Genomic DNA, 72,089 nt, shown 5'->3' on the forward strand with positions numbered 1-72,089 from the left:
CCCTCCGGGAACACAGAGTCAGATGCCCTGGAACTGGAGTTACAGAGGGATGTGAGCCTCCATGTGGATGCTGGGAACCAAACCTCAGTCCTCTGCAAGAGCAATGAGTGCTCTTAACTGCTGAGTCACCTCTCCAGTCCAATGACTCCTCTCCAAAACATCATCATATGTACAGCAATGCTGAGAATCCTAAGAAACGGTTTCAGTTATTAGTCTGTGATAGGTAAAGACCTCCAGTCAAACCAAGAGAAGCCAGCTACTGTATCTACATACCAGCCTGAAATAGCAGTCTCAAGTTTATTAGAAACAAAAATGAATGGAAAAAGCTGCCTTCAGTTACATCATATGCACAAGAGTTTCTGCATCACATCATTTTACAAGAAATTTCTGAATGACAGGAGTAAAGGGAGAACTTACTAGCATTTGAAGAGAGGAGTTCATCTCTCTCTCTCTCTCTCTCTCTCTCTCTCTCTCTCTCTCTCTCTCTCACACACACACACACACACACACACACACACACACACACACACACACACACGAGAAAACAAGTCCACCTGTGATCTCTGGCTGCAGCAAGAGATTGACATGATAGAAATCTGAAGGAAAAAGACTTTTGCTACTTTAAAAAATACTCGGCCATTTGTAAAGAACTTTAAGGAGACCTTTTCTGCATGCAGGGTAACATTCTTAACTGACTCTTATCCAACCCTGAACACAGTTTTACTGATGAGTATTTCCCTCCACATTACATAATCTTAGCTTCCTTTCCTGGAAACAAGAACAAAATGCCAGTAGTTCTGTGTAAGGACTGTCTGATTCTTGGGCATCATTTAGCAAACCTGTCTATTTGATACTTCCACCCAAAAAGTGAGGCTTGAATAAACGTTAGAACAAGTTACACATCTATTCCTTGGTACCTTGGTTATTTGATGGTTTTATGGATAGAGACACTGAGTAAACTGGTATGGATTTCAAGTATGTATGGTGTCAGTTTCATCTTCAGGCATAGTTAGAACTTTAAAAAAAGTCTGAGTGTGGCAATACACTTACTTAAGGCTGTTCAGGACCACTACAGTATTGGAAGCCCCAGGGAACTGACCATAACAAGCAACTGTGTAACAGTCTTTTGCCATTGGTCTGAGTAAATTTAGCATTTTCTTCCATTTACCTGTTTGAATACTTTTTATCAAGTGACTGCATACGACAATACAGATAATTTTTGTCTCAGTCTACAGCTACCTTATCTTCTCTGTCATATTTATTTCAACTAGTAATGATGAGGTTAACACTAATTTCACCTGAAAGAATTTGGGAACGACAACCTTTAAGTGAAAGAAGACACTTAGCTCCCAGGGGCATCCTAGTAACAGGTATTGAAGAAGGCACATGGTACTATATACTGTCCCTTACCTTTATGCATATACAGAGGGATTTGTTATAAAACTCCAGAGAGGAAAAAGTAATGGGAGAAGCATTACTTGCTTCAGCATTTTAGGAAGAGTTTAGACAGCTTCTTGTGCTCATCTGAAACATAGCAGGAACACCATAGACGTCTAAGGACCACACACAGATCATGCTTTCAGTTCCCAAGTGCTTTCTTTATAAACATGAACACTACAAAAGCAACACTAATGGCAGCCTTATTTAAAGGACATTCTTCTTGGACTGGTTTCAAAATGTGGTGGCAACATGGACTGAAAAAATAGAGCTTAGGGATTTTTCTTTAATGGTATTTTATTATTTACCTTTAAATTATTCTGAAGGTTGGTAGTAAACTTATTGTTAACAATATAAATATTTTCTTTGTAAGTGTTGAAATTCTCTTAAAAGCATGGGAAGGCAGCAGTCATTTCAGATCGGACTTAGAGAAATCAACTCTCCAAATATCTGCAGAAAGCGGGTTTATTTTCACTTTGTCTTCCTTACTCAGGCCTCCGGACCTGTCTGCTTATTTGCTATCATGAACAGACATGCCTTTTTGGCTGGGCTAATCATTTATGTTTCTATTATTTTTACAGTTTTCTTCAAATTATCCTAACAGAATTTGGTAATTGTTTTAAGAAGGATCATTTAAGCTAGACCATGTTCTTTCAGTTTCCTCTGATACGAACACTAAAAGACAGAAAAGCTTCTGTCTACACCAATTGAAAATCCTTAGAGCATAAACGATGCTCAGCCTAATGAAAAATCACTAAACTTGATTTCATTAAACACAGCTGCCACCACTTACCTTTAATACTAACAGATGGAACTACATTTAGGATTGATCCAGGAGTGTTGGCACAAAACCCTGTCTCTGAACTCGGCTTAAACATCCCATATTTCTGTATGTACCACCAGTTATTTATAATACCCTGTCATTACGTTGGCGCATACCATGTTTTGAAAAAACAGCAGATTTTTGAGATGAGCTCTAAGAAGAAAGTCCTTGAGGTTCCACCTTTTACTATGGAGGAAAGGACGATGCTCGCACAGTGTCAGCTAGCTCACACCAGGAGCATGCATATCCAGCACGCTCACTGCATGTGCCTGAAGCCGAGAATGCTTCCTTTCCAGGACACAGGTGCTATCTCACACAACAAGACAGTGGACTGCACATCCACCACAAAAAGAAAATAAATGACATAGCAAATGCAGCAAATAGAGGCATTTGGCATTCAGAACACGCCAAAAAGCTAACACTCATGAATTGTCATATTGGTTTATCTTTTCTTAAAAAAAAAAAAAAGTCTTTGCATATTTTAAAATGTAACGGTCCCAGAGAATCATGAAGTGCCTTGTCGTTTCTGTTGCTGGCTTCTGATGACCTCTAGTTGTTTTTTACATTGCTGGTAATAGGTAGAAAGGCTTTTGTTTTCATCTAAAAGCTTTTTATGTTCCTGTACCAGACGAGATGTATTTTGCTGGTCCTTTTCATCCTGGTCCAATTCTGCAACTAATTCTTGCCTGAAAACAAATTATACAGTAACATTACACATGATGGGAAGACCCACACCCTTAGCTGATGAAGGAAACTTGGTTGTTGAGAACCTTCATCTAATACAATGCTAGGCCAGACAGAAATTACCACCATGCAAGAACCACAGTCCTTTCAGGAAGTACTTAAGGCAGTCAATGGAGCAGAGAAATCACTGAAATGCTTCAGAAAATTTCATCTGATACCCTCTTCTTTGGTAGGAAGGAAGAAAAAAGGCTCTACCAGTTCCAGGAAGATAGAACTGTATCACAGTTCACGCTCTATTTTTATACGACAATATACTTCAATCCATATTCTGAAGTCACAGTCCTTCCTATTTAGCTACAACTCCAGTGGCAGTAACTAACAGAACACCTGCAAACTAATTAAGAGCTACCTTGCAAGCTAGTTAAGAGCCACTAAAAGTTCTTTTCTATTCTACAACAGCAAGACGACTATCTGCAAACATTTTCAGGAGATCCCCATTCTTACAGGCTGGTAAGCCTTTCTTTGGAGGATATTAAGAAATAGCTCCTTCCTGAAGCAAGAGACTACTGGGTATAAATGAATAATGAGGTCTTATTATTCAAAGTAGCTTTCTGACATTTCTCATTTACAGTAAGTATTCAGGTTGGTGAGATGACCAGTGGGTAAAAAAGTACTTGTCACCAAACCTGATGCGGAGTTCAATCTTAAGAACTCACATACTGGAAGGAGAGAAGAGACTCCCACCAGCTGTCCTGTGACGGGCACACCATGCATGTCATGACATGTGTACACATACCCACTGCCTACATAATAAACTAATTAAAAATTTAAAGCAAGTACTTTAATCAAGTACTTTTCGCATTCACCCATATCCAACACTTTTTAAAATTTATTTATCTTTATTTTATGTGCACTGGTGTAGGTCTCCTAGAACTGGAATTACAGACAATTGTGACCTGCCATGTGGGTGCTGGGAATTAAACCCATGTCTCTGGAAGAGCAGTCAATGCTCTTAACTATTGAGCTATCTCTCTAGCTTCCCAACATTTGTATTTTGTTAACAGAGAATTCGTCTTTAACACAGTTAAAATATGAGAAGGCAGGTTAAATACAGGAATAAATGCAGGCCTCCTCCCCAAACACCAAAGGTCACAAGTTCCACAGCTATATCTATAGCTTCCAGACCATAATATTCAATTTCCTATTATGATATCTTTAGGATAACAACTTGATTTCATTTAAATTATTATGTATTTTCCTTTGTAAAAATTACTCTTTATTATTACATTTATGTTATTGTGTGTGTGCACCAATAAACTTTGTAGTGATAAGTCTAAACAGCCTTTCCACTTTGACAACAGAACCTTGGGTATGCAGTCAGTTTATTTTCTTAGCATCAAAAAGGTGAGTTCTGAATGAAACTAGTTAAAGGATGCTTACAGTTTAACACAAATCTAGATGGAAATACTTTTCTAAAGAACCGCATTATTCATTAACTTATTTTTGAGAAGGGTTTCACTGTGTAGCTCAGGATGACCTTGAACTCAGAGATTTGCCTGCCTCCGCTTCCTGGATGCTGAAATTAAAGGCATGTACCACCACCCCAGCCTAAAGATTTATTTTTAAGTATGTGTGTCTGTGTGGGCATGTGCCCAGTGAGCACGGTGGCCCTGGAGCCTGGAAGAAACGCTGGATGCCCTGGAGCGGTGGTTCTGGAAGGCTGTGAGCGGGCCGCTGTGGGTGTGGAAGAGAACTTGGCTGCTCTGCAGGAGTAACATATGTGCTCTTATTTTCCTAAGCCATCTCTCTAGCTCTTGGAAATATTTTTAATTAGTAATTTTAGGATTCTTAAGACAAAAAAGACAAAGAAATTATTTTTAAAAGTCTTAAAATGCCGGGCGGTGGTGGCGCACGCCTTTAATCCCAGCACTCGGGAGGCAGAGGCAGGCGGATCTCTGTGAGTTCGAGGCCAGGCTGGACCGATAGCCTCCGAAACAATACAGAGAAACCCTGTCTCGTAAAAATCAAAAAAAAAAAAAAAAGTCTTAAAATAATGTTGCTACTCGTGTTTTTAAACTTTCATCTGTTTAAAAATAAAAGGACTGACTTACTTTCTCTGTAGTAACAACGCGATTTCAGTCTGAACTTTCATGTATTCCTGTGCCATTTTACAATGTTGTTCAAACACTGCCATGGACTCTTTGGAATTTGGGCATGGTGCTAGAGGCTGGAAAGAGAGCAGACATGTTAAAACGCAAATCTCGGCGTCTACCTAAGATGACGGCTAAGGCAGAGACTGTGACTGATGCACTCTTACAGCACTAAAGCAATGTAAGCAAAGTGCTGAGGAGCTTCAACGGATAGTGCCCAACCTCAGCCGCACAGGTGAGCCGAGCCGCGTCAGATCAGTGAACAAAACGAAACAAAATCTAAGGATGTGAGAAGACTTGTAGGGAAGGGAGTGACAAGATGAGGAGGTAGGAGTGTAACTAGAGGTGAGCAGATCAGGGTCACCAGGATGCACTCCATATATCACGAACTGTCCAAGAACACATTTATTGAAAGCTAAGTGTTAATGCTGTGTCCCACTCCCTTGTTAGTCAACTGAGAATGGCGGTGATGAGACCAGCTGAAGCTTTGTTTGGGAAGGCACTCTCTGTACAGAGCTGAAACCCTGTACTGCCCAGGGAGACGTGCAATTTTCAGTCCTATCTACCCTCCACGTAGCTGTGGCCAAAGGCACACACTGGCTCCTAAGATGCTTCTAAGTTTCACACTCATAGAGAAGCACCAACACACATTATTTACTTTTCACACTCACAAAGAAGCACTGACACACATTACTTACACTTTTCACACTCAAAGAAGCACCGACACACTTACTTTTCACACTCACAAAGCACTGACACACTACTTACGCTTTTCACACTCACAAAGCACTGACACACTGCTTACACTTTCAGTCATTATGACCCTAGGGATGCATCACAAAATGTTTTAAATGGAAATGAGCTCATGAGTTTTATATCTTCATACACTAAAAAATTAAGGAGTGAAAATGCAATACTTGGCAGTTTTACAACAGAGATATGGAACTATCTTAAGATGACTGTTATGATAAAGACATAAAATATGCCATCCTAAACCTAAGAAACTTTAAAAAAAAATTTTGAGACAGGCTCTCCTGTGGTTCAGGCTGACCTCAAACTCACGTGCTGGCATTAGAGGCATGGGAACCATGCCTGGCAAAGCCATTTATTTTACTTTGATTCTGAAGCTGGCTGAAGAGGGTTAACTAAAAGCATAAAGAAATGGACAGGAACACACTGTGAATGTCATGAGCTTGCCCCTTTACCTGCAGCTGGTGATCCAGTGTAAGATATGCCATCGGGATGGAGTTATCTGAGCCGTTTGTATCTGGAAGCCAAGCATGCATTTTGTTTATTAATTCACGACTGTAATCATTCATTTGTTATAATGATAAACAAGTAGGAAAAGTATCTGAGATGCCATCCCTTCCAAATATTATTCATAAGTTACTGTTATTGGAAACAAACAGGCTGTGGTTTTGAATGCTAAAGGAAAAGGGGGTACATGTGGTCCATATACTAAAATGCAAGCATATTCTACATTTTAGGTTGGCTCTAAACTGAATAGAAAGAACACAGGTTCTTGTTTAATTAACAACAAAAAGACATGACACATAGCCTTTGTATTTTAAAGTTTAAACTCAGTGCTAACTGATCCTATGCAATTGAAGACTACATTTCTTTCCTTAGGTTCTGTTCACCAAGAGGCCGGATCAACTCTGTCATTACAGTGTGCACAAGAAAAGGGACGAGCAAGTGTTCGGAGTCTCCAGATGACCTTCAGATGTCACAGATGCTGTTGTGAACATCCCCAGTCAGTCCCCAGGGAGACACTACCCATGAGAATATATGACATACACAAATAGACGAAACAGGCATTTAGAAGTCTGCCTCATCACCATGGTCCAAACAGTTATATTGGTAAATTCGAGCCATTAGACAAAACTGCCCTCCCACTTCCGTATGGATTGAAGCAAGGCCAGGCACGGGAACAGTGGGAACACTGCATGGGATCCAATGAGAAGCTGAGGACATGAGATGACCCACTCAGACACCGCTTTCCACAAAACTCAGATCGGATGAAAGCAACGCCCTCCTCAATTAAACACTTTGCTCAACCATTGACACCTGTACACCACACTGCACCAGAATGTAGTCTCTGACAGGCCCTTCAGAGTCAAGCAGAACCGGCTGGTATTTCAGAAGCACTGTGCTGGTTCAAATACTTAAAGCCTTTCCATGAAGGGAAAATTAAAACCCTTTATTGGATCTCATCGTTATTCTCTAAAACCACAAAGTGGCATCATTTCACTTTCTCACTTGTACTGAAATTGGAATACCAGCTTCTAGTTTCTAATATTATCAACTGGTCACAATATAAGCAGGCTATTACTCCATGAAAGTTTATTTTTATACTTTCTAATTAAACATGATCTCTTCTCATGAAATATTAAAACTCACAATGGTTTTTGTTAAGGCAACATTTCTTTTCTGATTTTTCAAACACAACAGGTATTAATACTGCCATTTCTTTACAGGCATATTCCCTTACTGGTGATTTGAATGAGAACAGGTCCCATAGGCTCACATATCTGAATATCTGGTAGCCAACTGGAACTGTCTGGGAGGAATTTGCAGATGTGACCTTATTGGAGGAGGTGTGTCACTGGAGGTGGACTCTGAAGTTTCAAAGGCTTGTGTCATTTCAGTGTCTCTCCTGGCTTCTATTTGTGGATCACAATGTGAGTTCTCAGTGCTGCTCCAGCACCAGGGCCGACTGCCTGCTGCCATCATGATGGTCATGGACTCTAATCCATCACAGCGCAGTAGCAGGAAAGTAACTAAGACACACTTTTTGTGGATGCTTTCTTTTTCTTTCTCATGCCTGAAGAGTATGAGAAAGTCATGGACAACACCAGGTCTTGTGTAACTGATTTGTGTCTTTTTTTTTTTTTTTTGGTTTTACGAGATAGGGTTTCTCTGGAGGCTGTTGGTCCAGCCTGGCCTCGAACTCACAGAGATCCGCCTGCCTCTGCCTCCCGAGTGCTGGGATTAAAGGCGTGCGCCACCACTGCCCGGCCTGATTTGTGTCTTTAACTACTAAAGCACTTCATTTATACTATAAAGTTAGTAGCCGACCATGCCATGTGGCAAAGTTCACTGTTAATGTGTATCATAACTCTAACCATGGTCACAATGAATGGGTTGCATCTTATGTCTATCTTTGCAAGGCTCTAAGCACAGAAGAAAGTTGATGTCCATGGCTCCTGTTGCCATCAAGGGCCATGCTGATTCCATGGGTCTGGGCTGACACCTGGAGTTTATGTTGGTGTCCAAGGGTCATGCTCTTGCTGGGGCTGTGCTGATCTTGGTGGCCTTCCCTGCCACCTGGAGCCATGGTGACAACTGTAGCTAAGGTGTGTGTTGTGACTGTGGCCCTGTCACCTCAGGGACCCACAGGAACCATGTGATATGAAATCAGAGAGCCATGTTGAACCGACCCCGCCCTTCACTGGCCCAGGGAAACTGGCCTTGCCTCTCACTAGACACTGCAGCAAGAGAGCTGGCCCTGACCCTCATGGAAGAGATGGCCCCACTCTTCACCACAGGCAGGGTGAATGGCCCCTGAGGGTATGGGCACAGGGGAACTGACTCAGCCCCCTTGTCTGAGGAGGTGGCCCTGGTGGCCTAGAATGACCAGTTCAGCTACCACCCAGGCCCATAGCTGGCCTTGGGCTGGCCTACCCTAACATCTACTCCATCTAGGACCTACTGGAACTTAGGAGGGGACTGATCCTGTGGAGCAATATCCACCAACAAGATCTTGCTGACTCTAGAGGTCACAAGATAGCCCAGAGGAGTTAAGGTGAGGATGGTGTACTAAGAACCAGACCAGTGACTTACTGCAATGTGCATCTGCTGGTAAAGCTGACTGGACAAAAGAATACGCTATATGCACTATATGACACACTGATTCTCCCAGTGCCACCAGGATGAATATGAAGAGGTGTTGAAGGGTTTTTTTTTCCTTTCTCATTTGTTTTGTTCTTGTTTTTGTTTGATTACTTGCTTTGTTTTAATTTTTAATTTTCTTTTATGGGAGGTGCTGCAGGGGCGAGGGAAGGATATGGGAGGATCAGGAAGTGAGAAAAATGGATGCATGATGTGCAACTCCCAAAGAATCAATAAGCGAGTTAAAAAACAAAACAAAACAAAACCAAAATGGGGCTGGAGAGATGGCTCGGTGGATAAGAGCACTGGCTATTCTTCTAGAGGACCCATATGGCAAATGACAACCGTCTATAACTCCAGTTCCAAGGGTCTGACACCCTCACAAAAATGCACATAAAATGAAGTTAAATAAATCATAAAAAAAGAAACAAAACAAACCCCAGAGGTCGACATTTAGGAAAAAACACTAACAATTGACACAAGGGATCTCATGAAATTATGAAGCTTCTTCACAGTAAAAAAAAAAAAGCTAAGTTGGGTATAGTGGCCTTAATCCAAACACTTGTGAGGCAGAGGAGGCAGAGCTCTGTAAGTTTGAAGCCAGCCTGGTCTACAGCTCAAGTTTTGAGGACAGCCAGTGAAACACTGTGAGATCCTGCCCCACCAACCAACCAACCAACCAACCAACCAATCAACCAACCAACCAACCAGTTCAGTGACTACAGTCTATCTTGCTAATCACTGAGTTGTCAACGTGCCTTCTCTGTATTTTTGTTTCTATCTACAGACTGGTGTTGCTCTCAGCCTTGGCCAGAGAAGGCAGTGGCTAATGCAGACTCATTACTGGTTCAAGTATTAAGAATCAGTGACTATGAGTGCTCAGTCCTAAGTGAGACAGCTATATCAACAGCCCAAGGCCCAGGGAACCTCACAGAAGGGAGGAAAGAATCTAAGAACCAGAGGACTTGAAGTAGTGTTGCGAAATGCTGTCTGATGGCTTTACATTCATTCATGAACCCAAGGCAGCTGTGGCTACCTACAGAGGATCAAGCCAGGCAACATACCAGGATGGGGCAGCGGCCCATGAAGCCCTACTTAGCTAAGCAATTGATGGCTGCAGGGGGCGGAGGTCACAAGCATTTTTCTTGGAGGGAAGTGGCCATTGCTAGGTTGTCCAGGCTTGATGGATGAACAAAACCCATGGGTATTTGCAGAGTATTAATTGGAGTCAGTTGGGTCATAAAAAAGAAGACACAGAGGTGGAAGGGGCACATGTTGGGAAGTGGGTCCAAAGGAAGTAGATAATGGTACTGGAGGTGGGTATGCTCAAGACACATTGTGTACATGCATGAAAGATATTCCAGTGGAAAAAAAATTGAAAAATGTCCAATCTCACTAGTAATTGGGGAAAAAAGCAAATAAAAACTTAAGTAGAATCTCATCTCCCCTGCTAGAATGGCACCTTATATACACTGCTGGTAGAAATGTAAACTTCTTCAGCCATCATAAAGTCAATTCAGAGGTTCCTCTAAGCACCAAAAGCACATCTACCACACAACCCGAATATACACTCCTGGGCATTTACCCAAAGACTTAAGTTCAACACATTCCAGCAATACTTACTCATCCATGCTTACTGCAGCACTATCCACAAGAGCTGAGTTATAGAACTCAGTGGGATATCCAACAACAGAGGACAAAGAGAATGTGGCATGTATACACATTAGTGTTCAATATGTCCTTTGTAGGAAAATGGAGGCAACTGGAAACAAATTAAACTAGTCTTAGAAAAGTGTTTATGCTTTCTCTCATTTGTGTCTGTATATGGCATGGAAGTAGAAGAGAAACTGTCTAGGGGGAACAAAGAGGGCTAGCAAGAAGGAGGACAGGAGAAAAAAGAGAGGGTAGGGGGTAGAGGTTATGTTCAGTATACATTATATACTTCTGTGAAATGCCCTTATATAACACAGAATCATGCACAAGGAATACACAATGGAAATGAAACACAAAAATTGAGGTGGACTTTGGGAGGATTTGGAGTAGGGGGTGGATATGATCTAAATACAGTGTATTCATGTATGAAATACCAAGTTATATATAATAAAAAGTAGAAATGGAGATGAAGATGATGATGGTTATTTTTAACTATTGTAGGAATTGTAATTACTGAAAAGATCCAACAGGAAGGATCCTAACACAAAAATTATAGAGGGAAGTACAAGAACATGTTTCCTATCTGGCAAATCTATTTTCAACATACATGTTTAGTATTTGGGAGAAAAACATACACAGGGTAAGGCTGTTAGCCTCTGCCACAATACTCTAAAGGGCATTTTACGTTATTACCAAATAGTTGATTTTACGAACATGAAAATCTAAATAATTACACCACACTTGTTTTTGTAAAAAATAATGCTTCTAAGTTCACTCAGTTTAATACAATGAAAAACTAAACTAGTCACCTGTAGAATCATCAGGGGTCCATGGGTGACTGCGAGCTGGCTTCTCCGAGGTCGCTCCTGAGGTAGTGATCATTCTGACACTAGGACTGGATGACCTACTGCTCACCTGTAGGAAGGAACGCAAGGGGGAAAATGCGTCATTTTTTTTTTTTTTTTAAGAATGACAGGACACATTTTCATTTTTAGTAAGAGGCAAAAGATTTCCATTTTCACTAGGAGAGGCCCCGAGACTCTTGAAAACGAAATTTTAGCCCTGGATTGTCTATTGCATTGACAAGAACAGGTAATAAGGCCTGGGAAGGAACTAGTAATAAGTCCTTGTGTCATGAAAGTGCCTGGAGAAAGCCCTGCATAAAGCTGAGGCCCAGGGAATGCTTTGTTCTCTAGCAAACTAGCAAAACTAAAAAAAAAAAAAAAATCCGACAAAGGCAGGTGGCAAACACCCATAATCAGCCCTTGGGGGCAGAGGCAGGAAGATCATGAAAATCCCTTCTTCAGTAACTCTAAATGAAGAGAAGAAGGGTGCCCACTGTACATCCTGATCATTTCCAGAATCAATGGAAGACAGAACTGAACACAAGTACACATAAAGTATGAGAAGTGAGACGAGCCATGGTCACATGCAGTCAAATTCCAGAGAACAGAAAAAACAAAAATAGAAGCAGCCTCCAGAGGAAACCCGAATAAGCAAGAATATTGTTGTTAAAATGCCTATGCTGTTCAGAAACATAGATATACATGTTAAAATCTCAAAGGTAACTAAAAGTAGTAAGAATTAACTCTTAACCTAGAAAGACAAATGTAATGAAAAACAAGAAATGGATCTATTCAACTTAAAAGGAAGGCAAGGAAATAAAAGAGGAGTTTCAAATAAGATAGAGCAAATTTACCAGTAAAAAACAAAATAAACTATAATATTAAAGCCCAAAATTAAACAAAGGAACCTCCTAAGCACAGGGCTGGAAGACAGTTTGAGGGTTAAGTGGTTCCTGTCTTCCAGACAGCAGACACAACTTCAGCCCCAGGGGATTGGATATCCTACTGTGGTCTTTGTGGGGACCCATACTAGTAGCATATACACATACATAGACACATGCATAAGTGAAAAAAAATAAAGTCCCAATCAAATGTCAGGATGAATTAAATGTGATTCTTAAGAGACAAATCCAATTTACGGGAAAGATGACTCAGTGGTTAAGAGCACTTACTGCTCTTCTAGACAGGTACTTCCTTCCTCTAAGGCACCCAGGTACTCAGACCAGTTACTGAAATACTCTTGAATCCAAATGCATACAATTTCATTCTGCACCTTGCACCATTACAGCTTGTGTGTGTGTGTGTGTGAGACAGCATCTCTATATAATACACACTAGCCATAAACTTACAAGAACATGAGGAGCTTTTATCCACTGACCCCTATCCCCATTTTCCCCTGACACAATGCAAGTTTAACTGATTTCCCAGTGCTATTTTCATTTCATACTTGGATAGTAAGAACACTGTAATGAAGTATTACCAAGAACTCTGTATGGAGGAAGGCCTGTGACACGGACCAGCATCTCCTGTGTGTCTGTCCTCTGACATTCCATAGGAACCCCATACAGTAGGTGTTACAGTGCCTAGTTGCACAAAAGTTGCTGATGCTCAGGACAGTTAAGGAGTATGCTGGGTTCATATCGTGTCTAATTCTCTAGATAATGGTAATTGCATCACTGTGGAATGGGAGATGTATACTGGATGGAATCCCAAAGGGATATGTGGATCTACTTTACAGTATATCATTTTAGTGAACAGGAAGGTTCACTTAAATGTTTAAAAAGTAAAGTGTCCAGTTACCTGTCTAGACTTACTATTATAGTATTTATTATTGGTTAATCTTGCTCAATGATATGATGGTCAATGCTCATCATTTCTGAAAAACCACTTAAATAATGACGTTACAGATAATGACAAACTACAACACAGAATTCACCAGGATCATTTCGGCACAAATTACATATCATTTTTTTTTCTTTTTGGTTATTTTGTTTTTTTGAGACAGATTTGGTCTCAAATTCATTATGTAACAGAATGGTAACCTTGAGCGTCTGATCCTCCTGAGACTTCCACCTCCCAAGTGCTGGATTACAGGTATCTATCACCATATCTAGTTCTCCACATGCTGAGGATAAAGTACAGGATGTTATGCATACTAGGCAAGTACTCAGCCAACTAAGCTACCTCCCTACTCCTGTAATGAAAGACAGAATGATAAAGTTTACAGTGTGCCACTGAATCAGACTTGCATTCCAAACCTCTTCTTAACAGGGTGCTGAAAACATGAAGAAAGATCGAGACATAGGTTCGGTTTCTCTAATTCTCAGGGGACCTATCTGCAAAAAAACGTATTTAACCATCTAGGGTTAAGATACAGGTGGAGTCTACTAAGGCTCTGCCTGGTACCAAAGTTAATGCATAACAAATGGCAGCTATTATCAGCAGTGGTTCTCCAACTCTAAGAAAATCCATCAGGTAAATATGGTCTGCTTTAAAAAGTCCTTGGGGGGGGCTGGAGATGTAGCTCGGTTGGTGATGTTTGCCTAGCACACAGAAAGTCCTAGGTTTGGTCCCCAACACCACACAGACAGGAGGTAGTGGTCGACACCTATAAGCTAAGCACTTGGGAAGTAGAGGCAGGGAGATCAGGAGGTTAGAATCATCCTTTGCCACATGGTTTGAAGCCAGTCAGGGATATATTGGACCTTGTCTGAAAGTCTGGTGGTAAAAAAGACTCCACCAAGACTTGGCATTTTGGTACCACCAGTCTTCAGCCAAGAACACACTGGTAGAATAAAGTTGGGTTTACTACTGTTGTGGTAATGAAGGTTCTCCATGGGGCAGCACAGAAATTCATAGAACTGAGACTGGGGTTGGTTGATCTGGGGAGGACAGACGTGTTCTCTCTCATTTGGCTCCTGCCAACAAGGGCAATTCTACAGAGAGGCAGATGGACAGACGAGAGCTGCATTTGGTAAAGAGGCTGTAGCCATTCCCATTTGTAGGGAAGGGCAATGATTTTTATGTTTGGGGTGGCAGTGACCCTCACACATTAAAGAAGATTTGCTTTGTCTTACTTTCTCAGGGTACAATCTTTTTTGATATAGCTAACAAAGAGTTGCCGTTTTCTTTCCTAAAGACACCAGGAGGCAGATCCATGGTGAGTGCTTCCTAAGCTTCCCAAATTAACTGTAAACTATGTACATTGCAAGCTATGAAGAAAGTCTTTACATATTTACAGTTATATGTGATTAAAAAGTTTGGTTTGCTATTATTCTCAATAGAAAGTACCAATAAAGTCTTATTTTTAATTTATAAGTAAAAAAGTAATTTCACTGAAATTACTCTTCAAGTCACAAGTCCAAGTACATACAACTTTTTTCTGTGAGATGAAATGCTAAGGTTCACCAGCAAACTCTTTCTTTTCATGACAATCACACTACATGGGCCTGATTATTTTTGTCATGCTCTTTATCAATTTCAATGTCCAAAAACAAACCTCAAAATAAAACTAAAAGCAGAAGCACTCTCCCCACCTGTCAATCACTTCATCAAATTTGGAGAGAAGCACACTGTCAAGTCAAGGAAACCAATGTTGTGGGCATGTTCCTTCCCTCATAATGAATGCTGTTTTCATGAGTAACTACATCAATTCAACCCAATGGTCATGCAGACACTTTCCTGCTACTCTTATCCCAAAACGGACACAAGATACTGTAAGGTTATAATACTTTGGTAATTGGTAGAGCGGATGAATTTAAAATAGCAACTATTTTAGAGCAGTGTTACTGACAAATCAAACTGCCTCTTCCATAGGATCTTCTGAAATGGTAAATGACAATCCATGCCAGATGCCAGTGACTGTCTCTCAGTCAGAGTCTGACCCAGTCCCCAGATTTTACTACTTGAAGGCTTCGTACATTAAAAGGCTTTAACACAGGTCTAACTAAACTAAGTGTGACTAGTGGAGAGACTAGCAAAGCTTGGTATTGGGAGTGTTGAGACAGAAACTCTCACATCAGCAGCTAGTCTGTGTCTTATTAAGGGCTCGGTGCCAGAAAGCACTGGGTTAGGGTTCAAATAACTGGACTATCAATGGCAATAGTAAACACAGTTTAAAAGCTGTGCTCATCAAGACAATGGACTCAAAGCAAATGCCGGATGTTAAATAGGCTGACCAAAGCCTTTAAATGTCAGTGAGGGGAACAAAAGTTTTGGGGCATCATAAAAATCAATAGACTGGAAAAAAAAAATCACTACTAAATGAGTGAGAAAGGTTTACATTAATGATGCTAAAATATATAATAACTTATGTGTGTCTTTATTTCTATATTTGAAGATTACATGCATATGCAGTAAGAATTGCTACAAAATATTACCAGATTTAAATAAAGTCAAAGATACTAATCTTTATCAAGATTCTTTTTTTCCCTTTCCCTTTTCTTTTTGAGACAGGGTTGCTCTTTGTAGTATTGGCTATACTGGAACTCACTATGTAGACCAGGCTGGCCTCAAACTCACAGACATCCACCTGCCTCTGCCTCTCAGATATTGGGGTTAAAGGTGTGTAACACCATGCCTAGTCTATCAAGATATTGTTAAGTTAGCTAGAAAACATTCTTCTATAAAAACTACAAAAAACCATTCATTCTTATAAAAATGAAATAAAACTTTCTATGATGAAATGTTAATGTATATTTCCTTAAAGTAAATTATATTGATAGTTTACATGTATACATGAACCATTATACAATAGCTTTATTACTTCATATGATATAATACATGAGAACAAAATACCTCATACTCAGTCCTCATTCATTTTAGAAAATATGATAAAAATCTATGTCAAGTGTATTAATTTGAATAACAGAAGAAAAAAACCTTAATTACTGAGCTACTTTTATATACCCGATTAATTAGAACTCTACAGCAGAGTCAATGTGGCTTAAATTACAGCGTTATCTGGCCTATTTACAAGAAAGCTATGACAAAGAGATGGGGGAGTTCAGAAGAGCATTGAAAACACAAGCAATAAAATCTGTGATGACTAGAACAGAAACTTCCTTTAGTTTAGCCATCTGCTTAGTATGTATTTTCAAAGCGTATTTATGAAGAATAGGAAGGCAATGGATATACCAAATTAAAAGATATTAACACACTTTCCAGGTGTCCCCAGGAGTAGCATATTAGGGAGGATTTATTTCTCTCATTTGTAAGAAGTATTAATACTAATTAGTCACTTTAGAGGCCAATGATAAAGGCGCATTATTAAGTTCCAGAACAAAGTATTTTCTTCAAACATAAGAATACACGGTGCATGCTAGACAAGGCGCTTTCTCATACAGTTCAGAGTGAACTAGGAACTTAGTGCTTTCCCATCTTCCTTATGGACTGATGCTCAGTAACAATAAACATCTCAATCACAATTTCAGGTCTGCTACTTTTGCAAAGGATATCATGGTTCATTCTTGATCTCTGCCTATCATAGTTCTCCACAGACAGATAACTTGAATGTTAAATCTTACCTGACCAGGTTCTGTCCCAGTAACAGTCAAGTCTTGGATGGATCTACGCCTTGGTTGCCCGTTGCCTTAAAACAAAACAACAAAAAAAGTAAAACTGCCATCCATTCACACAAGTGAGAAGGGTGTGACTGCTGCAAAGGAAGTGAACTTTCCTGCTCCTGGGATCTATGTAACACGTTTGCAGGAAAAAGAATGAGTAAATTTATTGTACAAACAAACCAATCCCAAAATTGATAAAGAAAGAGACAGAGAGAGAACTGTAGTACATTAACTCAAAGACTGCTGGCCCACAAAGCAGTATGTCCTAATACAATGATACTCCTACCACACAAACAGCAGCTGAACTGTCTTCCACCATCTTCTGTCATGTGTTTAAATAGATGAATGCTTGGGGGCTGGGGCTGATGACGGCATCTATTTCAAGGACCTTACGTTACAGTTTTCACAGCAAGACAGCTAGCAGGTTGTAAGACACGTCTGGCTTTAGCTGGCAGCAGTGCCTAAGAGGATGCTTAGGCTTAAATTATTGCCCCAGTCACATTTACTCCCATTAGTCTTTGTCAGAATGCAGTAATTCATCACTAGTGGGTAAGAGCTCAGTTTCCTTTCGGAGATGAACAACGTTCATTCTATGCTCAAATAAATAAATATATACAGCTTGTTGAGATGGGCTATTATGAACACCCTGCTTTAGAAACATCTACATAGCAACACGTTTTAACTCAATAAAAAAAGAATTCCATAAACAAGTCTTCAGTAAACAGCTTGACTTAAACAACAGCTTCACTCAGCACCTTTACTTGGGAGTATGGTTGTTTATACAGTATCTTTTAACACGAGAGGTCAGCTGTTAAAAAGGAAACACCAAAATACTACAAGAAACAGCTGGTACAATATTCACAACTCCTTTGACCCTGAAGCTGTAGCATATAATTCTGCAACTAGCAGGCAGCACTCAGGACACACACTTGAACGGTTTTGTTCTGAGGAGCAGAGAAATCATCTATATTTTCACACTTCACCATCTTGGATAAAAAAAAGTTGTACCTAAACCAATCAGTATCATTTAGCATCTTAATCCATGTGATCTCATTATTGTTTCACATTTAAACCAAATGGACTTTGAATAGAATTAAGAGTGATTAGTGAAATAATATAAGTAGTGAATATAAAACTCAAATGTATAGTTACTCTTAAAAGTATAGCTCATAACTTTCCCATTTTACACTTTTTAAAAATTCTTTGCATACTCTGAATTCACATCAAATTTCAATTTAGTTTGAAATGTCCCAACTTCGTATTACAAAGTAAAACAATAAACTGCATTTACTGAATCAGACACTTTCATGAATTCTTTTAACTATTTGTGTCCCCAAAACAAAAAGGATAGTAGTATGACTAATGAGCAATTTTAGGCACGTTTCATTCAACACCCTCATTCTAAAATTAGCACAGATGAGACAGACTATAAAAGTGCCTGGAACTCTCTTTTGAGACCAGCAACATTTATTAACCTGAGAAACCACCCAGTGTATGTGTCTATAAACCATGACATCACTATCATAGTTTCACCAAATATGAGTTCAAGTCTAGCTGAGGGACAAAAAGGGGAAGACAAATGTTAAGAAAATAGGGCAAAGAAGAGTTGACAGTTAGCAAATGCCATAAAATGAAACTTTCCATGCAACAGCATGAGTGGAAACAAGCAGTATTAGGCAATTCATTTTAATGAGCACACCATGTCAGAAACCACCTGGCAAACAGCTCAGACAAAGCGAAAGAGGATTGCAATCAACAAACACTTGTTGCTCCAATATTAAGTTTAAAAGCCATAATTTAGAAATATGAGTGTGAAATAACTCAAGTTCCTAGTATTGCAAATGAAAATCATTGGGTGTGTTCTTAGAAAATCTGAATTCTCAATTTTTTGCACTGAATACTCATCTAGAATGCAGACGTTTTACACTTAAAATACGTTTTACTTTGTGTGTGTGTATGTATGTGTTTGTGTGTGTGTGTGTGTGTGTGTGTGTGTGTGTGTGTGTATTCTTACTACAGGATGGTTTTGAAGATAACTTGTGAGAGGCAGTTCTCTCCTGCCTGTCTGTGTGGGTTGGCAGCAAGTTTCCTTACCTGGTGAGCTATCTTACAGGCCCTCACTTTTTCACATTTAAAGTTATTTGATATGTGCACAAAAAAACAAAAACAAACCCTGAACAGATGATCTGTAAGAGAAATATGAGAGTTTTAAGAATGCTTTGTCTAAGATCTCACTGCCAGCTGATGCTGCACAGCCTCCTCCAGGGCCCACGGCACAAATGGAAGATAGAAGATCAGTAAGCTGCTGCCACTGCTCTTCAAGCTCGTCACAGGCACAATCTAACTCCTCCAAGAGGCTGCTCTCAACTACAGTGGAGTTCCTAAGCAAGTGTTTCAGTCATCTCAGAACAAGTCCAGAGATTACTTCCTGAGGTGTCACACAGTCCTCCCTTTGCTTTTTCATAGGGTCTAAATCAGGCCACAGCGTTCACTACCGATGCCTTATACTTTTAAAGCAAATTACTATCCTGGAACCTTCTCTTGCCCAAATTGTTGGAAAATCTGAGATTTGTAAGTTCTAAATAAAAAGTGTTCTCATGCATAGAACAGGACTGAAAATAATGTACAATGATGCATATGTAAGAATTCAATTACTGCTTAGTGCTAAACTGAGAACATAGTTTAAAATTGTGTGCCTGTTAGGTTGCTACAACTCTTACTAAATTCAACAAGTTATGCCTCTTTCCTTAGAAGAACACCAGATACGTTTTTTAAAGCAATTATTAATGACTAATGAGGTTTACTTTGGAATTACCTTTATTAAACTAGAATTTGAGGCTCACCCTTTTGTCTTTCATAATTAAATATTATTTCTTTAAATTAAATTCTATTTCTTTAATAGCAGCCTGGCTGGCTTTGATCCACAGGCCTCTGTATCCTGAGTGCAGGACTAAAGACACATGCTAATATAGCTAAATGTTAGCTTAGTTTTTAGGTTATAAAATGTGACCTTGGTAATCTAAAATTTGGTTGAGAGAGTCCCTGAATATTTACTGTAATGCTAGATTAACTTCCCTATTTAACTAGTCAAAAATACCAAATTCCATAGGAAGTGAACAGGAGGACCTTAACACGTCCCTAATGAAAGGCTTGCAACTGCTAATGAGATTACCTGTGACAGGTAGGGACTGCACTGCAGAAAGCTCAAATCTTCCTATTACATTGCCTTTTCACATGGGAACTGTGCAATAATTTAATTCTAGTTGAATACTTACAAACATTAGTATCTACTAGTTCTTGAAGGAAACACAACATGAGAAAAGCTTTATTCTCATGCTAGTGAAGAAAACAAAACAATGTCTGGAAGTCTCTCAAGGATGCTTCTGCCTCCAGAGTGTGATGCTCTACAAAGTCGATACCCAAGCTGGAGGAGTCAAGAAACCCAGTTAAGTGTATGCCTAGTCCACCTTTCTCTTCATCACACTATTGCTATAATAGTAAATATACAGCATAGCCAATGTCATAAAAGTGAAAATGAGAGAGCAGGATGAGAAACTGAGTCGTTATAGGCTTGAGGAGAGAGCTGACACTAGTGAGATCTCCATAGATCTACAAGGATGACACCAACTGGCAAACTAATCAATAGTGGAGAGACTACATTAATTGCCCCTCCTTAATGATAAAGTTGATGACTACCTTATATGCCATCCTAGAACCTTCATCCAGTGACTGATGGAAACAGAGACAGATGCCAACAGCTAATCACTGAACTGAACTCCTGGAACCTAGTGACAGAGATGGAGGAGTGATGAGCAAAGGGGTCAAGACCATGATGGTGAAACCCACAAAGACAGCTGACCAGACAAGGGGAAGCTCTTGAATCCCAGACTGATGCCTGAGAGGTCAACAGGGGACTGATCCAGACTCCATGAATGTAGTCTCAGTGAGTAGTAGATCAGTATTTATCCTGGTTTATGAATGATCTTTGGGAGTCCATTCCAAATAGAGGGATGCTCTCTCAGCCTGGACACATGGGGAAGGGCCTAGGTCCTGCCCTGGATGAAATGACAGACTTTGGAGATCCCCCAAGGAGGGCCTCACCCTCCCTGGGGAATGATGTGGGGGATTGGGTGGGGTGCTGGCAGGGCTGGTGGAGGGGTTAGGGAGGAGGGGTGGGAGAGGGAGCTGGGATTGACATGTGAAGCATTCATGTTTCTAATTTAAATTAAAAAATTTAGAAAAAAGGTGAAAATGAGTATTTATTCTTTTAGACCTAAATGTGGCTAATAGATCAAAACCCAACAGACTCAAAGGTTGTTTCCAGCTTCAAGAACAATACTATAAACAATAATATCCGATAACTCAGGTTCTTCAGGGAATTGTACAAAATATTATTATGTAAAGAAAATACCTAAGATGGGACACCACTTTGATGAAGGCATTCTGTCCCTCTCCATAGCAGGCCATATTATCACAGACTTAGAAACCCCAAAGGTACAGTAGAGCTGCACTGTTCACGCCCTCAAATGGTTGGTAATGCATATCTAGAGTGGAACAGGGGTTATTCAAGTGCCTTAAAATGCAATCAAGCGTTACAACTGAGACAAATTTCTGTAAGATTTTCTAGTTTAGCTTGTTTTCTCGAGATACGTATATATTATGACTGCAATATCAGTATAAGGCAACTTTGTATGCCACATTTGATCTGTTTTATAGTAGCAATCAGGCTGGTATAAAGTATAAATAACCATTTTATGCTAGTGTGACACAGATGCAGAAATTTGTTTCAATTATACCGTTTCTTCATAGGTGTGTGTGTCTGTGATTTTTTTCCCCAGGGGACTTTGAAATGTATTATAAATCATGCCTGGTGTCCCTGAGTGCTCTGGTCACTCACAAAATGACTTTAGGGCACATGAGCTTTTTCCTGACTATTGATTTTAGAATTATAACAAAGAACCAGAAAAGACTAAAGACAGCACAAATAATCCTGAGCAAAAAGAGTGGTGCTGGAAAGATTACCATTCCAGACCTCGAGATACATCAGTGAGTCATTGTCATGAAAACAGTACAGTACTGGCGCAAAAGCAGACAGACTGATGGAACAAAACAGACGACCCAAACATAAGGACATATAACTCTGGCCATGTCACATTTGACAAACATGCCCCAAACAGCTCTCTACTTGGATGTAAGACCTACTCAACAAGAGGAACACCATGCTTGGTCCCGGAAACCTTGTCCACTACCCACAGCTAGTGAAGTCATGGATCTTGGAGACAATCCTACAATCATCACTTTGCTAAACCACTGTATTTCTAGCTGCATTTTAAGTATTTGTCCTTAATCCCCACAGATAAATGTAGTTCTTACCTCTTATCAAAGAAATATCTCTATGCAATAGATAGAGATAGATCATTACAGAAAACCACAATTGATCAAATTGCAGCATTGTAGAGCCGAGTCCCAAATGATACGACACAACTTCTACACCTAAGGCTCAGGGAACATTCAGAATATAGGAAAGACTGTAAGAACCAGAAGAACAGGGACTCTGTTGTGAGCCGTCTCCTGGAAAGGCAAAAGCTACATGCACAGCAGCCTAAACATGACCTAAGACAACAACAAATGTTATTAACAGCACAAAGGGAAAGCTCATATGGCCTAGCCAAAGACTATAAGCAACTAAGGAATGCTGAGGCTGGGAAGACCAACTGACTACCTAATACCACAAGTATCATTCTACAGACTATGCAAGCTGTATTTATAGATTCAGGAACAAATACCTAACACATCACTACCACCACCACTGACACCAATATTTGAAAAGAGGCTGTGAATTTGAAATGGTAAGGAGGGGATACATGGGAGGGTTTCAAGGGAGGAAACGAAAGGGAGAGAAATGATGTGGTTGTATTATGATATCAAGAAATAAAAAACTTATTTAAAAAGTTCTGAACAAAATTTGCTGTTTAAACTTGCTCTCTATTTTAAACCAGGGATGGCTGTTGCTCCTTTCATGTAACTTTTAGGCATTTTACCTATTCATCTTTGACAAATGACATTTTTAAAGAAATGTGAAAGTTAGATATTCTAACACCAGCTGAAATAGATGACCCTCCCCTTCCCTTGCTGCCAGGAGAGTTTTGCAAACAATCTCATCTGGGCATCTGAGATGAGGAAAGAACCAGATCAAAACTTGGGCGCAGCCATTGTCAAGATGAAGCAGAGATCTCCTTCCTAGGCACTGGCCGTCAGAAATTCATTCAAGTAGACGATGAGTGCAAGCTTTGTACTTTCTAGAAGCACATGGTCACAGAAGTAGCTGCTGATGCTCTGGTGAAGAGTGGAAGGGTTATGTGCTCTGAATCAGTGGTGGGAATGGCAAAGTTCTCCTCTGATGAAGCAAAGTGACTTGGCCCATGTCAGAGCATGCCTGCTGTAGAGTAAGGGCATTCTTGTCAAGTCTGTTCATGTATGTTTTGTGGATGCCAATCTTGGTGTTGTCAACTTGGTTACTGTAAAAAATGATAGAAGGACATTCCTGGTCTGTAGAACCAATGTGCCTGGGTGCATGGGGACCAAAAGAACTAGCAGAATTTGAAAGCTTTTCAAGCTCTCTAAACAAGATGCTGCCTGTCAAAATGGTGGCATACAGCTTTAAACAAAGAAGGCCAGAAACCTAGAGCCAAAGCACCCTGGATTCAACATCTTGGTATTCTAGTTGTCCTGTAAGACAAATACTGTTGTATTGCTCTAAAGAAACAGTGCACTAAGAAAAAAACGAGGAGGAGACTACAGAATATGCTAAACTTCTGGCCCAGAGAATGGTTGAAGCTAAAGAAAACACCAGGAACAGATTGCCAAGAGACATAGGCTGTCCTTGCAGAGAGTTTCTAAGTCTGATCCAGCCAAAAGTAAGTCTTTAAGAGTAACAAATAAATTACCAGACTTTGAAGAAAAAAGTTAAAAACTTGGAGGCAAAGCAAACCTCAAGATCTATCTTAACCTCTTTATTAAAGTAGTAGGAGAAAAAACAATCAGAAAACTTAAAGTAATCCAATAATACCTCATCCATCTCTGTTTCTTCAAACAAAAGAATCTACTACAAGTCACTGGGAGCTGGACAGTGGTTACAGACACTTTTCTCAACACTCCAAAGACAGCTGGATAAATCTCTGAGTTAGAGGACAGCCCAGACCATGGAGCAAGTTCCAAGACAGCCAGAGCCAGAGAAACTCTGTTTTGAAAAATCAAGCCAAACCACCAAACAACAAATTATTGCCCCCTTTCCCCCCAAAAAAAAACATGTCACTGGCTGAAAAGGAGAAAGGATCATGCTTTCAAAACTCAAGTGTCAAAGGAAGGCCCTTAAGAAAAGCCATTGCTTCTTTTAATTGCCCATTTCAATTTATCAGTGCATAATTTAACAAGCAAATGTACTAAGCAGTTATAGTATGAATGTCCTAAGCATGGTGAGAACCTTTCATCTGTACTGACTCTGCCAACACCTGGCAACAAATGTGTGCAGTAAAATGATACCTGCACTCCATTGATGAGCAGCTCTTAAAAGTGTCCTGCTTGGTATAAGGACAAGCCTCAGCTACAGCTCCCTTTGCAGGCAGGGGACAGTGGAAAATAGAAGGCAGGTCACTATGCCAAAGTTTGCCAGCGTATCAGCCCCAGGAATGAGAAGAGGTATGAAACTTGTACACTCTCATACACAATTGAGTCCCTTAGTATATTAAAGGTCATTTCCCATATGACGTAAGGGCTGGAAACTGATGGTAGCCCAGGTAGCTTTCTTTCTTACATGAATGATGCAAATAATACATGGTTTTGAAAAGCAAAGATTAAGTGAGGGAGATTAAGATTTTTCTCTCTGCCTGGACCTGTGTCAGACACTTTACTACTTCTCCCATGATAAAGGCATGCGTATAAAATCCAAGTAGGAAGGGGATTCATTGGAAGAAGACTGAGCAGGAGGAAGATGACAGGGGATAGGGGTGAAAATGGAAAAAAAAAAATCACCATATACATGTATGGAAATGCCAAAGAATGAAAAGAAAAATATGTTCATGTCAAGTTTGCCTGTGAGCTGGAAGGAGAGCTGTTACTGAGAGAGGAAGTTCATGTCAACCAGTACACTGTACTCAACCAAAGCGAAGGATTACTGGGACTATTTATTTGTAATAGATGACACAATTATGCAAAAGTATTTTGAAGTGAGTTCCAGTGCTGGTAAATGGGAATTTAGACATAAAAAAGCAGCACCTAGACCAAAGCATTTGTCAAAAATCTACTTGGTGGAAAAGAAATTCTGTTAGTGTTAGGAAATTTGGGAAAATAAATGCCATCTTCTAATTAAAATCCTAACAGAAAATGAGATATTCACAAAGGGTGGGCTATATTAGCAAGTTTAATTTAAAAATATAACTTGGAGATACATTAGGTTTGACTTTTATGTCTATCAGTTTCAGTTCTACATCTTCTTATTAAAGAAGGCAAAATTGACTAATGTTTGGATATCTGGAAAGGAAGACCTAGCACGAATATTTAAAACAACTGATTGCTAACTAATACTTTCTCTCCTGCCCTAGAAAGTAACAGCAGAATTAAGGTATGCTTATTTCAAAAAGACCCAGTGTCCTAGTCTTCCCTAAGTGAAGTGCTCCCTGCTATGAAAGCACCAAGGAAGTGTGGAATGTTCTACCTTCCGTGACTTCAAGAGAAAAACACAAACAATGTGAACTCAATGATCTGGGTGGAGCCAATCCTATGTGGCTCTGGGAAGAATCACATTCTAACCGTTCATCTAAGGAATGGCCACACTTTTAATTTAGGTACAAGGGTGTAATGAAAGTCCATTAAGATGACTACTCTCTAGCTTTAAAAAAAGCATCTTACCAGGGCTGGAGAGATGGCTTTGGTTAAGAGCACTGGCTGCTCTTCCAGAGGTCCTGAGTTCAATTCTCAGCTACTACAAATGGCTCACAACCATCTGAAATGGGATCTGATGCCTTCTTCTGTCATGTATTCACACATTCAAACAGAGCACTCATATACATAAATCTAAAAACAAAAAAGCATCTTCTAGGACTTCCTGGCTTCAGCACTGCTAACTTTTCAGACTGACTCTCTCCGGCAGGCCGTCTAGGGCTATTACAGGCTAAGTGCATCTGACATCCGGTCACTGCACAACACTGGCTCTTGCCCCTCTAGGCTATTACTATGCTGCTTCTTTCTTCCCGTTATTGTGTCTGCCCTTTACACTGATGGGCCTAACTTAAAATTGAATTGATACTTTTAAAATTTCTGTTTCTGTAATGTATTCAAGGTTAATACAGTTCTATGTAAATTTGAATGTTGCCATTTTGGAGGCAGTGTATTGTATCTATCAGTATAGAAATAAAATAATCAAAAGTACTTTGTTGATTTCTAAAGAAACCATCAATGAACAAAAAATACTACATGAGAAATGAGTAACAATATTTCAACAGTGGTGACAATGATAAAAAATAGGATATCACTTTAAATATTAAAGAAAAGTAATACAAATTAGTTTTATAGAGACAAAAGGCCCATAAAACTGTAATTTATGTATTTTGTGCCCTAGTTTCCAGTAGTTAGAAATAGTTAATGACTTACTCATTTAATAAACCTACTTACTAAATAATATGTTCAGTGTGTAAAATACTATAGAGACAGTTGCTACTGGTAGAATCAATAATAATTAACAAATTCATAGTCCTTATCCTTTAGTTTTGAGTTTAAAGAGAAAAAAAATTAGGTATTCAACTACAGTTTAAACACAATACTAACTAAGTACTATCATGGGCAAAAGTACAGAATGCTAAAGAATCCATCTAAATCACACATGTGAAAAATATCTCTATAAAGGTCAAGCGATGAAGGAAAGCCTTTAGTTTTTTCTTTTCTTAACACAGGGATAAATGATCATTTTTAAAAAATCACCTCTATTTATCTTGTCCCCCTGTGTGTATACATGTTCGTGTGTGGTGCATGTGGAGAACAACTTTGGACTCTGTTCTCTTTTCCCACTACATGGGTCCTAGCAATTGATCTCAGGTCAGGAGGCTGAATGGGAAACACCTTTACTCACTAAGTCACCTCACTGGCCTTAATGATCATTTTAAGAAACAGACTGAAGGTTATTACGCCATTTAAGTTTTTATTAACAATGGTGGCTTTTATTTATCCATGAAAGGACCACTATAAGATTTAAAAGAATTTACCAATTGATGCCCTGAAGCATCATGTGTGAATCAGGTATAAAACAGTCTATAGGCCTTCCTCTTAACACTCTAGCAGAACTAACCAGTTGTCCTAGTAGTTTGTTTCTGGCAAGGTATCCTATAAATGGCAAGCCTCGCCTGGTTTCAACCCTCTGCTCTCCAGGTTATCATAGAGTTGTGCAGCAGCTCTCTTCTTCCAGCTACATGCTCACTGGCTCCCCAGAGACAGAGGCTGGACAGGGAGGGAAGGAGCCAAGGACAGCAAAGGTTTCAAGCAGTTGTATCCTCTTTCCGCTGGGTGCAGAATAGATGTAGGCAAAGCTTATGCTCTCACTTCCTACAGAAACAAGGTAAATATGGGTGAGTGAAGAGTGTTATTTCCTTTCATTTGCCTCTTGTTACTGGAGATGTAAGTTACAGCTGGTTTCAGTGTGGCTGTGTACAGTCTTCTACCTGTCTCTCTGGGTACTGTATGTGAGATATCTATTTTCAGATCATATGAAAACTGGAGCAAGAAGCATTTAAAAGTACCAGGATCATTAATCCAGTTCCACAGCTGTTATACCAACACAGGTGGTCTATGATACCTGATATGACGATCTCAGGGACATCCAGAATGTTGCCATATGAAGCGGTTTTACGGTGGCCCCGTTTAGGCTTGGAATAGGCTGAAAAAACACACATGTACAGTATACATGCAAACAACCACAAACAGTAACACAGGAAATGACTGCAAAACAGAACAGTTCTGAAATAGTCATGTTAATTATATCTCATGCAGAATGGCATGCAGAACTATCTAACTTTTCATCCATGCTTAGGAAGGCGCTGTGAAAGAGCAAAAAACAGTCTAAGAGGTTTTACACACTGGTTTTAATTAGCAAGGCAAACAAACAAACAAACAAACAAACAAAAACCCGACAACAAATAAAGTCAGACAAAGTTGCAGGACAATGGAGAAGCTACATTTTCAATGTGTTCTTAGCAATATTCTACTTAAGTAAAATCAGTGGCACGAGCTGAAAGTAGGGAACGGCTGGACGGGGGAAGAAGAGTGGAGTCAGTAAGAAAAGCTGCCAGATTTGTGCTAATGACACAGACAGGAGCAGATAGCCCTTGATGTTAGGTGCTTCTTGGAATGTGCTATAACTTAAAATTCCATGATTAAACAATAGCTGTCAAATCAAAGCATAAAATGTGTATCTCCCTAAGAATGTCTACGTTATTTCTAGTTAACTGAACATTTGCTATAGCTTTCGAAGTTTAGGTTAAATATGGAGGTTGTCAAAAGCAGGAATAGAATCTTTCTCAGTAAGTCAACTCATTAAAAATATTCAAATTATTTAAAATTCAGAGGATGTATTGTCCTACATCTATGTAGAGAGGACAAAGTAATTTATTTGTATATGATTATCCTTGAACTGGAAAAAAATGTCATTTCTTTCATACGTAATTACACACCTGTAACTGATTAGAAAAATAAACTTAGCAAAAGCATAAACGACTACAACATTACTTTCCCTTTTAGGGCAGAATCAATACTATGTGTCTATTTGAAATGACACCTGTGAGGTAAATGGTTCTCCAGAAGTGTTGGGGTATGTGTCTGTCCACAGAGACAACGTGCTTCGTGGAGGCCAGTAGATGGCCACCAACCTCTACTCACCTTGACACTTTCTGACCATTTCCCCGGGGCAGAGACAGCTAATCTCTAGTCTTTCCTTTTCCTAATCAGTGGAGTCTAACTTTACTACTGTAGGTCCCTTCTACTAGAGGTAAGTCTAGGTCACCTGAGCACATTACTCTGGCTAATGGCATGTAGGTCTTCAAAAGCTTGCATTCTTCTGTTACCTCTTCTTCCTGCCTCCTGAACTGTGGAAGTGATGGTATGAGCTGTGACAGCCATTTTGAACCACAAGTTAACCTTGAGGACAGAGGTTAAACATAGACTGTGACATAGAAATACAGAAAACAGGCTGTCTAATGACCATGGGGGCATATCTAGACTTGTCTATGTGTGATCATAACTTATGTGTTTAGACACTGTTACTGTGAGATATTCTTTCCCATCTAAAGGCTTTTAGTGAAGGTCGGTAAACTCAGTGATTGTGATTAGTTTACACAAATACAGTACAGTTCATTTGGATACCACTTTCTACAAAGAGAACACACACAATCAGAATTTTTTACTTAGAAAACAACTAAATTAAAAAAAAGTCTATAATTAAATGCAGGTAGACCAAAATATCCTGAGGAGAATTTGTAAGGTTTTGCTGTTATTGTTTGTTTATACTTCCACATTCTCTAGTACAATGTTCATTTTTATAGTTCATTCTTCTCTAACCCTGGAAGAATCAAAAATAACAAAACAAGACCCAACTAAATTGGCACCACTAAAATGAACCCTGATTAGAAAAGGTGCCGGGTGGATCAGGTGACAAAACACCATTCTTCTTCAGTCTAGCCACTTTGTCTATTGTAGCATTTTAAAAGCTGATAAAATGAAATTTAAACACTAGCAAAACCAATGTCTAATGAGACTACTACAATCTCACTTTGCCATCAAATAAGCACACTACACCTAGCTCGGCTATTCTTGACACTGGCAGGAGAGAGGGATGACAACACAGCCCTGGAGCACAATTTCTGCAATGATTTTTTTGTTTGTTTCTGGGCTCATCATCAAAGCAATGGCAAATTACTCAGTCACTGCAAATATTCAGGTATTAGCAGAATTTCAATTTCTTAGAGCTAGTTTATGTTTGAGGAGAAATATATTTGATAAAATCTATAACTAGGAAGATGTATTTTATAATTCAAACAATTTAAAACTGTATATCTCTAATTTAAAATTTGAGCCAAATATACAAATTTACTGCTAGAGGTTTAAAAACATTCCTTAAACTGGCCATGTGTTTAACAAATTACATATAAGACACAAACCCCCTGATAGCCCCACTGAAAACAACTGCGAGTACCATGAGAAGTCACAGGCATTTTCTCTTTGGCCTGCAGACCCTTTTACCTGCGGTTGCAATGATCCTAGCTTCTATCTCAGACATGTCAGCACTCATCCTCTTGCCCTCAGAAGTCGGGGGCAAGCTCTCCACACTGCTCCCACGAGAGGCTCCCAAACTCAGCCGCCCGGATTCAGTCTGTTAAAATTATAGGTCAATCGAAATTACTGAAGTTCTTTACATGTAGAGATCCACAGCAGCCAAAGAGGAAGAGGACAAATGGATTTTTATGACTATGGTACTGTTTTGAGAGGGAATTTTACACTGGGAGGGAGCTAACAAAGGACAGTAAGCACAGAGACACACTGCTCAGCCATCTAATCAAACAATACAACCAACCTCAACAGGCTGAATGAGAACTCCTTAACGGGCCCAAAGACAACTCCTTAACCGGCCCATAGAACAAAATGTATTTCACACTGTGTATAGGACCCCTTAACTAGGGATGGACCACATGGAGGAAGGGGTAGGTATTATTGACAATATCAATAACAAGCAGAAAGGAAACAACTTGTTTGGTAACAACTGGCAACAACATTTCATGTCTATCACCATAAGCTCATTAGGCTGGTGCAGGGAGAAAACTTAGGATTGTTACATAATATGACAAATTATCGACCCATTTATATGTTGTTGTGACTACTAGTAAGGAAACCATGCAATTTTACTCTTAAAAAGAACAAACCTGTTGCTTTGCCTGATTTTTTAACAGTTTTGACTCTAAGCGTTTAATAGTATCGTTTGTGGCAGGAACTTGTTCCATATTAGTGTCACTTTTATTACTGGTATTTGTAGAAGCGATGTCCATGAATGAGCCTAGGAAAGCAGAAACATTTATGGCTTCAGGTTGAGAATGATACGAATGCCTCATTCAATAAATGGCAAGACAAAAAAAAAAAAAAAAAGGCAAAAGGCAAAACTTCCACACCAATGAAGACACCCTAACCAAGCCCATTTTAAATGACGGTCACAGACAACACAAGGAAGAATCAGTCAGTCTTCTAAACAGATGAGACTAGTGTAAGGACTTAACCCTGAAGTAGAGCTGGAGTTTATTAGCTGAGATGGGGAGACCAGAAGATGAGTGAGTTTGGAGGACATACCCAGAACTAAGTTTGGAAAACACTGTTTGAGTCCCTACTAGAAATCCTGTTCTGGATACACGAGGGTGGAATCCAGGCATAAGATGAGAACAAACACTCTTTCTCTTCTGGTCCCAGGCACTTCAGGAGTCACAGGTTACTGTGCAGACATGGCCAAGTCCAAGAACTACACCACAATAAGAAATCCTGGAAATGGCACAGGACAGTATCAAGAAACCCAGTCACAAAGATAGTAGTGTCTTAAAGGGTTGACTCCAAGTTCCCGAGGAACACGCGATTTGCCAAGAAGCAAAAGAACGATCTGAAGAAGATGCAGACAAAACAATGCAAAGATGTGGGAGCATGTAGAGGCCCCTAAGGCCCTTGTGAAGCCCAAGGCAGTTAAGCTAAGGAGCCAAAGGGTCCAACCACAAACACACCCTTCTTTCTTTCATCACTCACCCCAAGTCTGGGAGCAGATGTGAAGCTACATGGCTAAGGGTTGTAGGCTCTGCCAACCAAAGCTCAGGTTTAAACCAAGGCTGAGGCTGCAGCACCAGCTCAGGCTCCAAAGGTGCGGGGCTCCTGTGAAGACCCCATAGAAAAGGCTTCTATCAGCCAATATGAAGACAGATGGACTGAAGTGATACACCTACACACTATTTACAGATAGTCAGTGCCTATGATGTTTTTACAAATAAACCTGAGACAAGATCTGCTAGGAGAGAGGGAGAGGAGAGAGGGAGAAAGAGCGAGTGAGCGACAGGAAAACAAAGTCCTGATACTGGAAGAGGTAACCAAGAAGATGGAGAAGAATGGCTAAGCGAACAAGTCAATGGCTGAGCCCTTGGCACTCTAGCACTTACAGCTGAGGAAATGAGGAACAACCAGCAAAGAAAACCAAGGACAAGCGGGGGGACAATCTCAGAGACATGGTGTTTGTTTAGCATTCACAAAGTCTTAGGTTCTGCTTGTTTTGCAAAGCAAAATAATACCAAAACAATACAACAAAAACCCCTAGGTGACCAGAAATGTAATATGAAATTCAGATTAGCCTTGGGTCCAGCACAGCAAATGAAGAGAGTATAAGAAGGGTGATGAATATGCGAAACATTCATTAGCATCAACCGTGAATATAAATTCCACTCATCTGCATAGTCATACAGAGATAACTAGTGACCTCCACAAGAATAATTCTGCAGTAGTAGTGTAAGAGAAGTCTAAATGAAGTAGATGCTAGTAGAATGGGGTGAAGGGAGTCAGCCAGCGCAGCTAAATAAGACTGTATTTGTTCTTGAAATGTTCCCAGTAGAAAGACAGAAAGTCATGAGAGGAGAGAAAGTTATCTATCTACCTGCTGGGAAGGATAGATATTGTATAATGTATTAGCAGAGAGTCTTGCCTTTGAGTAGAAGAATGGGCAGTCAGAAAAAACAGAAAAGAGAGAAGGTGGGCACCATTCCAAGTAGCTACGAAGACATGGGGACCGTGTAGGAGCTGCCTTCTGATGATGCAAACTTTCTTAAACAGAAAACAAGGTCACTCTACAGCATGGACTAGCAAGATAGCTGAGCTTTTAGGGGAGAGGCTGATGTCTAAAGCAAGTTATCTAGGAGACGAGAACTGCATAGTGGCACTAAGCATTCATCTGAGGAAGGAGGAAGCTGAGAGTCAGGTAGACCTGTAATTTAGCTAAGCAAGTGGAGAGATGAATTCCATCACTGAGTATGATTTCTGAGGGATCATCATTGACCAGAATTAAGTGGACAGTGAAAGGAATGAAAGTCAGAAGAGAAAAAATAAATAAATAAAAAGAAAGGGAGTTCTGGAAAAGATCACGGCAGAATTTCAGGATAATGCAAATGTTTTCAGTAAAACTGAATTTGAGCATCACTAGTCAAACAAAACCTCAAAATAAATAAACCATCTCAAAATGGGGGAGAAATTAATGAACATATTTGTGGGCAAAAAAGCAAAAATTTAAAGGAGTACACACATATTGACATGTACATGGTTCTCTAGATGAAACTAAATAGATAACAAAATGCCATATATTTTGCAAACAGCAATTTCTCTAAGTTAGAGTACTAGTTCTATTTTTGATAACCTCAAACTACCACTTAGTACTTTTACTTTATATTTCAGAAAATCAAACTTTTAATTAAAGCTGTTTCTTACATAAGTCTCTTTAGAAAAAAATTAAAAAGCAGAACAGAGTTAGTGAGGAAACCCAATGTTCACAATAACCTGTAGTCCTGTCTGACCCACATTCATACAGAACCTGCTGGTGTGGAGGCATGTATCTAGTCTGAGAACTAAGGAGGTTTTTGAGACAAGATCATGAATTTGAAGTTAGCCTGAACCATACGGTGAGTTCTGGGCTGGTCTGGATTCAAAGTGAGACTTTATCTCAAAAAGATGAAATTAAGAATCAATTTAAGACTAGCATTCACAGCAACGTCATATTCAGTCCTTTACCCCTAACTAAGCAGTAACTCTAGACATGGAAGCAGGTCTTTGACTGCAGAAACTTCATGAAGAGGGAGGCACCTGGCAACTCAAACTGCAGTGAATCTAGGGAAATGAGGAATTAAAATGAAAACACGGACATCCCTTTTTTTATGACAAATTTCTTAAGACAGAGGGGAAATCCTGATGTTGCTCTGATGTCATCTGTTTACCTGTGCTGGTGGCTGAGTTGCTCTGCCCTTCATCAGAGTACTGACAAGGATACTGCAATGGCTCGTCTGCTCCTGGAAAGTACTGTAGTAAAAGCAAGTCACAATTCAAACTGCCGTTAGTACATGGTAAACCCTGTTACATGGATGCAAGAGCACATCTGTATCACTGCTTTAGTTTAAGGTGCAGAGGGATGGACACAGCCCTGCTTTCCTGCAGGTGTGAAGTGAATGTACGACTTCTGTTTCTGATGAGACAAAGATGGTGACAGTGCTCCTTTCAGAAAGCTAGCTGCGACAATGCCATGTACCTACGTAATCATTGCGATGACAGTAAGCCAAAGCTCTCTAGAGGAGCACACAGAACAGAGGGCTCACTGCTCCTAAGCACACTGGACTTGGAACAGCGACATACATTGACAACTGGCAGTGAACACTTCTGAATCACCTTTAAACCAGTATTTTAAACATTAAGAACACACCTTATTGAAGCCCCCTTATGACCTGGGGATATAATACTGAAATTATTTACTGAACAATAAGTAAAATATAGGGCAAGATTTCTTTTCCAAATTAGACAAAACAGGTAAATAGTTACTAATTTGACTTACACAACCTAAAGTGTACAAAGCTAAGTTAAAGCTACCACTTATGGCTCTTGTTAAAAAAATAGTCTGTTTTCAATAAAAGGAAAAAACATCCTAAAATATGTGAACCCTGCAGTTAAGATTTGTAGAGTAGGGAATTTGATTATCTTGTTAAAAAAGGTTCTTCTAATTTAAAAGATTCCATCAGGCCTAGAAAAACAATTTTGGTTTTATTGCCATTTGAAAACATTAAATCAAAATCCAAAATGGGAAGCATTAAAATTGCTCAATTATATCTCTTAAAATACATCCCCAGCATACTGTAGAAATGATTGTATCTTGATGAAAATCTGATGAACTTAAGTTAAGCAAGTTATTAATCATATCCATGTAGGCACTGATGAGCCTCAGACAACCTAGCACCTCTCACAAACTCTGGTACCCAGGAACAAAATATTCACCTACAAATGTTAGTAAGGACAGAATCCCAGAAACCTGTCTAACGATCTTGTTATTACAGAGATAAGCATTTTCTAAAGTAATGTTTTTCTCTTCTGATAATACGAGTAAATAAATAAATGCCTATTCTAACTTTAAAAACACAGGAAAGTATAATGCAGGAAATAGTTCCTATTCTTTCATTTTAAAAGTCTATTAAAACTCAGTATATAGTAAAGTCCCCCCAAACCCAAAGCCCCTCAAAAGAAGGGTTATACCCGCATCAAGTGAGTCATAATTTTCACAATTTCTTCCATTGAAGGGCGCTGAGAAGGGTCTTTAGACCAACAGCGGGTCATCAGACTCTCAATAGGCTTAGGTAAGTTTTTGATCAGTGGTGGTCGAGTACCTATAATTGAAAATTAGAGGAAATATAAGAATTGTCTATCCAAAGAGCATTGCAAGACTTTTATAGTTTATTTTCAACAATATCTGAATTAGCATTTTTTTCTCTTTTAATTTACCATGTATTGTATCTATATATATTTTCACAAAGGGCAAACTATAACAAAAGTTACATTAGAATTTGTAACACATGGTGATAAGAACAGAGAGACTAAGACTGCTTCGCTTGGGCTACGTGTATGCCTTTAATTAGTGCTTGTGAGGCAGAGGGCAGCAGAACACATGGGTTCTAGTTCAGCCAGGGCTGCATAGAGAGACTCTGTCTCAAAACCCCAGCCAAACAGTCATATGCACTCTTTTAAACAGCAAAGGTCTGTAGGAGTGAACCCCACAAAGCTATCCGCCCAACAGGGCGGGGTCAAGGTAGAGATAAAAGGAAGTGAAAGGAAAAGGGGCTTCCCTTTTTTCTCCTGGACTCCTAGTCCCACCTATCTAGATTCCCTATTGGCCAGACAGTGCTTTATTGACAAATGCACTTCCTTTTATCTCTACCTTGACCCCGCCCTGTTGGGCGGATAGCTTTGTGGGGTTCACTCCTACAAAGGTCAAAGGCATTCGTTAGGAAAAATAAGTAGCTGACCCTGAGGAATGATGAATTTTCAGATTACAAAATTTTAAATGTGTTTGAAAAAGATCTTCCATTTATACAAGTGATCAACTACAATGTCACACTGACTTCCCTTAACTATGGTGTCACACTCACTGACTTCCCTGAGTTGTGGTCTCACACTCACTGTTTTCCTCACCTCTGCTGTCACACTTAACTTATTTCAATCAACCAGTATTAGACTCACTCAATTTCCTCATGGTGTCACACTCACTGACTTCCTTCACCCACAGTGTCATACTTACCAACTTTCCTCTGCTGTATTGTTGCAGTTAGCCATTTTACAACACAGAAAGTGCCAACTTTTTATAATTTATTAAGCCTGCAGTGGCATTGGTAAGCTTCCCACACTCAAGAGTTGCTTCAGATACAATACGATCTTTGTAGGTTAACCTATCAACAAGTTAGTTCTTTTACTCTGTTACCTCACTGACAAGCATTTGCTGAGAACTGATAGCCAGATGAAGCACACCATCTTGGTCAAAGCTCCTGTATTTTCTACGACACTACAGGATATAACAAAGTTGGCAGAGGAAATTGGTAAACAGTCAAGATTACTCTGATGGTTTGGTTTGGCCAGCCTACAAAAGCTCTAAAGACTTAGATAGGTGTTTGTTCTTTGATCACCTGTAGACTAGTATACAAACACGTACTCACTGGAATGATTAGAGGCATATGAAGTAACGGTGATAACTGTAGTTCCTTATAAAGAGTTTCTTTATCAAAGAAACTGTGAAGGACCTACTAGAGAGGAAGTTATCTGAACACATTTATGGAGGTCAGAGAAACATAACACTGCGCCCATTAAGTCACCCTAATGAAAAGTAGGAGCACTTACATCTGAAGGACCTGCATGTGGATCCCAACTCCATCACTTACTACTTGTGATGTTAGCACTGTAAGCATGGTTGAGAATATACAACTAAAACGTGTGTGAAACACTGAATGCTGTGCCCTTTGGAGCTTAAGTAATAACTCTTACCAACAGTTTTGCTTGAGAGACTTGCTTTCCAGGAGACAGGGGCCTAGTGTCCCAGCTATCTCAACGATATGAGAGATTTCATTTATCTACTTTGCCGCAATGCTTCTCCAGCCCTGGGAGAGATAAAGGTGCTGGCTAAGTACTGATGGTCCTTCCCTAATCAGTGCAGTTGGCAGCCTCGGCCCTATGCGGAGGAGTCTAAATTCTCCCCACCAGAACCAGAGACAAAGGAATGCAGAGAGCTAAAGGAAGATGGTCTGGTAAGGAGTAAGTCTATATTTCAGTGTCAGATATACATGGTCTCTGGGGAAGAGGATGGGAACAGTTTCCCAAATATGAAATATACAAATTATATTCAAGAAAAATTTCTTTTGACAAACCATTATGAACAGCCCACATGATTCGGAAAGCTGGGCCACCGATCTCATCAAAGGGTTTCCGGCGTGTTATCACTTCCCAAAGGATAATACCCCAACTGAAGACATCACACTTTTCACTGTAATTACTACCTATAAAAAAAGGCAATGTCATTTTAAGACCTGTTCCACAGGAATCATAGAAATAACTCGTTTCAGAATTTGTAAAGGAATGGGTATTTTGGATAAGAGACTGTCACAGGCAGAGTTAAGCAATTACTTTCTTAAATATTTTCAAAATACAGTTTAATGAATTAAATATAAACAATATACTCAAAATCTACATGAGAAAGCCAGTTATTTTCTACTTTTTCAATAAAATACATTGTCCTTTCTTTTGTGCAGACAAATCTCTTTTATAGGCATAGTTTGAAACACTTTTATATTTCTTTCTGTAAGTTTTCAATTTCTTTTTGAAAAAGACTTATTTGTTTTTATTTTATGTGCACGAATGATCTTTTGCCTGTATGTATGTCTGTGTACCATGTGAAGCAATGCCCAGGGAGGTCAGAAGAAGTCATCAGGCACCCTGCATTTGAAGTCACAGACCTTTGTGAGCCTTCTGTGGGTGCTGGGGATTGAACCTGGGTCCTCTGCAAGAGCAACAAGGGCTCTCTGCCTCTGAGTGACTGCTCCAGTCCCTCAACTTCTCTTCCGAGTACTTGTTTGGAGATGCAAGGCAGGGCCTTTTTCATAGGAAGCATATGTTCTGTGGCTGAACTAACTTGTAACCTCAGTCCTTTCCCTGCCCTGTTACAGTCACCATTCTTTGCTAGGACAGCAAGGCACTGCTCTAACTTAGTGGCTTCCTCCTTGATACAGTTAAAATTCTTAATTTAAAAACCACAAGGAAAATTTAAGTGATTCAAATTATAAGTGACAAATGCAAATAATGAACAAAACTGTATGATGGAGGATACACCAACATATTATATATATACCCCAAACTACTACCATCAACAAAAAATCCACACCACAATTACTGTAACGACAGATCTGCATGCAAAGAAGCACACAGTAATATAGAACTGCCACCATATAACAACCTAATTTAAGCTACCGCCACTGCCTGATGACATTTTTCAGAAAGTTGGAAATTTACATAACCTAACAGTCTGGACTTTGTCACCCTCAACGGAAACGATGATTACTCTTTATAATAAACCCCCTTGCTTTATTTACTACAATATTATACCACTACATGCACAGAAAGTGACATTAAATAAGTGACTGAATTATTAGAAAGGACACTTACATTATTCAGATGAAAGAAAAGGCATTATTTAATTTTATGTAATTAAACATCTTTAGTTCAATACTTTTTTTTTCTTTTTTGAGGCAGGATCTCTCCATAGTCCTGCCTGTCTTGTAATTCATGGCCTCAAACTCAAAGAGATCTGCTTGCCTCTAGTCCAACAGTTTGTAATTGGCCTTCAGAGAACAACAGTGCTAGTCAAGTGACAAGCTGCATAGCATTTCCTTTTCTTTGGGAGTGGTTAAACACACAGCAACAACAACAACAAATTAAAATTCACCATCAAAATAAAATGAAAATGAAAAAGAAAAAGAAAAAAGAAAAAAGCAAAGCCCCACACCTGGTTGTGTTGGCCTAGCACTCAGGACGCAGAGGCAGGCAGATTTTGGTGAGTTCGAGGCCAGCCTGGTCTACAGAGCAAGAGCAAGTAACCAGACAACCAGGGCTACAGAGAAAAACTCTGTCTTGAAAAACAAAACAAAAGCAAAGGCCCTAAGCAGAGTCTGATTCTTAAATGAACTTTGAATATTATGGCATTCATACAAATGGAGATAGATGCTCACAAAGCCCATTTATTTAGCTCAGTGTCTCTCATTTAAAAGAGAACTGGATGTTTTCAAACAGAAATAAAAATATGGACTAATCTTATGGCTTCTGAGTGGGCTATGGGGATGTGAAAGAGCAAATGTTAGCTTACCCTTTACCAGTAGATCTCAGTACTACTGTATCTGCACCCAGTGACTTGCAGTCTTTTTAAGGCACGCCCATTTAAACCTTATTGCTCTTAATTTTTAACTAATAGAAAATCAGTGCAAAGGACCAGTTGGTTCTCCATAATTTGGGCATATACAGTCTAATAACAAGTTTCTATAATCACTGAATCACTGCTCTTGGGGGGAAATATAGGACTAGGTTTTAAGTGTCTTTGTTCATGACAGTTTTGTCAATTAATCAATACATGACCTTGTCTTACAAGACACTTAACACTTCAGTAGTTCATTAGTGTCAAACTCATGGCACTCTAGATCACATCTGAGAGGACACCCTCTAACATGTATTTGCATGTATCTCACGTATTCAAAGACTTCTTGTACTTAGGTAGCACTACTGGAGATAGTGTAAACAGTAAAATCACCATGACCACCAACCAAAAAATAAAAAGCATGGGTCTGAATAAATTGCAAAAGGGTCCCTTATTACCTTATCAGGGAAATAACCTTGGAGAGGGCGAGGTATGGCTCAAAATGTGTACTGTTGTACATGAGTACCTTGTTTCCGGAACAGTTGTGGAAGCATCTCAACTAAAGTTTAGCATGTAGATGGCTTCCCAATTATGTAACCTGTGAACAATGAGGATTGGCTGTATATGTGTGAATCTCCACAGAGAATACTCATTTCAATTCTGCCATAAAATGTGGGGTCTTAGGCTATTCACTTAATAACCTTTTATGTACTATTAAGAAGTACACTCTATAGAGTGTTATAAATGCATCCTGGATTTACATAATTAAAGCAGATTACCAATTGTATCATGCTTTTGTGATTGTACCTTCAAAAACTTCAGGTGCCATCCAAGCAGCACTCCCTTTATTATTGGTCATATGTGTCTGGATGTCACAAGCTGTACCAAAATCGCAGATTTTTAGAACTGTCCCTCCTGCAACCAGCAGCAAGCTATTATAAAAAATTCAAAAGTCACAATGTCAGCATCTGATTTTATAGTAAAAGAAGAGATAATCGTGGGACTGGAGAAAGCTAAGATAAACGAATGCTATCATTACACTTCTTTAAAATGTTACTTGGTCACTGTAATGGCCCAACAATTTGGAGGAATATCAACAAAAATTAAATGACCATAACCTAGAGGACTCAGGGAGACCATCATATTCAAATGTTCTTTGGCTGAGCTAGATACAGGTTTAAAAGCTTTCTACAGTGCAGCACTATGATGTCCTGAAGTGGGAGTCTAATCACTAACATTTATTTCTGAAAGAATTGCAACATACAATAAGGCAAATAATCTAATAACCAATGTGTTTATTCAATGTTAAATATACATTTATTCAATGTTTAATATCAATACCATTTATGAATTTAGAATGTGGGGGGAGAGGAATATGAATCTTGTATAGTTACAACAGCTTAATAAATGCTAGGAATGTTTCAGAGCTTCAGCTGTCTAGGTGTCAAATGCAACTACCAATCATTATCCGTTTACTTACAAACTTTACTTTTGACAACAGACAGAGCTAGAGATGGGTCGTAAAATGTGCATAATCATACTGTAGTAACTAGTCAATAGAAAGTTAATGAAAACTCCTTGCAATTATACAACTCATTAGCTTCTTGTACGTAACGTCCCACTTAAACTCTAATTAGAGATTTAGGAAAGTCTCTTTTAATTTGAAGTGATAACAGTAAGAAGGTAAGCCACTATTCACACAATGCCAAACTTCCAAACACTTTTGTCATGTTTCATCTTTCATATGTATGCAATTCAACAACAAAATTTCTGTCTCGTTCTTGCTTAGACTCTTGTCCAACCTTTTTAAAGGTTCTTTAAGTGCTAGGATTCTCACTCACTATGGAGAAATCTGGGCTGTTTGCATCTCTACCCAGATTCAGAAAGAGTTTGCTCTCTCTAAGAACAAGAACACCAATGGTACAGGTCTGCAGTGTCTACCATTTGCGGATCCTGTCCTTGTTGGGAATGCAGCAGGAATAGTAAGTCAGATTTGTCACTGCTCTCAGAAAACTATTTTATACACTACATGTACAAAATGGGACTTACAGGGACTTACCAGATTCTAATTATTGTAATGTAAAGTTGGAGTTAATAAAAACATCCCTCACTGACAACTTTCTAAAACATGTTTAGATAAATAGCTAAATGATACATGTTAAGTAAAAAACAATCATGTAAATAAAAACGGAAGAGAAAAAAGAAAGTCAAGAGTGACAGTGTCCTTGAACTAGGGATGAACAGGGATGGCAAGAGGAGAGATGCCAGGTCACACCACTAAAACTTACTTTGGAGGCTTGAGGTCCCTGTGAATTAGAGCTTTGGGTTGCATGCTGTGCAGATAAGCCACTCCTTGGGAACACTGTAAACACCAACTCATGGCATGGGCAGCAGTGTAGTAAGGCAATGGTTCAGCACCATGCAGCACTGCAAAAGAAAGGCACAACAAACTAAAAAGAACTTTATTGCACATAACATGAAACAACAAATGCAGGCACATTAGACACACAAGTGAGTATTCTTTTGCAAATAAACTAGTCCTGCTTTTAAACCTATTCTAGACTAAAATGACAACATATTTAAGAAATTCTAGTAGATAACTCCCATAATTCAAACAAAATTAATAAACACTACCATACTTCTAAAAATTGAGTATCTTTCACACAATCACATAAATTATAAGCAATCCTATTCAGGACGGTGGGATAGAGAAACAGTAGTGAAACAAGATGGCCATGTCAGATTCTTACAGCTGTACTGTGTACTGTAGCTAGAAATTAGTAGTTCTCTCAAATAAAATTAGAGTACTACACACATATTAACACTGAAGAACACAAGTCAGTGAGAATAACTAAACGTCTGTGTAAAATCATGGTAACCGAAAAGTAAATGCTGTCAATTTTATAAAGCGTACAGGGACAACTCACACATATGTGAGGTTAGTATTTTAGGGTAAGAGCTTTGTTCCACAATGGTAATGCCAGCACACAAGTTTTCTTTCATGGGAACTGTGGTGGTTTGAATGAGAAGGATCAGTACAGACTCAGATGTGTAAAAATTTGGCCTTCATATGATGGAATTGTTTGGGAAGGATTAGGAAGAGGAGGCATGTCGACGAAGGCAGGCTTTGAGACTTCGAGATTCAGCCATGTTCAGTGTGCTCTCTGCCTCCTACTTTCAGATGAAGGTGTTAGTTCTCAAATGCCCCAGCTAACGTGCTTGCTGTCACAATGTCACACCCTTTGAAATCAAACCTCAGTTCAACACTTTAATAAATTGCCTTGATCATGGTTACAGCAATAGGAAGGTATCTAAGAAAGTAACAACTTAAAATGTTCAGTGAAGTGAGTTTCACCATTTCATGTTTTAAAAGAATGCACAACAAAGCATGGTGAAATGAAGTGTAGCTAAAGAGTTCTAAACAAAGGCTCAAAACTGAAGGGATGGGAAGAAAAATGTCTGAACATATTTTAAAATCAATTTAAAAAGCAACAGTTATTTCAGACTTTGAACATAATAAGAATATTGCTTGACTTGAAAAATGTATATAAATGTCATAGTATCTTTCTTGCCCTAAGTCCTTAGTATTGAAAAAGACCAAACAACAAAATGAACTCTGTGAACTCTGATGGCAAATATCCTTCTTTAAGCTGCAAATGTGTGTTGCTTTTTATTGGTTAATGAATAAAGCTGCTTTGGCCAATGGCAGGGAAGAATATAGCTAGGCGGGAAAGCAAATCTAATATAGGGAAGAAGGCAGAGTTGGAAGAGTTGCCATCAGCTTCCCAAGGAACAACATGCCAGATCACTACCAGTAAGCTAAAAAAGATGAATAGAAATGGGTTAATTTAAATGTAAAGCTAGCTAGTGATAAGCCTGAGACATTGGTCAAACATTTATAATTAATATTAAGAGTGGTTATTTGGGAACTGGTGGGTGGGAGAGAAACCTCCAGCTACAATTTTGGTTTTATTAAATACTTTCCAATTGCTTCAACCTACTAGCTAAAGCAGGTTTTAGCTGATACTCACCATTGTACAAAGAGCCTCCTTCAGCATATTCCATAACAAGACATACCTAAAGGAAACACAACAGAATCAACTGGAGTGACATTGTTGGGTCCTCCCTGCAGATAACTTAGTTTAACTGTCTAGCTGCTTTGAAAATGATTCCTTTGGCCATTACTATGTAAATGACACTAATAGAAGAAATAAATATATGTGATCTAAGAACTTGTCTTCTTGGTGCCTGCTAAGAGTATGTATGTATGTATGTGATTCTATTTTTGGGGACACAAAATAGAATCACAAGACCTTTTGAGAACCTTCTCCAGTGCTAATAAAGACATGTTACAGGACATCAAGTCTTATAACACGGTGAGTTACTGGCAATGTAGGTTGGTGAGGAGGACAGACATAGAGTTATGCACTACTCCATGACAGCACAGGCTTTTATTCACATGGGGTCTAGTATAGGAAGAAGAGCTCACTGCTTGCTTACAAGCTGGGGTAGTTTCAGGGCAGAAAAAGGAAGGGGAAGGACTGAAAAGTTTCCTTTTATGGCCCCTCATTGGTCATTGTCAGGTTAGCTAAGGAAATAAGATGAGTGGTAACATAAGGAATGTCAGGTGATCTCCTTAGCCAGCAATTACTGGGGTCCATAGATTGGGAAGGAAAGAATTTAGAAAAACAAATTGCTTTAGTTCTGGAAATCAAATTAGTTTTGAGAACTGTTGTTATTTACTCAAAATGAAGGAGCTGTATAAAATGGTGTGGCCAAGGCTAACAGGCACCTGAGACAACTCCACCTGTTGTGTTAAGATTAGAAGCAAATGAAATTCAAGAAGTGTGACATTTTCAGAACTAAAGCAAAGATAGAGCAGATTAAAACAGCTACATATAGTACATAAACTGTATACATTTGCCACATTATTTCCTACATTGTACAGATAACAACAGGAGGGACAGGACACTTACTGGATTTAAGCAGGCTCCATACAACTTCACAATGTTAGGATGGTTCACACGAGATAACTGCCTGAGCTGTAACAGATTACGGATTCTTAAAAAGTGCTAGTTCTTGAGGTGCTTATTTTACTATGCAGTTCAAATCTTACTGTCATACAGAGCATCCGTTTAAATCATTCAGTAACTTCTGTTTACCAAGTAGCAAGCACTATGGAAATCCCCAGTGCCTGCCTGGAATCCCTGTCCTACAGTTCAAATGGAAACACAGACATAATCAAATATATTAAGATAGAGTAATCATTAAACCATGCACAAATTTCTATAATGGGAGTAAAGAACGAGTTAGGATAAACATAGAAGAAACCAGCTGCTAAAAGTCAGGGCATTATCCCAGACATGATACTGAGTTACCCACAGCAGAAGCTGTGTTATTTTCATTACAGTTATAGGTGATCAATTTACCTATTCTGTACCTGCTCCTAGATTTCTTGTCTCTAAAAGATAGGTACTATTACTTCCATTTTAAATATGACAACAACTTGCAAGTTAGGTTCCAGAGAGAATAAAACAGCTGTTACAAGATTCTACAATCAGGATTTGAACTTCAGTTTATCTGGCACGAAATACACACTCTTCCTGAATAGCTGCCTCCAAATCCATTTTCTCTCTTAGAGTTACTACAGACAGCTGGGAGAAAGTAGGTGTTATCATTCAGTTGGACAGCACTTGACTAGCATGCCTTAGGCTCTAGTTTCAACCCACAGTAAAACCCAGGCCAATCCCTAGTACAAATGAGGTGGGGGCCCTTCAGGGGTGGGAGAGACTGGCACTAACTTATGGTTTTAATTTTCCCTGAGTCAATTTACTCTGTTCCACATCTCAAATTTCTACATTACATGTTTCTCACAAAACAGCATATTGTTTTCTCCCTTTCCCCTGCTCTTTCTCCTTCTTCTCTCCAGTCACATGCTACTGGCTCATGGAAGCTCACCAATGTCTCTTAACTTTTCTATCATATGCCACTACAGTTTTCTTTACAGTTGATATTCATGAAACTATTATGCATTTATTGTATATACTTATATTCCATCTCAACACTGAACTTCACAGAGCACATTATTCAAGTGTTTATTCCTGTTTTCTGAGTCTTATAAAGTAAGTACATTTTTTGTTGTTGTTTATAAGACGTAAACTCAGAAGGATAACGAGAATCTGAAATGATACAACAGTATACAATTTTGGAAGTAGACAAGCTAGAGACTAGTAGTAACTGACCCACCAGACATAAACATAAGCAGTGAAAACAAGAGAAGCAACATGATTTATTTCACAAAACCCCCATTATGCAGAAGAAACTCAAAGTAATAAAATTGATGTTATTGCTTAGGAGACAGGAATCACACAAAGTAGAATTTAGCTAAAAGATTGCTGCCTCCAAAATACCCCCTAAAAATAGTATGCTAACCAGCTTCTAGAGATAAACACAATTTACAATGCTGGATGTAAATGTTTGTTCACCAAGATCCACCAGCCAGTAGGCCCATCCCCAAAGAACACATCTCTAACTGGCAGCTCAGGGTCACCACACCAATGTTAAGTCCTCAGCTGCCATAAAGCCCTCAGGTCTTTTGAGAAAAACTTCATTCTGCCAGACAGGCAAAATGACCCTGGATAACAACTATTTGAAAAGAAAAACACTGGTGTACTTGAAAGAATTCTGGTGCTGTGTAAAGCTCCCATCTGTATAAGTAGCCAGACTTGTAGTCTCCTGTCTTTATTTAAGTTGTTCAAGGTGTAACCTGGAACTGGGACTTAACAGAGATTTAAGGATAAAAGCTTATGTGAAATGCAAAAAGCCTACTGTGTATATAAGCTAGTAAAAATATTTGAGGCCAGCTCCTCTTCAGGTGTTAGCCACAGCTGACCTTGCTTTTTCAGTAAAGAGCTCTTTTTGCCTTTATTATCTCTAAGTGGCTCGAGTAGTTTCTCACTAGAAAGGTGTGTTGTCTCTACAAAAGTCTAAGAGATTTTTAATTTTAGGTAATGGGGAAGAATACCATTTCAAAATTAAAATACAATCCCTTGAAACAGGTTTGGAGTCCATGGATGAAAAACGTATTCCTAGGGCACGACCTTTAGCTCAATCACATTGCTGAGGTTCATGCACACAAGAATATGAGAACTGAGAACCACTGTCTTTTGTCCCCTGAAGACCAGTGTCTGGTGAAATACCGTGCAGATGTGACATTGCAGCTTACCTCCACAATGAAAGCTTTCCTCTCAGATTCACTCTCTATCTGCTTAATTGCGACATCTTTTGCTCTCCATTTAGCTTTGCAAACTACTCCAAAGGCTCCTCTTCCGACAACCTTAGTTAACAAACAAAACACCCAAAAATCAGAAGCAGGCCAGTTCAGTATGAAACAGGCAGTTTTAAAGTCTCATCAAAGGTTTAGAAACCACCATTATCTGAATTTCCTAAGTATGCATTTTTCATGAAATTGAAGATAAAATGCAGGCTTAATCTTTGAAACTAACTTCTTCATTCTCAAGTAAAAACAAGTAATACAAGAAGAAATAAAGAAATTTCTTAATCGTGATAAAAAATTAAAGGCAAGATGATGTGGTTTAGGAAAAGAAAGATAAAAGATTAAAAAAACCATATTTTTAGAAATTAAAACCAGCTTTCAAATAACCAAATAGGGGTAGGGGATGGATGAAGACAAGATATGTATGATAAAAGACTCACTACGAAGTACCCACAAAGTGTTATTGTCTGTACAATGAAATATTGTTAAGCAAGTAAAATAAACAAATCTGGCTACATGCAGCAACATGGATGAACCTCAAACACAGTATACTAAGTAAAACAAACAAACAAACAAACTCACATACAAAACCTTTGACCCTCAATACCACATATTTCAAGGTTCATTTATAAAATGTCTATGAGAAATCTAGAGACTAAGTCAGTGGTTGCCCTGAGATAAGCATGAAAACTGTAATGAATATAAATGGGTATCGGGCATCCTACCAAGGTGATGATGACATGTTTGAAAGTTGACTGTGATGGCTGACAACTGGGTAAATTTGCAAAAGTCATTAAACCACACTTCACATGGGTGAGTTTTATGATAGGCAAATAGCTTATAACTTGTTTTTTAAAAAGTTATAAAAAGACAGATCAATCACATGCCATATTATTGCTAAAACTGATGGCTATCATATGGGTACATTGCTCTGCTGTTATATTTTTAAAAATACAATAGAAAATGAAACTAAAAATTAGTTTGATGGCTGTCACATCAAAATAGACTGTTACTATGAATGGCTTAGTTACACACCATCATCTCCAATCTTCCACCTTCTATGTGGTTTCTAAGTTTGTGGCAAGGTCATTTTCTTAGGCAAAAGTCCATCTCCACTCATTAAATTTGTATGTATTTTCTACTAGTGGGCACTGAGAGAGTGCTTTGCCCACATCCCTTTTACACAGCCTCAAGAGAAGGTGTTAATGTTTTCATGTTAGACAGAAATCACACAGCTTTAAACAAACTTTTAGTCTCTCAGGTCTACATTGGCAACAAGCAGTAGAGTACAATTAATGGCAGGCAGTCCAACAATAGAATGTCAGCGGTTCTAACACCAGGAATCCCTTGGTGATCACTTCACTGTAGACAAATTTACATACACTCCTCAACAACAAAGCTGACTGCAGCCAGAATGATCAAATGGTTGTTTTTAAAAGTCTGCATTGGATCACTTCCCAGAGGCAAAAAGGGACTACACGAGCACAGAAGCTGTAACGTGGGGTGCATGGGCAACCTAGTCATTGTCCCAATTGTACTTCATAAGTCATACAAAGCAGTGTGAATATTTCTCCTATTCAGTATTAACCATAAGATAGGTGCAGTTTGAAGTATTTTTCATGAATTACAGGTAAGCAGTCACAGGGTTGTAACTTACCCATGGCACACAGTAAGAAAGTATTAACAGACAGGATCTACACCTACAGCATGTAATTATCACATGCTATGGGCTACACTCAGGTTAAAGGTAACCAGGCTGCCTCTAGGCAAAGTCCCAAGTATCCAGGCTCTTTTGGACACTTTTCATTTCCTCATCCTGGGCACTGCCAGCCCACTGTCTTGTTCTCCATGCCTCAACTAGAACAAGAAACCAGCACTGGTGATTTATACTCACCATCTAGTTTCTTTAACAAGACTGGGAAACTGGCTTGAGTTTGGCTGCATCTGCCTGTGTACTCACTCTTACTGCTAGGTACTAAGCTCACTCTGACTGCTATATAAACTAACATCTGGGCTTTTTCTTGGCAGTAAAGCGGAGATGCTTCTATTTTCCTTAGTGAGTATCTACAGAGCTCCTAAGTTAAGTCTATCTGTAGGAGTCACAGAATCAGGCACTCACAAATATTAAGTGTTCAGGCTTAGCTGTGAATTAGTGTAAAGAGTTGAAGCTCATTTTTCTCACAGGAAATTAGCAGCAAACAGGTTTCAACTTCAGGTCATAAGAAACTAAGATGATACAGGTCATTACCAATTATGAATGAATGATTGTAAAGCAATTTAATACATTCCAACCATATACCCACAGATAATCAAAGTGACTAGTATTTAGCATTCTAAAGAACATCAGAGCCCAAGTGTTATAAGTATTTGTGGGTTATGTAGCTGTCATTACTGTGCCGAGTATGCATGATTATTTATGATTCACAAGTGCCACCTAGTGATGAAACGACCACTGACTGAACTTTCAACTTAAGAGCCATGGGAACAAAATGTCAGCAAATGGATACATGATAAACTCTTCTGCTTTGAGAAATCAATTTTACAAAATAATCTGATATAAAAAACAGTTACATTCACATCTGAGAACCCATGGTCTCAAGAAATCTCCATTTCACATACACAGTTAAGTAACAGGTTCTAAATGATAGAGAAAAGCAAGATGCCAAAGTTTCATTTACTGAAACATCTGATAGATATAATTTCATGATTTCACCGGAGTCAGTTTATAAGCATGCAGCCAGTGCTTAGATAATTATATTCTTTATGCCATACAGTCCTTTCATGTTTTCATATGGCATTAGGAGTAAAGATATTAGCTATCAGGAGTAAAAAGAAGAAATTATGTAAGAACTGACTTTTTGTGAGATGAAAAAGAAATGCAAGGCTATACAGTAATAGCACTTAGATATTTTTTCTAAACTTTTTACAAAACTGCTTAAGAATGCCAAAGGCAAGCACTAACAACAGATTCTGCAGACTTCGTCAGTCTCCCTTTCCAGAACAGGCTTAGGGAGTCAATGGAAGACATCAGTTCAAGCCCTTCCCCATCCACACCCTTCCCTTAGATTAGCAGGGCAGACATCCCCACCGGATATGCTCTATAAACATGGGCAGCTTCACGGCAGAAGACCAGGGACAAGGATGACATAGAGGAGGCCCTACCCCAGGCTTCTTTGGCCCCAGCTGAACATGGAAGTGACTCAAAAAGTCTTGCAAAAGTAGCAAAACAAGTGAAATTAAAGTCTGACCACAGGAAGAGGCTGCTGAGGGGAGGGTTGAGACCTAAAAAGGAATGAGAGCTGACCAACCACAGCTCAATGCACAGTGCAGCTGAAGTTCTGAGGACCGATGATAGTCAAGGGGAAGACTGAGCCAGCAGGAAGAAAGGCCTTTTGCCTGAGGTTAAACTGAAGAGTTTTGGACTAATGTCACTGGAAGAGATTTCAAGACTATCTAGTATTGACTCAGCTGTGTAGTTATCAGTGACCACTCTTAATCCGATTCCCAATGAAAAGGAGCAAGCAAGGCAAAAATAAATACAAAATGCAGTTTGAAGGGAAAAAAGGAACAGCAGGAAATATAATGCTGGAGGCTTGGTTTGTACTGAAAGGAGAGCCTGATTAGGAATGGAATAAAGTACCCTCAAGGTAAGACCCCACTCAGCTAATTCTGCAACTAGGAAAAAGAAAATGCCTAAGAAACTTTCTTCTAAAGCTAAGAAAATGATATTCAGCAAAGAAAAACATCAAAGCATATGCAAATTAATTCCTGGAGGGGGCCAGGTTCCATCCCAAGCCTGGAGCCCAACCTGACAGCTTCGGCCAGAGTTCTGGATTTAGGTCAGGAACAATACAATAGTAACAAGGTTGTGGAATCATCATCTGGAAAGCCACTGATATCGGGTGTGTGGCAGGGGAGCCCCTGCATGGAGGCCTGGAGCGGTTACTGCATGAAGCTGTGAAAGTGAAGCCTATATTGTGATGGAGACCCTAAGATGTTGGGATGCAAGAGCTGTGTGATGGCTGCTGAGAGAAATGCAAACGGAGTGGAGACAGCCCAAGAAAGAGTGGGAGACTGGAAGAGCCACCTAAGCTTTCTGACATCAAACAAGGGGCTATGGGTTCTAGAGTTTTCCCTGCTGGGAAAGAGTTATTACAACCTAAGTCTTAATCAGACACTAGGAAAGAACTGCAAGCTAGCATCAGCTGTTACTGCATCTCTCATTGTATTAACACACTGTATCTTCCTTCACTTGTTCTATAAAGAGCCACACATCCCACAACACACGGAACAGAATGAGTACCGTTTACTACTAGGAATGATCAAACAACATGTATACTATTGCCATTATAGGACTTAATTAGTTAAGATAGTGTACTTCCAGGGATGGAGAGATGGCTCAGGGGCTAACAGCACTGGCTGCTTTTTCAGAATCCACATGGAGGCTCACAACAGTCCATAACTCCAGTCTCAGGGGACTGGGCCCCTTCTCACCTTGGGGACACGTATGTGGCACAGATATATATGCAGGCAAAAAACTTGTGCACATAAAATAGAATATAAAAATAATCAGATTGATAATATAAAACAACACCTTGCTGATAGAGGAAATTTTCACAATTGGAAGAATTAAAAAATAAATTCTTTTGTAAATGTCAATAGCTTGGTAGCAAATTTTGTTTTCCGTATTGAGAATATAAAATGTCAGATCTTCATGAGAGAAACTAGTCTGTCTGAACCATGAAAAACCAAACCAAGAACATAAAAGAAAGTTATGACCATCGTTAAAAGGGCAAATCAATGTTGCAAACTGCAGCTAGTAACCCAAAGAGTGACACAAAAGGCAACCCTTGAGGTATAGTGATAAACTGGGGGAGACAATTACAAAATAATAAAAGCCACACTTTATTTGCTACCTCATTGTTGGGGAAGTCTTATGCTAATAAAGCACTGTCTGGCCAATAGGAATCTAGATAGGTGGGGCTAGGAATCCAGGAGGATGCTGGGTAGGAGAAACACAGGAGAGTCAACATGTGACGCCATTGGGGTAGGAAGTCCGGAACTATTCTCCGGTAAGAAACATACTTAGATTAACAATTATGGGGTAATTACTTAAGGCAGAGCTAGCCAGTAAGGGACAAACAAGGCCAACAGCTTCATAATTAATACAGTGTCTTGTGTGTTTATTTGGGACTGATGCGGATCTAGAACCAGGCTGGTGCGGCAGAGCCCAGGCGACTGGCGGGGGATAAACCAAAGCGGTTAGCAAAGGAAAAAGCTTCCCTTAACACCTCATTTCTAGTTCAAGTTCAAAAAATAAAACGAGCCTTGCTGACTGTATTCATAATTGAATAACATAATTTCTATATCAATTTTAATTTCTATACTATCATGAACAATTATTTTCCACAAAAACCAATTTTCTTAATGTAGAGAACATGTCAAAGTTGCAAATATCTATACCATCATACATGTTAATTAAAAATGGTGAACCTACAAATAAATTTCAGATGCTTTATAATCTCTTCTTTGTAAAACCAAAATAGAGAAATATAAAGACACTGATTTTAAAAGCATTTCTTTTTAAATTAAAATGTTTTAGGTTCTCTTGTTGCATGCATTTTTTTCCTGTGGTTAGCTCTTTTGGTTTTCAAACTATTAATTTAGCTTCATAAAACAGAATCAAATTTAATTCAATTAAATAGTAAGAAATTAATAAATGAGAGATGGTATATAGAATATCATCATGCAATAACTACTTAAAGACACAAAAAACAATTAAAATACTAATTTCTATGGCTGTGACGATAGCTCAGTTGGTAAAGTGTTTGCTCCACAAGTATGAGGACCCAAGTTCAAAACTAGAAGCTAAATTTAAAACATTTGATGTAGTGGAACACATTTATAATGCCAGTACTGGGGAGGCAAAGATGGGTAGAGCCCTGGGGTTCACTGGCCAGTCAGGCTAGTCACTTGGTGAGTTTCAGACCAGGAAGAAATTTTGTCTTAAAAGAGGGTTGATGGCATTTGAGGAAGACACAGGTTATCTGTCTTCTGGATTCTACAAACGGGTATACAGGTGTACCTTCCTACGTAGACATGAACACACACACACAGGCAGCCTAATTCCTTAAGTATTAAACAGTACTCCTTTCCTTCACACAAATAAGACTAAACACCTAAACTAAACTAGTGGAAAAGGCTGTATACTGTTGTGCTCTTATTTTAATATTAGATGATGCATTTTAATTGTCTCCTCTCCATTTATTTAGTTCAGTGACTATGGCTGTCAGTTTGGGTTGGCTCTGTTCTATGCACTGCGTGAATGGACCCCTAGCTATGCTACTATCATTCTGGCAAGAAATCTGGAACAAGACAGAACAAGCATAGATCCTAAATTCATTAGTTAGAACGTAGTGTCTCCAACTATTCAGAGCCTTAATATCTATTAATAAACAGTCACAGTGGAACTGCTGACAAGACAGACTTGATAACATAAAAGTGAAGCTTTGTTTTTTTAAAGCCTGCCATAAAATGTCTTCACCATCAACATCTAACTCTCTAGGACTGTAAGCCAAAATCAATTCCTCTTTAAGTTGGTTTCAGTCATGATAATTTATCACAGCAATGTGGAAGCAACTAACACCACACCTACCCACTTAATGAGCCTTTCCTTTAAATGATATGCTGAGATTATCTGTTCATAAATTATCCCCGCAGCCATTTCTTTATTGTAACCACTCTGGATTTCTATGAGATCAGTGGCCACCAGTTCCACATAGAGGAACTTACTGATTATTTTTGGAGATCCATAAACAGCCATTAACAAACCCATTGACTTAGTTTATTCAGGCCCTTCTCTAGAATCAGTTACCTAATAGTTAATGGTCACTGCTAAAGTAGTATAGTTTAGCTTTAAAAACAAAACCTTTTCTGAGCCTCTTCAATAAAACATAAGCACACACATAAAAAGAGTGACTGAACATGTCCAATATCCTTAGTTGTGGTCAACGTTCTGGGGCTCTTTTACAGAGTAACCCTATAAATACAGTCTATGTACTTAAGGGAAGGTCCACCAATGACTGACGCACTCATAGCACCTGGCTTTTACAGAGTCTTTCATCCCCGCTAAATCTAAGTATTTGCTAAGTAATATGGGGTAGGAGGCAATCAAGACTGCGAAGAGCCAGATCTCATTTCCTGTGTAAATGCTGACAGGCAAATTATATAAATTAACCCTTGGTTACCACATATAAGAAAATCAAATGTGTGTTGAATTCTCATAATTTTTGCTGTGATAATTTCATTTGCTGGCTCAACGAATACTTAAGGTGCTATGCACTGGGATTAGAAATATAAACAAAACACTTTATACCTATCTAAGAGGGACACACAGTACAATTTCAGGTAAGAGCTAAGAAGGACAGCAGAAACAACGGCGTCAAGCTGCTTGGGGAAAACTCTCTGGAAGGGACATTTGAGGTGGGACTTGAATGGTGAGAAAGAACCAGTCATATGGGCTTTGGAGGAAGAGCACTTAAGGCAGAGGAACAAGCACAAAGACAATTATTCACTAGTGATATTTCCAACCAACAAAGGTGAATTTATTTGGCATCTACATTCAATCCTGCCTCCACTTACTGGAGCTGCTGCGAGCCACTCAACTGTCATGTTATGGCTTATAGTTACTCCACATCTACAACTTTGACATCACAATTCTGAAAATGCAGCTAATCCTAGGACTCTTTCATTGAAAATGTTACACATGTAGGATCAACCTCTATGAAGGGAATCAGCATTTTGTATCTTCATTCCTAGAATAAGTTTCCATTATGGAGTACTCCAGTGACACTGTACATCCAGAGGAAAGAACAAAGGGCTCATGAGTGAGAAAGTCCAAATTCCCAGCTCTACCATTGGCAAACCAAACTCTATGACCACTAGTCAGTATCTATAAATTGGGTTTGCCTACCCAACTACATTTCCTAGGAGATATGGCTACTGTCTCAGAACTTCTAAACTTCCTGTGGAGAAGAACAGAATACATGCATTTGATTTGTGCAACTGGGACAGTATCTAATGATCTCATCCAATCTCTCAGCTAAAGAGCAAAATCACAGGTGTCCAAAACGAATGACTTGCCTAAATATGTTCTGACATAACCAATCCAGCACCTAATTTTCTACATACTCAGTTTAATACATTTTTCACCAAACCACATTGTTTTAACCATCCCACCCTCAATGCAGTCTACAGTTCTAATTATTTTCCACTAAAGTACACGAAGGTTAAAATCTGAATGACTTTTTAAAAAATTAAGTACCCATGTAGATTTCTGAGGCATAGAACTGATATAATTTGACAGCAGAGTTAAATTTTGAAAGTGAAGAGACATAGTACTAAGACACAACAAAGAAAAGCATCTGCTGTCTTAAAACGTGTACCTACTAAATGATCCCACATCTGGTCTGTAGGTAGAATTTTTTTTTTTTTTTTTTTTTTTTTTTTTGGTTTTTACAAGACAGGGTTTCTCTGTATTGTTTTGGAGGCTGTCGGTCCAGCCTGGCCTCGAACTCATAGAGATCCGCCTGCCTCTGCCTCCCGAGTGCTGGGATTAAAGGCATGCGCCACCACTGCCCAGCTAGAATTTTTTTTAAAGAACAGCTTCCACTTATCTTTGTATAATGCTGATCCCATTATATTGTTATTGAGAAATAAATAACATGCTTCTCTTAACTCACTTTTTGTGTGTTAGGATTGAAGCCAGAGGCTCAAGCATGGTGGGCAAGAATTCTATTACTGAGTTACACTCCAAGCCATTATTTTCTTAATTTAAAAGGTGATATACTTGTCCATATAAAACACTGAAAGCAACGCAAGATTGTTTTTGTGTTGGGTCATCCTTCTGCTTTTCTATTTATGATTTAAACTAGAAGTAGAATGTAAGTTGAAAAATAGCCCATGGTGCAATATCAAGAATATGAAAATAAACTAAGCACTAAAATGAAACAAATTTCAAAACTGCACCAGCTTTGGGGTGAGAGCATCAAACTGATTACTGTTTCCCTTAGCAACTTGCAGGCCTCAATGAAGCAAGAATGTGAAAGCTTTAAAAGGAATCAAGCAAAGTAAGTTGTGGAAACAAGTGGTAGACCATGAAGTACAAGCTATTATTATATGACAATCTGTAGTCTCCCAGCACAGCAATTCACCAGAGTACATGCAAATGCTTACTTAAAAACTGCAATTCTTGCATAATGACTCACTCAAGTTTTAGTCTTAAAAAAGAATGTTATCCATGAAAGCTGCATCAACTATCCACTTCTGAAAAAAGGAATTTATCTTAGCTTCAATGGGGAGGGGAGGGGGGCACACATACAATATTTTCCTCTTCAAAAACAGGCCTTCTTTTAGCATGTGACCTTAAAGCAGGTCACCCTTCTTCTCTGGAACGTGTTTGCTAACTATGTGTCAGACACTATGCTGGATTTTCTGCACACACTGCTTAACTGGATTTGTCACACTGACAAAGTAGCAATTACTCCCTCTTACAGCTACGGAAACTAACACTCAGAGAGCAGAGGGAGACAAATCACACAGTGGTCTATCCCACACACTGAATCCTCTGTCTTAAACCTTGCTCTTTCCATCACACTTCTTGTAAGACAGTCACATTCTCAATGAACAGCGATCTCTATAAAGTTCCTTTTTGCGATAAAAAGATGTGACTTAGTAATCATCTAAGGTAAAAATGTATTTGCTGAGTGTTTATTAGCTTGCAAGTCTTAACTCCTTACTGCATTAAGTAAAAGTTTTAAAGACAACTTTGAGAGTGTAGATTTCAATAAACCCCACACTACCATAGAGAAAACATAAAGTGTTTATAAATAGGACAAATTCATAGTAACTGCATGAAAGTATTTCTAACCAAAGTTTTAACGAGTTCTAAACTGCATTTAAGTATATACACACACACACACACACACACACACACACACACACACACACAGAGAGTTTTTCTTTTGGAAATACGAAGACTCTTAGAACTGACCCCACTGTGGATGTGAAAACAGGTGATGTATTGAAGACACTCTGAAACGTTTGTTCTGAAATTCAAGCTGAATTATTGGGCTTTTCTAACAGCAATGTCTGGTGTAGTGTTATAGTCTGTCACCATAATCATCACCTGCCTCTTCAGAATGTGCCACCTTCATAGCACATTTCAAACATCTCTTCATAAAAGACTCATGTCACTTAAGAATGGAAGTCATCTCCATTAGCCCAAGAGAAGACAGAACTACTCCATGGTACCAGAAAGAAGAATCCCGGACGAGGGGAAGCTCCCGTGAGACGCTTTCTTCACCAGCCTGTCCCGAGCATCCTTTCGTGTTCCCCACACGGCAGCCCTGGCCTTAAACACCACGACCGGGGAACCGAAACTCCGCGGCCGCCAAACTCTGCTCGCTCTACTGCGGATCACCGAGCAGTTGAGCACACAGGCAATCAGGTACAGAGTCACACACGTAATCAGGTACAGAGTCACAGACTCAAAGCGACCGTGAAGCCCGTCCGGAAGCCGCCTCCCGCCCCCGACCCGAGGCGGCGCGGGGCTGCAGGGCCCGGCCGGCCTCGCTCACCTCTTCCACCTCGATCTCCTTGTAGTCGATCTCTTCGAAGTTGAGGACCTGCGTTGGCGCCTCGATCATCTCACTGGCAGAAGACGAGGAGGAGGACGAGGCGGCGGAGGCTGTCGACATGACGGCGCCCGGGGGGCCGCGCTCGCCCACCCGCCCGCGCGCCGCCCTTCAGCCCCGAGCCGCGCCGCCCCGCAGCCGGGCGCTCCGTGGCGCGGGACCGACCCGGGCCACCGCCGAGTCCCGGCTTCGGCTCCTCGGCGCTTTCCGTCGCCGAGCCCCGCCCACCGCACTTCCAGTTCCGGTTTGGAGTCGGAAGTGGAGGAAGGAGGCAACGCTAGAGGAAGCGGAGGGGGGCCTTTTGTGACTTGGAAAGAGCGAGAAAAGCCGGGTTAGGGGTGGAGTGGAAGAGGGCGCGAGTGGCGCTGTGGGCTAAATCTCGCGAGACTTTGCTTGGAGGCCCTCGGCAGCGGGAGTGTGTACCGCGATACCTGACGCGGTGACGTAATGAAAATGCGCGAGCGGAACAAGAGCGAAGGCCGTCCGGTTGGTCGCGCTGGAACAAGCGGGAAAGATGAACTCTGTCTAGGTTTCTATTTTGAGTTATGTCGTGCGGTCCCTGCTCTGTTCCCAGCGGTCTTCAGACAGGCAGCGTGGCGTTTGCGTCCCGCTCTTTTGACGCACCTTGATTTCCGGTTTCACGCGGGGGCTGCTGAAGAAGCTTTCAAGTTTTGCAAAAATGTTTCCGCGGGGTGGCGTTTGTGGCATGGTGTCTGCTGCTTTGAGCTGGCCCCCGAGCCTGTGAGGGATTCGGGGGGGGAGAAAAGCAATGAGTGCGAACAACCCGAGTAACACCATGAAATAGGAGTACTCACAGATTGAAGCCAACTGCGTGGTGTAACACAAAATTTCACACAAGTCACAGCAATTAAAATTGCTTAACTTTGTCACGTTACCGAGTCTGTCGCCCACAGCAGCCCGAAGAGTTGAGACACACCGAGGGAAAGAATTGGAGGAGGAGTCAGTACGAAGCAAAGCTGGAGGAAGAGTCATTCGTCTTTATCCTTACAATGTTTCTGTACAGGATTTCGGTGATCTTTGAAGGCATTGTCTCTGAAGGGTGGCTACGGAGTTTAAGGAGATCATAGGGTGGTTCCTGAAGAGTGCCTAACATGACTACGATTGATGTGGCAAAACTTCTGATTCCAGGAGTTAGGATAACTTCACCGGAAACAAAATTAATACTCTTGTTTTGTGAGGTTCCCAGAAAATAACCTTGGAGAGGACTAAGGCCTTACTTGAAGGGCATAGAGGCTTGAACTTTAAGCTAGTTCAACATGAAATATCATTATATAAAGGAATGTTGTCTTTATGTTGGCAGTCTTCATAGCAAGTGTTAGTTGTACTGGAGTTCTTTACTTGGTGACGAGCTTCAACTTCTAAGTGAGGGGCTCCTTTCCCTTAGGTCCCATATTTTTTCCTTCCTGGCCTTAACGATAGTTATATGTTTCATACAGTACTGGATAGTATTATCCATGTTGTGTGACAAACACAATTTTTAGTTTAAGCTAGGTGTTGAATTTAGTTGACTTGACTCAAAAACCAGCAAGAATGTGAGTTAGATTTAGTGCCTAAGGACGAACTCTGAGAATGCCAAGTCCTAAGTTTCCTAGTACCAATGGAGACTGAAAGAGGGGCAGGAAGAAGAGTTGGAGATCCCAGTTTTACTGCAAGAGACCTTTCCAGTGCAAGAGTAGCTGAGTTAATGCAAGTAGAAGCAAGTTAGAATGTTTGGGGTTGTAAGTAATTGTATTTGGCAAGCTAGAAGCTGAAGCTGGTAACTGTGGCAATTTGTTAAATGGATGACAAAGAATAGTTTCTTCACATTTTCTAGGTATTTTACCCAAAGTCTTGTCCTTCAGTATCAAGCTATGACAATGACTTCTGAGGTCTTCTGAATACTAAATTTTACTGAATTTTGGAACTGGTGAGCGTCTGTGTCTACATGTAGATGCAACATAAATGCCTAAGCTTGAATATCATAGTGGTGGTTCACCATGTGGCTGATGAATGCCTGTAATGAAACTTTTCTGGGCTAACTGGGTGTATGTGGTTTGGGATTTGAGAGTGAGATATTTGAATCTGGTATTTCATAGGTAATGAAGTTTCTAATGAGACTCTGAGCTGACTCATGCTTTTGAGAAAAGGAAAGGTAGGCTTTAGGTTGGTTTTTTTTCCTTTGGGGTCCCACCACTGAGCTCCCAAATAAATACACGAATACTTCTTACTTAATGAATGCCTAGCCAGCTCTTCTAACTTAAGTCATCCTGTTTTCTATATTTTGCCTCTGGGCTTTTTACCTTTCTTTATATATCTTTCCTTCTTACTCTGTGGCTGGCTGGGTGGCCAGTTGTCTGGGGGCTGGTGTCCTCCTTTTATTGTCTTCCCTTTTCTCTCCTATGTATTCTTTCTGCATGGCAGCCCCACCTATCCTTCTCCCACCTAGCTATTGGCTGCTCAGCTCTTTATTAGACCAATCAAGTGCTTTAGTCAGGCAAAGTAACACAGTTTTACAGAGTTAAACAAAATCAACATAAAAGAATGCAATACGTGTTTGCATGATTAAACAAATATTACGCACCATAAACTAATGTAACACATTTTAAACTAATATTCTATAACAGTTGGCCTTTGGAACTGATAAGGCAAGATACTGACGGATGGTTATTCAATTATCTGCTGTTTTATCTAGTTATAAATATTACTGAGATGAGCATCATGTACTTAAATCTGATGTTAAGGTATTAGGCCAAAGATATTTTAGTTTTCTAGTAATTTTGTTTTCTCTGGAACATTTTTAGTTTGCCTTTGTTTTAACTTTTTTGAGACAGGGTTTCTCTGTATTGTTTTGGAGCCTGTCCTGGAACTTGATCGGTAGACCAGGCTTGGTCTTGACCTCACAGAGATCCACCTGCCTCTGCCTCCTGAGTGCTGGGATTAAAGGTGTGCAACACCACCTCCTGGCTTGCCTGTGTTTTGAAGAGAAGTGATAACTAATTGTTGTTAGGATGTATGTCTTTTATCTTAAAAGCACAGGTTTTAGAATTCTGATATCTCTTATTCCAGATCTGTCAAGTATCCTGAATAAATTAAACTCTCAACTTTAATATGTCTAATACTAACCTTAGTGGATTAAGAAAAATTAGTAGAGTAACTGATACATAAAATTAATCCTGCAATAAATTATTAGTTTCATATTTTACTTCATGTGGTATGATAATGGTGGAAACAGTTTTTCATCGCAGACACTAGGTCCTGGTGACTAGGAGAATCTGTTATCATGGGATAGCTTAACTGCTGACTGGTTTACACTTGAAGTGGAGTCTGGCTTAGGTTGATAAGTGGCTGAAGAAGACTGTGTATTAATGAACTTGGATGAACAGGTTGGTGTAGTTTGAACCCAGAGGAAGGGGACAGGGTTTAGAGAATAACTTTGCTCAGACTACCACATTCTGGTGAAGAGAATGTTATTACAGTAGGGGGATGGAACATATTTAATTAGTTTGTTATCTTTATTTGGAGTGTTGTTTAGACATTTAGTATGTGGGCCTCTACTTGTACTCTTACTCGGGACCCCTCAAATGTTAGCTTTGGTTTTGGGGTGTGTGTGTGTGTGTGTGTTTTCTGTTCTATGTGCTGGCTGGCTATAGGTCACTTGGGTTTCCTATTTCCTAAGTTACCCAGGAATGTCTGTCTTATCACTTGGGTCTCAGCCCAATCCCTACTTCAGAGATAATGATGCCCTATTTCTTTTCCCTACCCTTTCACTTTCTATCCATTACTGTTTTATTTCTACAGAGTCAGTTGTCTGACGTCTTTAATTATTTTGTTCCTGGTTCATTTTCTGTCCCAGTCTTTTAAACTTACTGTCATAGTTAACACTTAGCTGTCAATTTGACACAGCCTATAATCACCTGAAAAACTTCTCCATCGAGTGATTGCCTTTTTCAAATTGGTCTGTGGGGGATTGTCTTGATGGATGTAGGAGAATCCAGCTCAGTGTGGGTATTGCCACCTCCTGGGCAGGTGTTGAGAGCTAGCGAAGTATGAGTCAGAGAGCAGAGCTAACCGGAAGTAACATGTCTCCTTGGTTCTTATCTCGGGATTCCCTCCCTGACCTGCCTCAGTGATGCATTGTGACCTGGAAGTATAAGCCATTTAAACTCTTTCCTCCCCTAAATTGCTTTTAATCCAAGTATTTTATCATTAACAACAGAAAGAAGAGTAGAACTGCTGATCAGGATTTAGAGCAGTACCTGAAGTTCAGTTGACACTTTATAGAAAGTGAATGAGTATGGTTCCTAATAAATACTGTGTTAATTTATTTTACATATAAAAGCTGAGTTAACCAATTATTTTTGTAACATCATTGGAGAAGACTTAATAAGTTGATGAAATTGGTATGTAGTTAATATACCACTTTGTAATGAAAGTTTGCTTTTAAAATGTTTGAGAGTTTTAAAAATGTTTCCTCTCCTAGCAGGTAGCTCTGCTATACTATAGTCAGTTTAGCAGACTCTGTCTTCCTAGAGTTTCCAAAGATAAACCAGATCTTCTTACCAAAACTAATACTATTTAGCTTGTTCTGATACATTGCTTGCTAAAGTTTAACTTTACTATGTTTAATATTAATATTAGATTAATATTTATTGCCACTGTTGTGGTAATATTAATGGTTGTTTTCAGAAAGAACTGATTTTTGTAACTAACAGTTTAATTTCTGAGCTTCCCAGGCATGCTAAAGCATCACCCTGAAGCTCGGCACCATCTTTTTGAAAGGTAGAAGTCTCCACAGATAAGAACACACTGTAGAAAGGAAGACAGTCCTCATGGAAATAGTACTCTTTGTTAAAAGTCTTATTTCACTGGCCAACAGGTCAAGTAGATGCTTTTGATGATCTTTTTTTTTTTTTTTTTTTTTTTTTTTGAGGAAATTCTGGAAGCAATTTGGTTTCATTTTCAGGGATAAGTAAGGGTGTTCTGTCTCACACAGCCCCAGGGAATCACAAATTAAAACTTTCCACTTGAATGATGCCATCTATTCATTATTTCAACAAACAATACCCCACCCTGGCCAAAGTCACAGTCAGGGTATGGAATTGAGTGCTTGAGGCCTGTAAGGTAGAGAGACCCACAATGCATTCTTGTTCATAAGCAGCCCATTTCCCACCTTCCTCTGCTTCCCCAGCACCCCTCAGAGCTGCTCTCAGTGGTGAGAGGCTCCTCTGAGTGACAGATTCCCATTTGAAAGTCATCTCTGGGAGCTCAAAGTGCTCTAAGTGAGAACTATCGACTGTTAATCAACTCAATTAGGTAACACTCTTCACACACAATATCGGGAAAGTAACAGAGTCTTCTAATTATGCCCAGAGGCATTCAAGTAGTTAAAGGAAATAATCTAATGGGAGAATGAGCCCTAAACAGTATGTTATTTCGATCCTCAATATTCATTTCTTCTCTCATGCTTGATGAGTTCAGGGAAGAAATACTAGTATCCAGATGCTTAAGGAAGAAATAGAAGTGGAAGAAAAAAAGTTCAGGAAATGGAATTGTGGCAAGTATTCCTTAATGGGATTGCTAGTTTAAAGTGCAGAAGACAATCTCAATGCGGATTATTAAAGACATGCAGTCTTAGCTTGAACCTATAAATGAAAACTAAAAAAGACTTTTAATATATGAAGCCAGAGTAACTATAGTAACTGTATCACACTACATATGCTATGCTTATTTCCATCTGTATTAAAATGTTTTCTTAGTAGTAATTACAGGAATTAGTGGGAGCTATAGAAATTATGATAAGTAGTAAATGTCTGTCACTAAATGCTTTAATGTATAAGAAGTGGTATGTGAAATTAGTACATTGCTTCAAAAATTTATGTGGTATTCAAAATTTTAACATGCTTTTATGTATAGAGAAAGAGAAACAGAAAAGCTTTGCTATATCCTATTAATGAGTTAGTATTCTTATAGATTCTCATACAGTGTCAGGCAGCTCTTGTTTAGATTTTACAGTCCAGTCAGAGCTAACCCTTGAAGTCACCTAACAGTAGCTATAGCCATAGCATTTTTATTAAGTAATTTGACTGTCATTTTGAAGAACAAAACTTTGTTGATTACATTCTAATCTTGGACCCAGTTTCTTTTTCTCTGAAAGAAGAAAGCTGGCATTAGCAACTTTGTTTTAATTTGTAATATGTTTCTTTTTATTAAGTTTAAGACATATTTCAATAGACTCCATAGGACTTTGCTATGGACACTTTGTCTTGGTGGCAGTCTTTTGTAATTTTAGTAACTTAGTTTTATTGATTTGTTCTAAGAATAATTGCTTTTAATTACTTCTTGTTCAGACCACTACTGACCATATGAAAGAGTCAGTACCATTTACTTGTCTCTCTCTCTCTCTCTCTCTCTCTCTCTCTCTCTTCTCTCTCTCTCTCTCTCTCTCTCTCTCTCTCTCTCTCTCTCTCTCTCTCTCTCTCTGTGTGTGTGTGTGTGTGTGTGTGTGTGTGTGTGTGTGTGTGTGTGTGTGTGTGTGTGTTCATAGTTCAGGACAACTTGCAAGTTGTTTCTTTCCATCTACCATGTGGGGCTGAGCATCAAACTCAGGTCATTAGTCCTGGTGGCAAGCTCCTCTATTCACTGAGGTATCTTTCTAGCCCCTGCCATTTGCTGGTCTTGAGAGAGAAGCTGGAGGAAGGAATTCCTAGTAATCTGGGGGGAGTTGTAAATAATTGGTCTGATGAACAAAAGAAAGTTTGAAGTAAGCTGTACATACCCAGATGCTGGTACAGGGTCAGGTGAACTTCCTGTCCTAAAGAAGTGCTGAATCAAGTTGATACAATCACTGAAAGAATCAACTACCTTGATATGCATAGAATATATTTTATTTTAATCCTCTCTAGATGGTTTTCCTATCTCCAAACCTACATTTGAAAAAGTGGGAGAGTTAGATTTACAGTACTTAGTCTTCAACTAAGCTACCAGATAGTTTTTCTTTGGGCTGTGTTGGGTTCCCTTAAGATAAATGATTGATTGATTGCAACTTTTTATTTTGGAGAATGTTATTTTGAGGATGATTCCTCCTTAGGAAAAAACAGGAGACTTTAACATTGACTTGTTTGAGGGGATAACCATACTTTGAGTTACTTGCAGCATTTCTTCTTACCTGATCATTTACTACTTCCAAGTGTACTTAAAGCGTGTGGAATCAAGTGGGGAAAGCTTTGGTTTGGGGGAGAAGGAATCAAAGCTGAAATTGAAGCATAATGAAATGTGTTGAAGAGTGCAATCTCATCAATTTAATGATGAGTCAGGAGTGTTTGGGGATGTGCAAATGTAATGTTAACTGTAGGCATAGGTAGCTTGGGGAGGATAAAGCTTAAAAATGTGATCACTCATTTTATGTTATAATTTTGAATCTTTCCATTTCTTGAATATATAAATACAACTTTCTGCCTTCTTGATAAATGACAGCTGCTTAAGGTTAGTATGCTATTATCTTAATCAAATTTGGGTTTTGTTCACAGCCTAAAGGTAAATTTAATTTTGAGATTAAATCAAGCAATTCTTGATCAATCTCAGTAAGTTCTACATCTAGCACATTCAGAATCCAAAAGTTTATTAATCAATGTAAGCCATCTTCATTAAAAGGAAAACAATAGCATATTTTAATTGGCATATGATCTTTATTAAACTAACAAAAATAGAGATGTCTTTGATCTTAATGAGGTTGCTTAACTAAATCTGCTGTGTGGAATTGATTTCTGCCTTTTTCTAAAGTACTCATTATCAACTTTAATAAGCCAGGGATTGATCCTTTTTGGAAAACAAAGAATATATTATATCCTAGGTCTTCAACTTAATTTGTAGAGAAATAGATACTATCAGAATTGAGAATTCTCCTCCACTGAAACATATTGAACAGGCCTAAGAAAGATTCCCAAAAGCAGCACGATTTAACTGCAGGACTGTAATAGGATGTGGAATCAGCGTGCACACCTTAGCCTTGAGATGCCGTTCATTCTAAGAATGTGAAGGATTCAGCAGACAACAAGAGAACGATGCCTCTGCTCTGTAACTATAAGATTCTTTTCTACTTTACATTTTAATTGGCTATCTAGCTTCGCATTATAAAAGAACTGTTAAGGTTAAGCTATTATTTTTATTTTTGGTTCTTTGTGGCTAAAAATGCAGCTTGTGACTGTCTCTTTCAGAGAAAAGTCCTGATTCAAGGCTAGTTCACCATAATGAAGTTTAAGAAATAAAATTCTTATGCAGAGTTGGGGGCGGGGTGGCTGCTGTGGCTGTTTTGGTGTTTTGGTTTTGGACAGCTCAGTTCTAAGTCTTGTATTCATTCCTTCAGCAAGCATCATCCCCTGTGCACACAATAGTAATGACTATACAGTAGTCTCTCTACATACAAGCTGTTTATCCTGGGGTGAAAAATAAGTTAACAGTTGTATTTTGTTCTCAGTTTTTCTCATTTTGCTCTAAGGCATCTTTCCCTGACATAATGACACGATAATTGTCGTTACTTGTCTGCTCTAGGAGACAACCAAATGTGTAACCATTATCTTTACAGATTCCCTTATTATTTATACTTGTTGGTTTGACATTGTAGACCAGTTTGGTGGCTGTATTCATGTCAACATGACACAAACTATAGTCATCTGAGAGGAGGAAACCTCTATTGAAAAAAAAATACCTTCATAATATTGGGTTGTGGGTCAGTCTGTTGAGCATTTTCTTAATTAGTGATTGATGGGGGCGGGCCCAGCCCTTTTGTGGTGGTTCCATCCCTGGGCTGGTGGTCCAGGGTTCTATAAGAAAGCAGGCTGAGCAAACCATGAGGAACAAGCCAGTAAACTTCACTGCTCCATGACCTCTGCATCATCCTGCCTCCTGGTTCCTGCTCTGTTTGAATTCCTGTTTCAATTTCCCTCAGTGATGGGCTGTCACCTAGAAGCGTAAGCTGAAGTAAACCCTCTCCTTCCCAAGTTGTCTTGGTTGTGGTGATTCATTACTGCAGTAGAAACCACAACTAAGACAGCCAGCAACTGCATATTTGTTGGGGTGCTGTCTTGGTGTGACCAAAACCCACTTTCTCCATATAACATAGGCATGCCATGGAAATTCATTTTCCTCAGGTGATGGGCCTTAACCCTGTGACCTGTGCAATAGAAGTTTAAAGAATTTCTAAGATCTTCACTCCCTTTGAAAGAATAATTTTGTAGCTTTTTCATGTCTCCTGGAATAGTTGGTTTAACAATTCTTCCTATACTGGCTATCTTTATTTTTCTGCAGTCTTTGTTTTAGGGATTGTTCCTAGGGAAAAAAAATCTAGGAATTTTGTATTACACAAATAATCCAGGTATAGGTTTGGTTGTATCAGCACAGTTCTGCTATATATGAATGGTGGGTAGGAATGTTGTTTCTCTTTCAGGCCTGTAAACTTAAATACCTTACTGCATGAATAGATTTCAGATCAGTGGCAAATAGCTTGGTATATAAAAGTTATGTGCACATAGTTCTCATTCGTGTGAATTTTGTGTTTGATTGGTTGATTTTACTTTGAAATCACCAAATACTCCCCAAACCATCAGTTGTAGATAGTTGAAATATTGGGTGTGGTGGTACACCTGTCTATTCCTGGCAATCATGGAGCTGAAGCAGGATGGAGAGCGGGAGGCCAACCAGAGCTGCAGAACCACCTACAGCCCAGTGTGGGATACACAGCAAAACTGACTCAGTGATAACTGGACGAAGTGATTTATGTGTGCCATTCTTACTTGAACAAAATTTACCAAATGACTGTAATGTACCACTGTAGTTGCCTTTAGACACACAACAGTGACAAAGAATAATGGTTGCTTAGTCTTAAACTCTCTGCCTTTGTGGAAGTTTAAATTTGTGATGATTTTGCTGTACCCAGATATATTTACATGATATTCTTGCAAAAATATGTTGTTCTTGCCACATATTTTACAATCTTACTAGCTGTCTTGATTAGGTTTCTATTGCTGTGATAAAACATCATAACCAGAAAGCAACTTGAAGAGGAGATTTATTTCTCTTTACAGCTCATGAGTCTATCATGCTGACAAGTCAAGGCAGGAACCTAAAGGCAGGGATTGAAGCAGAGCCCTGGAGGAGTCTGTTCACTGGCTTTCTCCTCATGGCTTGCTTGCTTAGCTTGCTGTCTTATAACCATGATCACCTACCGGGGATGGCACCACCCACTGTGTCAATCCTCTCGTGTTAATCAGTAACATGTACAGCAGATATATCTACAGGCCAATCTGAGGAAGCGTGTTCTCAGTTGAAGTGCCCTCTTCCCAGATGACCCTAGCTTGAGTCAAGCTACAAAACATTAAGTGGCACAGTCATTAAGAAGAGGCTCTGGACTGCGACATGGTGGCGCATGCCTTTAATCTCAGCAGTGGGGAGACAGAGGCAGGCAGGTCTCAAAACACAAACAAAAGAGGCTCGCTGTGTTTGTTTCCTTAGGATTTTCGCTGCAAGCTCAGGGTAGTAGTGCACTTTCTGTTCTGTTTTTCTGTAATGATTGCAGCTTGACTGAATATCTCCTATGTCCATGTATATGGCTTTTTTCCCTCTTCATCTTTAAAAAGAACTTTTCCTTGTAGAATTCAAGTTCTAGTTTATTACCTTACATCTCACCAAGGTTAGCACTTCATAATGTTTCCTATTTGAGCCAGCTGTATTTACTCAGAGGAGTTTCTTAACTTTTGATTTAGTACAAATTGTGTTCAAAATTGAATATATTTTTTATTAAGAAAATGAATGGGAGCAATTGAGATGGCCTAGTGGGTAAAAACACTTGCCTTGTGCATCAATTAAGTTTGATTTCTGGAACTCAAATGCTGGAAAGACTGACTTCTGTAAGTTGTGCTCTGGCCCTTGCACCATGACGCACGCGCACGCGCACGTGTACACATGCACACACAAAGTAACAATGCAATTTTTTAAAGTAAAAAGAAAATAACTAGTCTGAAACACAACCATTTCTTTAAAACTAGGTTTCACTATTTTGTTTAAGCTGGTTTTGAACTCAGTGTGTAGCCCCGGCTGGCCTTTGATCCTTCTGCCTCAGGCTTCCAAGTGCCAGGATTAATAATTTTTTTAAAAACCTTTTACATTTATTCATTCATCTATTTTGTGTGCCATGGTGGGCATTTATTTAGAGGTCAGGGGACAACCTGTAGGTACTGGTTTTCTGCCATGCAGGAATTCTGGAGATGGGACTCAGTTCATTAGGCTTGGGGAAAAGTGCTTTTACTTGGGCTGTCTTACGGGCCACAGTGATTAAAAAGATTTGTTTTAATTTTTAAATTATTTGTATATGTGTGTGTCTATGTGTGGGTTTGTGAATGTAAGTACAGATGGCCATGGAGTCCAGAAGAGTTCATTAGATCTCCTGGAGCTGGAGTTAAGTGCCGTTGTGTGTTGCTGGGAACTGAACTTAGATCCTCTGGAAGAACACCATTCACTATTTTTTTTCTTTTTTAAAAAAGATTTATTTATTTTTTGTTTTGTATAAAGTTTTCTGCCTTCATGTAGGCCTGCATGCTAAAAGAGGGTCACTAGATCTCATTAGAGATGCTGCGAGCCGCCATGTGAACTCAGGACCTCTGGAAGAGCAGTCAGTACTCTTGGCCTCTGAGCCATCTCTCCAGTCCCCACAGTATTCACTCTTAACCTCAGAGCCATCTCCAACCCCAGTAATTTAATTTTTAATTAAAAATTTTATGCCTGTATTCCACTGTGTGCCTGGTGCACAAGGAGGCCAGAGATGGTGTTAGGTCCTCTAGAACTGTAGTTACAGATGCTTGTAAGCTACCATGCAGTGCTGGAAATAGAGCTTTGGTCCTCTGGAAGAGCAGCCAGTGCTCTTAACTGGTGAACTGCCTGTCCAGTCTGAAGCCTCAGTGTTCTTACTACTTTGCAGGTATTGAATATAGGTTTGAAATAAGTGCCATTTATATTTTGTAACAATATTTCCCACTTAATTTTATTAAGTTAATACTCCCTTGATAAGTTATAGTTTTCTCAGCTGGGAGATGGTGGTGCACACTTTTAATCCCAGCTTTCAGAAGGCAAAGGGAAGTTCCACAACAGCCAAAACTACACAGAGGAAAAAAAAGGAAAATTAAAAAAAGCTGTAGTTTTCTCATAATCAGTAGATTTCTGTACACATGGTTCCCAGGGCTCTCACCCAGCCAAATCTTATAAAAACAGAAGAACTTGCATATTATATATATGTATATGATGATTATATATGTATATATATGTATATAATTTGAAAGTTTGAACTCACATAGTGTGTTATTTGAACAACATATTTCTTTGGGGGTTGGGGAGATTGCTCAGCAGTTTTAAGAGCACTGACTGCTCTTCCAGAGGACCCCAGCATTCGCATGGAGGCTCATAACCATCTGTAACTTCAGTAGGGGATGCAATGTCCTTTTCTGACCTTTGTGGGTACCAGTCACACGTGGTGCACAGACATACATGGGGCAAAATGCAGACAGGTAAAATAGTAAAATAAGATACAAATCCTAATCAAATCCTTTGTTACTAAAGTCCTCTGCCTTGAGTCTTGTTTGCAGTTGGTGTGCCTGTAGCTGACTTTTCTTTCAGATGGTGAGCAACTTCATGCTCAGGAGAGGCTTGCTGCCCTCTCCTTTTTGGTAGTCACCTTCTGAGAGTGACCAAGGCAGAAAGTAGTATGTGTCTGTTATTGTCCGTTTGCTGTAGTTGTTTGTTTTTACTCTTTGCCTCTTTGTTCTTTTGGGGGGCCTGCCAACCAGCTCCCAAATAATTCACATGGAATTGTACTTTTACTTATGAATGCCCGAACTTAGCTTGGCTTCTTTCTAGCCAGCTTTGCTTAACTTAAATTATTCTGTCTACCTCTTGCCTCTGGGTTTTCATATTTCTCTATTTCTGTATACTTTTATTTTCTTCTTGCTGTGTAGCTGGATGGCTGCCCCCTGGAGCCCTCCTCTATTGCTCCTTGATCTCCTTTCTCCCAAATTTCTCCTTTTTATCTCCTTTTTATTTTTCTGTCTACCAGTCCTGCCTATCCTTTCTCCTGCCTCAATATTGGCTGTTCAACTCTGTATTAGACCGATCAGGTGTTTTAGACAGGCAAAGTAATACAGCTTCATAGAGTTAAACAAATGCAACATAAAAATATAATACATCTTTGCATCATTAAACAAATGTTCCATGGCATAAACAAACAAAACACATCTTAAAATAATATTCCACAACAGTACACACCTAAACTTGTTTTTAAAACTGTGAGTCATGACCCCACTGTTTCATAGTTGAATGTGGGGGTAGCAAAAAGTTTAGAAAGAGTAAAAGCTTTCTCAATGCATATTAACCACACTTTAGTTTAAATTTAGAAGCATAAGTAAATCCAAGATAATAGTGGCAGCGCTGCCCTTGTGGCATGTGTGGTTCCACTGTGCTTGGTTCTGAACATGCAAATGCACGTGCTGCACGGCACATACATCATGTCCTGGAACACCAGTGAACACTACCTGAAGGGGTCGCAGTGTTTCTACAGTACGCGTTGTGTTTTGGTAGAAACACAATGACATAATTCTAGGAAACATAGACCTTTAATATTTTCCTACCACTGAAACTCTCTGTATATATACCAAGCCAGAATATCTTTGGATTGTAATGTGTTAGAATGTTTAATTTTAAAATTGATATATCTGTCCAGGCGGTGGTGGCACACACCTTTAATCCTAGCACTTGGGAGGCAGAGGCAGGTGGGTCTCTGACTTCAAGGCCAGCCTGGTCTATAGAGTGAGTTCCAGGAGAGTGAGGGCTGTTACACAGGGAAATCCTGTTTTAACCCTGGCATTCCCCCTCAAAATGGTTATATCTGTTGCTGGCTTGATTTTTATAAACAGCCACTAAATGAATTTTGGCTTGAGATTAGAACAAGATTTCCAACCACTGTTGAAATGGCCCTAAAGATGCTTCTGCTATTTATAACATGTTTATGTGAAGCAGTGTTCTCTACATTGATGAAGCAATTTTGATAAGTGTATCCTTTAGGAAAATAATCCTTTGGAGAGATGGCTCAGTGATTTTAACTATTCAGACAAGATTTAATTCTTTGGGTAAAAATAAATGATTGCTTTCATTTTTAGTAAATGTCAAAATTTTGTATTTACCAAAGAATTGTTTTAAAATAAATTCCTTATGGTTTATTATCAGTAAAGTTTTTAATCTGTATTGTTATTTTATATACCTGTGTAATTGGGGTCCCATAAATTTCTTGGATAAAAAGACTTTGTGAGAAGAAAAAGTTTAAGAAGGCCTGGTATGAACCAAGACCAGCTTGTCAAAGCTAGTAGACTTTGGCTGAAACTATGTGGAAAGGCATTTTAATTCTGCCAGGATCATTAGGAAAACTTGTATCTGGGCTACCAGTAGTTATCTTTGTCACTCTTTGGGAAGAGTTTTAGGGAGAATAAAGCACATGAAGGGAATCTGCATGGT

The 72,089-nt window shown here is 39.3% G+C and overlaps 1 protein-coding gene across 2 annotated transcripts; it reads right to left on the bottom strand.

Annotated features, from left to right (window-relative positions):
* Positions 1–283: 283 nt before the first annotated feature.
* Positions 284–57,871, bottom strand: Map3k7 (mitogen-activated protein kinase kinase kinase 7). 2 transcript variants are annotated; one of them, XM_040740574.1, is made up of 17 exons: positions 57,486–57,871; positions 46,798–46,908; positions 44,549–44,614; positions 43,604–43,649; positions 41,861–41,999; positions 40,380–40,504; positions 37,540–37,668; positions 35,384–35,514; positions 34,084–34,165; positions 31,006–31,136; positions 30,329–30,458; positions 27,891–27,971; positions 17,009–17,073; positions 11,448–11,553; positions 6,300–6,361; positions 5,056–5,171; positions 284–2,946 (listed from the first exon to the last, which is right to left on the bottom strand). In XM_040740574.1, the coding sequence occupies exons 1-17, from the start codon at positions 57,603–57,605 to the stop codon at positions 2,766–2,768; spliced, it is 1,821 nt and encodes a 606-aa protein (XP_040596508.1). In that variant the 5' UTR covers positions 57,606–57,871; the 3' UTR covers positions 284–2,765. The 2 variants fall into 2 exon arrangements, with proteins under 2 accessions (XP_040596508.1, XP_040596509.1); XM_040740575.1 differs by lacking the exon at positions 27,891–27,971 and having other exon boundaries at positions 57,486–57,706.
* Positions 57,872–72,089: the final 14,218 nt, after the last annotated feature.

This window comes from Mesocricetus auratus, unplaced genomic scaffold (genome assembly GCF_017639785.1).
Source record: "Mesocricetus auratus isolate SY011 unplaced genomic scaffold, BCM_Maur_2.0 Super-Scaffold_6730, whole genome shotgun sequence".
Taxonomy (NCBI): domain Eukaryota; kingdom Metazoa; phylum Chordata; class Mammalia; order Rodentia; family Cricetidae; genus Mesocricetus; species Mesocricetus auratus.

What these genes read in the sequence shown, in the direction of transcription:
- Map3k7 (XM_040740574.1), bottom strand. Translation starts at nt 57,605, where the DNA reads ATGTCGACAGCCTCCGCCGCCTCGTCCTCCTCCTCGTCTTCTGCCAGT. An exon ending in TTATGACTCACTTGATGCGG is followed by an intron (nt 34,166 to 35,383) that starts GTATAACCCTTC and finishes CTTTTACTACAG; the next exon opens with TACTTTCCAGGAGCAGACGA. An exon ending in TAGGATCATTGCAACCGCAG is followed by an intron (nt 27,972 to 30,328) that starts GTAAAAGGGTCT and finishes GTGTTTTTTCAG; the next exon opens with CCTATTCCAAGCCTAAACGG.